The sequence below is a fragment of the Perna viridis genome, chromosome 15 (assembly GCF_037379345.1).
Source record: "Perna viridis isolate PV_CMFRI_1.1 ecotype Kerala chromosome 15, ASM3737934v1, whole genome shotgun sequence".
NCBI lineage: Eukaryota > Metazoa > Mollusca > Bivalvia > Mytilida > Mytilidae > Perna > Perna viridis.
Genome location: NC_142459.1, coordinates 15,044,470 through 15,116,558, shown reverse-complemented (window position 1 = coordinate 15,116,558; position 72,089 = coordinate 15,044,470). Strand labels below are relative to the sequence as shown.

Sequence of the window (72,089 nt, the reverse complement as noted above, 5' to 3'; positions counted from 1 at the left end):
TTTGATAATGGGTGGCAAAATCGTTTTTTAAAAAGTTGCATAAAAGGTTATTTTATTTTTGATAAAACATCTACTTTTCTCATTATTCGATTTGTTTTGCATTTAAATGATTTCTTTCATTTGTCTTTCAGACTTTGAAAAACGTGGCACTCCATTTAGCAGCGGCCAAGACACAACACCGTCTAATGAGAATTCTTCTAGAAGGTGGTTGTGATGTGAATGAGAAATCATACGATGGAAAAACTCCTTTGATGGTAGCATGCAGCTTAAATGTTGACTATGACGGCAAAGAAATGAACGAAGGAACTCGTTTACTCATGGTTCAACTATTGCTTAAACACAAGGCAGATGTAAATTGCAGGGATATTAATGGTCGAACTGCGTTACTGTGGGCATTTAAAACCAATGCAGGCACCGCCGTTGGTAAATTATTGCTGGAGAATGGAGCAGATCCGACTGTTTCAGATTTTAAGAATAAAACCCCACTTTACTATTTGAAACGTTTGGACAATCCAGCGTACGATGAACTGCTGCATCATTTTCCCAGGGAGTCCGCGATATTATTAGATGTTATTCCTATAATGACAAAATCAGCAAGCTGTGATGTAATGGATTCGCCGAATAGGCTTTTACCTCCAAAAATGCCCAAACCTAAAGGTGGATTTATTCAACAGAGCAGAAGTACAGGTGACCTGCAAAAATCTTCTAAACCCCAGAGTAGACACAGAAACAATGTCAGCTCTGAGTCCGATGTGGACGAAAAATGTTCTAAATCAACAGAAAATGTAAGGCTTGATGGTCGCAAATGTAACGACAAACCGTTGCCTGTAAGTTGCAGAAAACAACTAAGGTCCATTAACAGTAGAATGAACATAGATGATGCCGTTTTTCTGTCTGCATCGGAGTCACAAGAATCAAATATAGACGAAGAGGTTAGCAATATAACAGAAGGTCAATTTGATCAAAAACAAGATCCGTCATTCCCCTCTCATGTTAATTCAAATTTCTTTCGACGAAGATCGTGTTCCGAACCTGGTTTTTATTGGAAAAAAATTAAAGAAAGAGGAAAGAATAAACCATTACCACCTATAAACCAGAAAAAAATCATGAACTCGAGCGATGAGTCTCTAGGTTCATTGACAAATATAGGGACGAAATATTCACCTCTTCCACCAATTGAGCGATCCAGTTAATTGTATATAATATATATATATAACTTGTAATACTTATTGTTTTATTATTACATTTATTAAAATGAACATTTTATGATTTTAGCATTTAAAGATAAAGAAAATATAAATCCCTGCCAAACTCAAGCTCACTTGTGCAGATTGCACTAAACTTGAGTTGGACTATTTTTGTGTAGGCTCATTAGTTGAATTAGTGGTATGTAAAAAATACAAAAACCAATACAGGACACAAACCCACTCATAAAAAAAAACTGAAAGAGTAATGCAGGAATTGATTAATTGATTGATTGATTGTTGGGGTTTAACGTCCGAGCAGCAATATTTCAGCTATATTCAGACGATGAAAAAAATAAGCATGAAATGATGAAATGAAAAAAATAGGATGATACACTAAGATAATAAGGGCGAAATATTTTGATTGCCACTAGATAAAGGGAGGGATAGGTAAGGTCGGGCAATTTAGCCTCCTGTGGCGGAGCGCAAAGGTTCCTACTCCTATCGATAACCACAGCAGGGTTCTTTAACGTGCGAGGAACGTGACTTATTTCCCAACACGGTGCACCACTATGGTTTGCGGTCAGGTTTTCTGTATTATAGCATGACAACCCCAGCGTGTAACATGCCAGGGATACCACATTCCACCACCTGGGGCACACATCCCAGTTGCTCTGTGGGCAGAGCGCCTAGCCCAGCAAGGTTTCTGAGCAGTACTTAGTCGCCTTTTACGACAAGCTTAGCGCTGTTGCAGGCCTATTCTTTTAACACCCGGACCTGCACGGGACGTTATCAAGGGAACCAAGGTTATAGCGGTAATCAAAGGAATGCAATCCAGAGACAAAGACCAGACATGGAAAACAGACATACACTACAAAGAACATACAGTAACTAAACTCATACATACAAAATAACAAAAGCAAATGAGCAACTGGGAGCATGGACAAGGTCCATCGGTAGGGCAAGCGTCCTCTGCTTTTCTAGAAACACCCGCGGAGTTGCTCATGAATAGTCAAGTCCGGGGTAGACAAACGAGGAAAGGAAAACTATGACCCGTTGAATAAATCAGTTTTCATGGTGCAGATGGATACACCATAACGATCCACGAGTTCATGATGACGACCATAAAACTGTACTGATGATTTCAATCTTGTGGCAACATTACCCTGTTCCAGAAGCCAATTTGTTAGATGTCTAGCGCGATACAAAAAGTCTGCGTTGTTTCGGCAAGCTCTGGCATAATGTATGAGTTGTGATATGAACATTCCATACGCAGGTGCTGAAGGAATGTTGCCACAGATAAAAGGAAAGTTGACAAGTCTGAATGAAAAGTCATCACATTTGTTGCAAAGTTTGGTCAATAGTTTTCCTTTCCCATCGATTTCTAAGTGAAGGTCAAGATATGAGGCTGACCTTACAGCGTCTGTAGTATCCTTTATCTCAAGTTCTTTGGGGTAAATTTGATGTATCAAATCCCAGAAATTAGGATTGTATAAAGATAATACGTCATCTATATAACGGAAACTGAGATTAAAGGATTTAGCCAAACGATATTCTTTCTTTCCGATCAAATCAGCTATGAAGTCAGCCTCATAAGAGTAAACGAATAGGTCAGCAAGTAAAGGAGCACAATTTGTTCCCATTGGAATGCCGACTGTTTGTTGAAAAACACGTCCACCACACTGGACAAATATGGTGTCGATTAAAAATTCCAGCATTATGTAAATACCTTCCTCTGTATATTTAGAAGATTTGGAAATATTTCTTACAAAGTATGAGGAATCTCTACCAAGAACTATATATTTGCATCTAGGTGTACCATCCTTTTTTGGAAAAACTACGATGTATAATGTTTTTAAGTCGGGATTTTAACTGAGTATGGGAAATAGAAGTATACAGTGTTGAAAATTCATAGGTTTTCATATGTTATTATATTCACATAATAGTCTTGAACTGATTGTCTCCAAAAGATCTTTTGAATTTTTCAGGATCCACATTGAATTAATACCACTACGGGAGTAACAAGTGTTGTGGTAGGACTGCAGACCCTCTTTGACAGTTATGAGTATAGAAGTTAAAAGTTTTGAGAGAGATTTGGTGGTACATTTTGCAGATCCAGTATGAAACGTTGTTTGTATGGATTCTTGTCGAGTTTAGGAATCCAGTACATAGACGATAAATCACAATATTCGTCAATGATAGGGAGACCAAAAGATGATAGCACAGATTTATGATTTTCCACAATCTCTTCTTTGAAGAGTGTGGTAGCAGTATAGGTCTTATCACTGCTATTATTTTCTACGTCTACCTCTGATAATAAACATTTGATGTAAAACGTTTTGCAGACAAAAACAATGTTGTTTTGGGCTTTGTATGCTCGTACGATAGCACATTTGTCATGTATAGTAGACAATATGTTTGCTACATCGGGGTCTTTGAAACCTGGTGTAGCTTTGGTACTCATTGACTTACTTAAAACTTTCATTCGTTTCAAAATTAAAGACCTCACAGCCTTTAACCATTCTGACAGAGAATCAATGTCTTCTCTAACTCGTTTTATCCATTTTCATGCATATTCCTCGATGGCATCCATTCGAACTCTAAAGTTATAGTTCCAGTTCTTCGAGCGTGGTTCACGGTACTTGGAATTTTTAGAAAGGATATTACGCGAATTCGTTTTTGAGGATTGTTAAAAACAGTTTTTGCAAAAACAGTGAGGTGGTTTAGCCTTGAAGTCCTCAATTTCGAGGTTCAGCAATACCCTTTTATAATTGCAAATTTTTGATGCAATGGGTGAAGTATAGGAATATGAAATAATTGGTATGGATTTGTCTTTGAAATATGGGGGAATTTTGTTGGTGACGTTTTTGTGATGGAGGATGTTAGCCAAATTAATTGCATCTATATCTTTTTTGAGAAACGGTAGTGGAAGAAATGATCGTTTTTCTTCATCTTGACTTTTCACACAAACTGGTTTAAAGAGTCTGTGGAAACCAATAACCAAAATGATGGCAACAAGTCTGTATAATGATGAGGTGGGGTAAGAAACAGAAGTGGCAAGACTTGTTTTGTAAAGGGAGTGTAGTAGAATGAGAGGTATAGAATAAAGTTTGATTCTAATGTGATGAAGTCCAAGATGTTTTTGTATGAAAGGAATGAGACCATCTATGAAGACAACATGTAACTTAGGTGACGTATAGTGGCGATGGCCATGACTCCTTTCTTGGATTTTTGTCAAATAAATTCATCACATTTACGCTATTGACATATTGGCTTGGACAGTTTCCATTACTCTTGATGTTCTCATTACATCCGTAAGGTATTGCAGTACCTAGTCTGCGTATCCAGTACTCCTCTCTTTCCCTACGATAGTTTTTACTTGAACGGGACTGTTCGTAAGACTTTTTTTTCTAAAATACGAACTCTCATAGAGAGGATTGAACGATCTTGTTGATTAAAGTGTTGATGAACTGTCGGGAATTTGGTGGTGTTAATTCCCAAACGATGATCGCACAATCTTTTGTTTAATCTTTCTTGCCTTTCTCCGACATATACTAAACCACACAAGTTGCATTCTAATCCATATATTAAGTTTGTTGATTTGCAACTTAAGTCATAGTGACTTCTTGTATGGAAGGTTTTGTTTGTAAGGAAACTGGAGAAGTAAGAGTCGGTTATAAGAATGTTGCATGTGTTTTTAATTCCACATTTTGATATGGTACAATGTCGTTCGTCATCGTTGTAGTCAAATATATCATTTAAAGTGATGGAACATGGTTTGATAATTTTGATTTTTTGTACTGGAATATAATGGTCTACAATGATACTTACGACAATTAAATCAAATTGTGTTTCTTGATCAAACACAGAAGAGTACTGGAATATTGACCAACAAAAACGTAACGCCTGTGTTTACAAATAAAGAGCATACGTTTAAAATCGTTTGACTGATAATAAATCTGTACTGACATTTTGCAAAATATAAATCTACATAGCTTTCAGTTTTCCAATAATGTGTTTGTTCTAATCCCGTTTCAAATTGTATTTGTTCTCCTTCAAGATCCATTGACAAATCAGAAAATAGGAAAATGAAATATCGCAGTAAGGATTTAAGTTTTAAGGAGGTAGACCTAGGATAAGGGTATAACTCTTGAAATCGGTGATATGTTTGTATTATATTCAATGTCACCGTAGCATTTCAAGCTTTCCTTTGAAACAGAATGAAATCAGTCCAAGTTACATTGATGCTTACATGACAATGTTTTCATATCGTGATTACAAACGTTCCAATGGCTTGTAAGAGTTGTGTCCCTTACCCTAGGTCTACCTCCTTAAGTTATATTTTGTTTATCATTTACTATGAGGCACTTGTACACTTACTTTCAAAACCTTTTAATTAACATGTACCAATAAAATATTGTGCAGACAGCAAATTTAAATATGGACATATTCCTTTACACAAAACGTCTAACATTCAAAAAAGAACTATATTATGATCATAAAGATACCTGGATATACATGTATCAGTTATATATACAAAAATTCCGTTCTCACACGTGTAAACAATTATTATCAAGTCATCAAGTATTCAAGCATTTCATTGAGTTGGTCAATGATCAATAACGGGTCATTTCGGGTCATCACGTTAACATGTACATGTTTAAGTACTTCTCTGAGGCAAAATTGAGAAAAAAGCTGGGCCACCCATTGCCGATTCTTACTACGAATGGTACTTAAAACGATCTTTATAGCATATAAACAGGCACTAAACCATAGAAAAAAACTCTAGCACATGAATTTAAACAAATCAAACAAATCGAGTGTGACATGAAGTGCTCTGGAAGGGTAAGGATATTCTACTCTTCAACCAGTTATGTATGACAGTTTGAAGTTCATGCGATATATTGTAGCCACGTTCAAGATGCAGCAGACGTTTGTTTTCATTTTACTTTAAATACCACTGACGCGAGACCTTTCGAATATATATCTGTCAATATTCAATTTATTATGATAAATGTGTAGAGACGCAAAATTAAATTAATTCATTTTGAAAATATCTGTAATTTCGTTATAACTAGGATTGTTTTTTTCCGATACAGTCGGTATAGTTTTGCTTTTTAACCTTTGACCATAAATACGCTCTTCTATAAAAACGCGTCACCGATCGCAATTCTGTTTCTCGATTGGTCAAATACAGATAACTAAGTGGCGTTCGAAAAAAATGTATCGAAATTGCGGGCCACGTGTTATTTTTTTAATAAAATGTTGAAAATAATTAGTAAAGAGAACAAAATTTTACTGCGTCGGCTATCTTTTTTTTTTTTTTTTTGAGATAGTACTTGTTTATAGAATCAGGCTTGAAATCAATTGATATATATGTAATTATATAATTTTGGATCGGGATATTAGAACAGCTCTTGATTTTTTTTTCAAAATAAAAATAATTCTTTACATACTATCATTTGTGTTACTTAATTAGTAGTTCTAATCGTTTACCAATTTAACACCGCCTTACCATAACCTTTCAAGTACTGAAACCAACAGTATACAACAGTATAAAATGCTTTTTTCTCAACTATTTGTGATTATTCTTATCATAAAAAATATCCATGCGGTGATTCAATTTGGTCGACAGTTGCTAATTTATTGTCCTGTCTTCAGTTATCAATAGTAACAAAAGGAATCTCCCCAAGCCAAACTATGATAACGCTTGATTTTTGTCAACTAAGATCTGAATATGCTTGGTGAATGTAGCGTATTTAGAAAAAAATGAATAAAAACTTTCAAGTGAAGTGATGTAAACATACTTTAAACTATAGCGGCCAATGAGGTATCTTCCTGTAAAACTTTTGATCATAAAAATAAATAACAGTCATCAAGCATCGTAATCCAGGCCAATTTACACTTATGCAATTATAAGTACAATTTCGAAAAAAAATAAGCTTTTTGAAGTTTGCTATTCAATAAAAGAGTAACTGCATTAATAATTTTGAGTATTCTCCCAAGTAGACATGAAGTTATTGATACATGTATACTGTGAACGTAATGATCTTCGCAAAGTTCTGATTTTTTGCTTTTTTCGTGGTGAACCAACAGAGTTTTATTTTTTGCTTTTTTACTTGGTGAACCATCAGAGCTCTAATTTTTGCTTTTTGTGGTGAACTAACAGAGTCCTGATTTTTGTTTTGTTTTTCGCGGGATGAACCAACAGAGTTGTGATTTTTGCTTTTTTCGTGGTGAACCAACACTCCTGATTTTTGGTTTTTTCGTGGTGAACCAACAGAGTTCTGATTTTTGCTTTTTTCGTGGTAAACCAACAGTCCTGATTTTTGCTATTTTCCTGGTGAACCAACAGAGTCCTGATTTTTTTTCGTGGTGAACCAAACAGAGTCTTAATTTTTGCTATTTTCCTGATGAACCAACAGAGGTTTGATTTTTGCTTTTTTCGTGGTGAACCATCAGAGCTCTAATTTTTGCTTTTTTCGTGGTGAACCAACAGAGTCCTGATTTTTGCTTTTTTTCGTGGTGAACCAACAGTCCTGATTTTTGCTTTTTCCGTGGTGAACCAACAGAGTTCTGACTTTTGTTTTTTTCGTGGTGAACCACCAGTCCTGATTTTTTTCTTTTTACGTGGTGAACCAACAGAATCCTGATTTTTGCTTTTTTTCGTGGTGAACCAACAGTCCTGATTTTTGCTTTTTCCGTGGTGAACCAACAGAGTTCTGATTTTTGCTTTTTTGTGGTGAACCAACAGTCCTGAGTTTTTTCTTTTTACGTGGTGAACCAACAGAGTTCTGATTTTTGCTTATTTCTGGCCTTCCATTAAAGGGGATTGTTTAAGGCCTTACGAAACTAGTTCAATCCCACCGCAGATTCCATGCCCTGTTCACGGTCCGGAGATATTGATCATTGGTGTGCCTTTGTGCCGATATGTTACTTTTTATTTTGATTTTGGAGAATTGTAATCGTTCTGTTTTCTTGGACTATTTAACTTTTTGCTGTCGGTGCTTTTCATAGCTAACTTAAAGATGTGTTGAAACTCGCTGAAAACCTTTTGTTGAATTCTAAAAAAAACAATGTATTTAGATTATACTCGGGTGCAATTTTTACTTTTTATGATATCTGTTCGTTTTCTTATTGTTAAGGAAGAAAAATATATGTAGTTTTCATGCAAGTGGCACTGCAGTGATAGAATAATGTACAAAAGATAGTTTTACAGGTTGACATTTAGCTCAAATAGAAAAATTCATGATAAAAACATATATAAACACCCATTATATAATTCAGATAACACGTCTAGAAATTATTAACCATATATACATAGGTGTGAAATGACAGTGTGATTTACAGTTAAATATTGATAATGCCTTTTGACATTAAAATTGTCGATCATCTGATGATATTGTGTTCAAATGCTACTACCGAAAATAAATAAGATCTTTCCTATTTGGCAATAGAAAGATCGATTGGTTATACTTTATAATGTTTAATAATGATTCCTGAATTGAAACTGAACCCTTCCGGTTTCACTACTTCAAGCTCTCCAGTATGTTACTGTATAATGCTCTCGTTTCTGGTATGTGAGATAAATTGCGAAACTGCGCTAAAAATATCATTCTGGTGTGAAAAATATACAGATGTTAACCTACAAGAGTTAAATGTGAAGATATTTACTTACTATATATTTACGGAGTAGTTTTACAAATAGATAAAACTACTATTCAGTCGACCAATGATTGGAAGTATTGCCGTTTTGTCTTCTGGTTCTCGTTGTTCAAAAGGTTTATCCGCTGGACAAATGTTATCCAAACGTGTGTTACAATCTGTACGAGTTATCCGATGGATAAATATCTATCAAGCAGACAAAGTTTAAAACAACTAGACCTAGATTTGATATCATTGTATTCATAAACCATATTTTGTAATTTGAGGGTAAAAATAATTGAAACAGACAACCTAGTTTACGAAAACACAACCAATTGTTATTAATAATCGAAGCAAAAAAAGAGAAGGAAAGTAATCATCTTTACTGATGACAGAACAAAAGTTGTCTTTCTTGTCATAAACAACACTTTATTACATGTCCACATAATGTCCTATAGGGTATGTAAGTCTCGTCACGTGACTCCGTGATTTCATGAGAATGGGTCCTCATCTCCCATTCAAATGCATAGAAATTCGTCATTAACATAGTATTGAGTGCATTGTTAAAAGCAAAATATATCTTTGTAAAAAAATGCTGATAAAAAATGACAAATATCTAGTTTTACTGAATAAAAATGTTTAGAAAAGCATAGAAATAGAAGATTTTGCATAGTGATACAGCGTTTTCATTTCCCGGAAGTGAACAAAAAAATGTAGACCGGCCTTCGGATTTCAATACGTTCTACTTCTAAATTTCCGGACGGAAAACTGAAATTAGAACGGGACTTACAAACCCTATTGTCAAATAACTTTTCCTTGAGGGGAAGTCCCATCTATCTGAGATTTCTTTCAAAGTGATGCATTGTTGACAAAACTAAGATTGGAATTTTAAAAATGATACAAGAACATGTGGCAAGAAAACAATTCCAGTTATATGTTCTGTGTTTTTTTTTAAGATAAAGCGGAAAAGTCGTCTTTCTAAAATATCAATAACCGAAAATTGCCTATAAATAAAATAAAAAATGTCGATCATTAAGTGTCCGATAAATCATTTACCGCCTTTCTGACTACCGAATCGATATTTTTTTTATTTTTTATCGCTCTGGCGAATAATTTTATAATTTGTAGTAAACCTGTTTTACAGGTCAGTGACTTTTATTGTCGTCATCATGAACTCGTGGATCGTTACAGTGTATCCATCTGCACCTTGAAAACTTATTTGTTCAACAAGTTATAGTATTCCTTTCCTCTTTCGTCTAGCCCGGACTTAACTTTTTATGAGCAACTTGGCGAGTGTTTTCCATGTCTGGTCTTTGTCCCTGGATAACATTCTTTTGATTACCGCTATAACCTTGGTTCCCTTGATTACTTCCCGTGCAGGTCTTTGTTGATTTCAATTAGAATATTGATTCCTTTGATTACTCCTTCAACAGAAAATATCATGGTTACATTTGAAAGGTTGTCTTAATATACACATTGGTTTTACAAAGAAAGCAGTACATAGGGATATTATTATCGTAGTCTTTTAAGACATATATAGATAAATACAAGTAGTTTTTTAGACATACTTGACTGTGCATGTCTATTTTTACTATAAATCAATCGCACACGTTTTTTATTTATTTATTTATTTATTTTTTTAATTTTTTTTTTTTTTATTAATTTTTTTTTCTTTTTTTGTTCTATCTGGCTTCATGTTTGGGCAAAAAGGTAGGAGACATGAACGAATTATATTGTTTTGCGACAATTGTGTCTCCTGTAATGCATTAAATATAAACTTGACACAATTTCGTACTAAAAAAGATAGGTGAAAACAAATTTCCGGACGAATAATGTGAAAATGCTTTTTATGATTTGTTTTAAATGATTAAATTACTTTACTCTGCTTATGCGCAAAGTAATGAACACGAACGTTTCTGGTACGTAAAATTTTGTTTCATTTATCACCTCTATTGCTAGCTGATTTTCTCATGTACACAGTCAAATGTGCCACATATGTAATCATATGTCAATCATGTGATATTAAGCATATTATCGTCATATGATTATCATATGACTGTCATATGGTACTTTTGGCTTAAAACATATGATAATCATATGTTTGTGAACAACATATGATTATCAAATGATTGCCATGCGATAATCATATGTTTGCCGAAACATATAATTATCATATGGTGCTCGATTTATATGATAATCATATGATGCAAACTATATGATTCTCATGTGTGGCACATTTGCCTGTGTATCTGTAGGTTTTTAGTGTTATATGGGCTATGACCCAAACACTGTTGTACTCTCCTGTAATTGATTTTACAATCAGTGAGGACGATCTGAAGAATCGATGTCACTGATTATTATGACCCTATAATGGTGTCAATGATGAATCGAATGTACGTCTGTGATATTGTACAATGTAAACTTATGACAAATATATGGTACAAAAGCCACCCAGACCTATTATACCTTTCTCATAGCTATCAAGACTTCACAATATTTTCATAATTCCACAACACTTAAATACTTCTTTACAACAATGAAATTCAATAGTTTCACAATTGTATGCTTTTAAAACGCTCAGATAATGCTTTTTCAGTTTGTTCATTTACTCTCACATACGAATCATGGCTGCAAGCATAGATTTGTTGTCTTTATCATAACGTGAAGCAGTTGTTCCGTTTGTCACCATACCACTAAATAATTGCAGTTTTGTTATTAATATGGCATCCCTTCTAAAATATGAATTTATTTATGTCAAGCATTCTGGTAGATTAGTACCCTACGTAAACTGATTTTTTATATGTACATTGTAGTATATTACGTAACCAGTTGAGAAACTAGTGTGACGTCATAAACGTCTTTCTTTCCACAAATCGCCATTCTAATAATGCTGATTAACTTATGTTTTTGCGGCCACCCAATGCTGAATACTTGGACTCGGATTTATTGAAGGAATGTTTTTGATGTTATAGAAATATAACGAGTTATACCAAAAACATGGTTTCGGCGAGTTACGCTTTTTATAAACCAATAAACATTACTTTTACACTTATGAACCGTTTATAAAAAATGTAATCTAGCACAAACCATGTAATTTCGTATAATTTAAAACATTAAAGCATTCCTTGTTCTTTTATTTCGAATGGATTCGAATTTAAATCTTAAGAATTTGTTCATTATAAAAACGTTATTTTGTTTTGAACCATTTGAATCGCAAAGTGCATACCGATCGGTGTTAATGAAAAATAAACAAAACAAAACAATAAAAAAGTGTAGCATAAAATTAGCTGTAGGTTGCCAATATCAAGATTTCTCTTGTTTTTGCATGACCAGGCTTCTATAGGGTTAATGTAAATATTTTCAGCGCTAGACATAGGATATACTAGCATGGCACTGCACGACACAGTACAAGAAAGGAATTTTGTATGGACCGATGGCTCAATATTCTTATGGCTTGAAGATGAACGTTCCTAACAACGGAAGCGGACATGCGGATTGCATTCACTTTTATCTCGCCAATTATCGTCATTTCTACATCGATAATTTCTGTCATTTCCAATATTTTGACTTGTCTTAAATTTTCATTAGAGAAAATACTATCCTCCCAAGTCAGGGTTTTGAGTACACCTTCGTATTTAGCGAGTATCGTCCAGCCAATTCCGATTGGTTGCTTTTCCGGGTGCAAAGCACTAATAAGAACCAAGCAGGGGAGATTCGTGGAATAAAAACAGTAATTTTATAGCATATTTTTGGATAACTCTTAAAACTGCATAAAAGTGTTGAACTACTTATATCTTTGTGCCATTTTTAATTAAATACCTTGTTAACGAGAACATGTGAAAAAAACAGAAGTAGAGCTACCTGGATTTAGAAATAGCTATACTTTTGTCGTCATGCATAATGCGTGAGAAAAGTCTACTTGGGCATTGTTGAAAAACGATTATGTGAACTTCCTTCTTTAAAAACATTTACAAAACTGTCATCATTGCGCATGCATTTTGGTCAAGCAATTTACTGACAAAATGCACGTAGAGTTGATTCTATTGAATTTATGCGCATTTTTTTCGTTCGGTTTCAATTACGCTGTGACAAAAGAAACTCTTCTTACAGACTCGATAGGTTATTATCAATATGATATTCTGCTTGAATATGTTTTGGAGGAGCGCATTGCAAGGCGTAATCTTGAACAAATCCTGAACACTCAACAGATAGAAATGTTTCACTTAAATGCACGTTTGGAACTTCTAGAAAATAGTTCGATGACGGCTAGTACACCTCTTAATAGATATAACTACAACGAACTTGATATCCAGCTTCAGGAATTAAAACAGCAACACGATGTTTTGCGCCAGGAATACATTTTGTTACTACAAGAACACAATTCCCTAAAAGCTGAAAAACAAAAGAAGGAAAATGACCCTTACTATTCAAAAATTGATCGCATGACTTTAAAATATGAAAACGTTACGGACCAATCAATGGCGATATCAGACTTGAAGAATGAGACAATCATTATAAAACAAGCTATGGAAAACCTTTTTTTATGATAGCAGAGACTTTAAGCAAGGTAATACTTTTTGTGTTTACGTAATTCTTTAGTAGAACTATGAAATAGTTTCATCAGTACAAATGCGTTCATTTTTTATATTTTTTTTGCTGGTAACGATGTTAGGTAGACACTTTATACCATTCTCACAGAAAAAAAATTCCAAATAGACCACCATTGTCTTATTTCTTTTGTAACAATATCAGCTGGCATGTTGTATTTTTTTCATTTCTGCAATGTTTTTTTATTGTTTAAATGATCTGTAGTTACATGTGAAATATTTCCTTCACATTGATACTAACTTTCCGTTCCACACCCCGTACCCTCTTTCTCTATTTACCATGGACTCAAACCGTATCCAACACAAAGTTAAAACAAAACCTTTTTTTTTTTGTTTTTTTTTTTTTTTGCACAACACAAAACGACGAAAGCATGTGCACACAACTAACTGAACAACACGAAACCAACTAAAGCTGGGGTAAGATGAAGTTGTTATGCAAATAAAATAATGCTTGTTCTGAACCAAACTAAATGTGCAGTCTATTAACTAAAGCGCCTTTTCCATTTCCAAAATCTGGATTAAAAACTTCTACTGTAGATATCATTGAAAAGGATAAAGGGATGTAAATATCACAAACGAGATAGAAAAAAATAAAAATGGACACGTCATTGCTGACATATTATTTTTAAATATAAATGTTTATTAGAATGTTAGAATATTTGTTTATTTATTTATTTATTTTATTTATTTATTTTATTTTTATTTCATTTATTTTAAATTAGAAAATCACGGATATTATATTTGATTGTTCTCCGTGAAAATTTTTTTCAGGTATATTTTACTGTTAACATAAAAGACGCAAGAGTCTCCATTTGTAATGTTAAATGAACCAATAAATTCGATTATGTGGTTATGTGATAAAAAAACCTATTGGAATCTAAAAGAAAAAAAATTGTTCAAATTAGAATTTGTACGCTTGCTTAAATGAGTTTATTTGCTATGAAATTAAGTTGTATTTGAGGTTTCCTAAGTAAACACTGTTCGATATTTATCATTTATATTTGTTTAGGCATTAAAGCTGTGGTGATCGGGGATGTCCGGATGAAGGTAAGGTGACCTAATCTATTCAGATCAGTATCGTTACTGAAAGACATGATGCAGCCTTTGTGTACTGTAATTATGTTCTAAATTCACTTTGTTCAAACGAACATAAAATATTTATGTGCTCAACCAATGCCCTTTTTGACCGCTGTATGCATATTTGAGTACATTCAAATATCCCTACCTGAAAACTTATATTGGCATAAATAAAAACAACTAAAGTTTGATACTGAAAGGCGCAATGACCACTTCGAGTACAAAGAAAGCACATGTATAGACCGAAAATGCAGATTAAAAACTAAAAATGAAATAACGACAGAATTATCTTAACATACTAAAGTCCTAAATGTTTAGACACTGAGAAACGACTCTGTATGTCCTCTGAAACATAACCATCTTTGGCATTCTCTGATTTCCAACGCCCGTGCATTTTAAATAAACGATCAGAGATATTGTTTTGGGCTGCTGTAGAAGCCCCGCCTGATCTAAAACTGTGTAAACCAAAATCAGAAGAATTGAAACCTAGCGCTGACAACGCAGAACGAAATATTTCACTAGCCCTGGTATATGATAAATTAACGTTGCTCTACCTCAAAACAAAGGAATTGCAGGATTTCAAAAAATTATAGGCCTAAATATATACATATCCGAACTAATATCTATTCTAGCTCCTTTTATATAAGTCTGCAAAATAGAAACGGGACAATGACAATTATCTAATTTAGCAATATAAACATGATTACCTTTTCTATAACAATCAGTCTTACCTTTCGCAATGAAAATTTCGACAAAATTATCATTAAATGATATATGCTTAGCTTTGATATTACACCACTCATTTTACCTCAAAAATCCGAAAAAAAAGCTAAAGAAAACATAGTCAAAAAACGCAAGTCCTTAAGAGTGCGATCATCTTTATTGAAATACTCATAATATCTGTAATGACGGGCTCTTTTTTCTTAATAGGACGGCCTAAAGTCCGCCTAGCTGCTTCAACAATGGAAGTAACTACTTCTGAATCACATGGATTTGATACCCCTGCTAAAGAATGTGCCTATTTTATACGATAAAAAGCAGATTCAACTACACTCAAACGATTAGCTGATTGAACGAGCTTTTGTAAATAAAGTGCCACAAAAATTTCATCACAAGGTAATACACACGGTATTTCTATAAATTTTTCGGCCCACTCCAAAAACCTCTTGAAACCGCCTTCATATTTCTGAACGCTGTTTTTGACTTTAGAACTTTTAACAGTAGTTTTCAGGTTTTAGAATAACAGTCTTAACTCTGGGTGAACCAACTGATCTTTACGATTCCAAAATCCAGATTTAAAAATAACCTAAAAATAATAATTTTTCTCTTAACGTTAAAATATTCATACCAAATCAAACCAAACAGAATAAAGGTCCAGTGACTACCGAAATCATGCTCAGTTGGCAGTCCAACTAAATTCAGGATAAATAAGACAATCCATAACACCCAGTAGCTCGTATCAACAGCCTTTAACTGCAAAATATAATGTCATTCTTATGCAACAGAGGCATCTAATCGAACAGCAAGAATCTTTCCTTTAAAAGCTCCATTAATTGAATTAATGTTTGCTCCTGGGACCAGAATTCTATCTACTTCTATCCTTAACGTATGGAAAATACTCTAAATGCTCTCTAAACAATAATGGCCTAAATGCAGAAGATGGCCACCTGGGAACGATCAGTGTTCCCACTGCCTTGCATGCAACTAAATGCCTAACGCAGCGAGTGGCTAAAGCAACCGGAGGATCTAACCAATTGTTTTAATTCTGCCAACCACAAGAAAAAGCATCTATACCACTAGTTTTAGGATTCCAAAATAAAGAGTTAAATCTAGGGAGCTTAGTATTGCTCATGTTGGCAAATCTGTCTATGGTAAATGGTCCCCAATTGAACTAATAAAATTGAAAAACTCAAAAGAAATCCCCCAATCATCAATATCCATAATTCTAAACAAAGAATTAGCCTTTTCATTTTCTGATCTTGGAATCCATTGTGCAAAAATTGAAATATTGAAGTGTAAACACGTCTCAAAAATAAACAGGGCTAGAGCCTGAAGCTCTGGTACTTTACTACCTTTCTTAATAATGCTCCGCGCATTTTGATTATCTGTATAAAACTTACTGAACTGTCTTGTAATTTATCAGAGAAACTCTTTATACACAACTCATTAGCCTTTACTTCTCTCCAAGTGGAGCAAGAAAAAAAGATGTCTTGTCATGATCTGTGAAACATTGCCTATTGCCGGGGTAATCTCACTTTAATCTTCTTTAATGAATGTACAATAGTATCAATGAGGTTCAAAAAATGATCTAGTTAATTTTCTGGTAACCTTAAAGTACAGTGTATTAAATCCCATGTACAACCAAGCCACACTAACTCTTGAACTGGTGTCCATAAGCATTTATCTTTGTTAGGTACAAAACCAGACAAAATCAAATCTTTTTTAACTCTGACAGAGTGCTCTTTACACAGAAGTATATTGTCAGCTAAAGTTAAACCATCATCTAAATAATCACCCGAATGCAATATTTACGACAGTGCGTTACTAAAGGGCGTACAACCTTGGTAAATATATAACCAGGTGACGATAACCAACTGGCAAAACAGTAAAAACAAAATATTTTACTTCTTTATCAAAGATCCAAGAAAACCCAAGATATTTTTGATGATTGGGGAAAATGTCTATATGATGGTATCCTGATTTGAGATCAAATACAAACCCGAAACAATGACTGGTTAAATATTGACTGGCCGTCTTCCAGTCCTCAAATTTGACCTTGTGCTGAATAATTTGTTTGTTTATATGTCTAAGATGTAAACTTAAACGACCTTTACCTGAACTATTGATTGAAACATTCAAAGGATTAACTACGTGAGGTCTGTTCGAAACCTGTAAAACTAGATTAGCATTAACTAAATCCATAATAGCTTTTTCAACAAATTCTTTGTAATCTAAAGCAGACTTGTTATTACGTAAAAATACAGATTCAGGTTCATTTAACAATGGAATTTTGTAGCCAAACTGAATAAAATCTAAAATAAAGGTTGAAGTGTTGATATTTCTCCAAAATTCTAATGACTTTCTTAAACGACCCTTTACATTTATCGAAAAAGTACCAGCTTCATATTCAAAATAAGTTCTTAAAGTGTCATAATCTTGTACCTCAAAAGACTGTGATGAATGTTCATGTAGAGGTCCCTCTAGTATTGGTAAATCTGTTGGTCCTTTTGCTCCTACAATCCTTAGCCCAGCGTCCATACAATCCGCAGTTGTAGCACAAATCTTTTCCTTACCAGCGGTTTTAGTTGCGGGGCCTAGGGCCCCGGCTCCACGAAAGGGCTGAGTTTGCTGAAAATTACCACCATTATGAGCTTCCGTGGGTCTTTTCCTCGCATTCTTCTTTGCTGTCTTAGAAATGCGCCTGTGATCAATACAGACCAACACGGTACTTAAATTTGCAATCAAATCCGAGTTTAGTTCAAACTGCACTTGGTTTTCTTTGAATTTAAAATAAAGTTTTCTGGTTTCTTTACCTTACATTCAAGACTTTTAGTTGTATCGTCGAAATTACGTTTTATACCAGAAAGTTCTGTCCTCATATACGTTTTCATCAATGAAAGTAAGTCAGCATTAGATATTTCTTCTGCGTTATTTGGCTGTAATTTATCTCTATCAACCACGTTGTTGAAGGACCCTTCATCGTTCGACATATTCAATCAAACTTCAAATAAACACGTCTCTAGTGGTCACTGCCCAATCCTCAATAATTAAATATCTGCACAATTTCTTTTAAATACCCGGCGCGAAAACCGATTTACCGTTCAAAACATTCCTGTACATCCGCACATGAATTCATTTATTTTCTTTGGATGTGAAAAATGACATACTTTTTTAAAAGTTTGTTGTTTACTTTAAAAAATCAGGAACCGAGAAAAATCTTGTTTAAAAAGTTTTGTAACGCAACCATGTATAGGAAACAAAATGCCGAAAATCCTTGACAAAGTTTGGTTCATATATTATATTTACGCGGTAATCACTATTTGCTGTATTGAACAAAATGAAACTTTATCAGCTTAGTCCGAATGAATAATACTTTGAAACACAAGCATGTTCGATTGAAATGTTTAATTAATTTTAAGACTTTAATACTGAGCTGTCTCTAGTGGACATAGTCGAAAATGTTCCATTTTTATTTGATCTTGAAAAAATATTCTCCTTTAGAATATACTTAGCGGAACAGTCCCCTTGTTGACAAGACTACCAGTTAAGAAACAGTCTTTGTAAGAATCATGCAAATTCTGTAAAATGTGATACACCTTGAAACGGCTACACATTTTTATTTTTGTTTTAGTTATGAATTATTTCCATCTGACATCTCTTTGGAGAGAATCCACATTGAAAATCCAACAGTTTCTATTGTAATTTAGTGTCATTTACATGTAGACTTATCTCGCTTGATTTTGAATTCTACAGCGCATTCTATACAATTTTTATCTCCAAAGAGCACATGTTATAAGAAAAGGTTAATGTTAATTTCTGTTTACTATAACATTTTTAACAAAATATTTAAAAAAGAAAAATATGTAGGCTTTTCAACCATGAATCACTTTTTGCATGATTTTTAGCTGGAGTGATACTTAATCAAATATTTGGAACCTTTATTTTTGATGAAGCCAATAATACAATGCTCATTGAATAGCATACTTAGAATGAATATATTCCAATTAACGCTACCCACCCCCCCCTCCGACCCCCCCCCCCAAAAAAAAAAAAAACAAAATTAAAAAAATAAAAAAAACTCAAATCCTGGATCCGCCCCTGTTTGCGGTAATGGGTGGGTGCATCATAAATGCAGCTGTTATATGTTTGAGAAAGATAAAAGTCTTAACTGGCACGATGCACTGGTTTATCGATAGGACAAGATGCATGGCTATGAAACATGCTATGTCTGGTTTTATTTTACTCCTTCTCACATAGTTGCTAGAACAATGTAGTTTGTAGACACCCCGTCCGTCCTTATTTGTCCCTCTGAATACCGCCCCAGTTATTTCGGCTACTACTTATCGAATCGATTTTAAATTTTGTATTTCGCCTAAAAGAATTTGGAAGTATATTTTAAGTTACGATATCTGTCATACATCAACTTATAGCTTTCATCTGATCAAAACAGTTCCGTAATTTGAATATCAGTCCATATAAAAAATCAATAATGTCTTTTAAAGTTAAACTTGAACTTTCAGTTTGCAGTATTACTGATTTCACCCTGAAGGTTTCATCACAGAAAACAAATCCTAATTAGAAAGAGTAATTAAGGGAACCAAGGTTATAGCGGTAATCAAACGAATGTAATCCAGGGACAATGACCAGACATGGAAAACAGACATATACAACAAAGAACATAAAGTAACTAAAATCATACATACAAAGTAACAAAAGTAAATGAGCAACTCGGACTCCATTAAAAACTGGGAGCATGGACCAGGTGCTCCGGTAGGGTAAGCGTCCTTTGCTTTTACAATCCGTCCCAAAAAAAACTCATGTCCTACGAAGATGCTCACGGACTTCTTGTTATTGTTCAAAGTACTTTTGTATAAAGTACTTTTGAAAGTAAAAAAAAATACGTTGCTGTTATTTCAGCTCATTGTGAAAGTAATGATTCAAAATGTGGATCTATTTTAATGAATTTATATTCATAGCAATTTTATTTCTGTCTAATACCAATTACATGTAGAGCGGAATTTTATATTTCTAGGGTATGTTATTGATAGTAAAAGTGTCAAGTCTCAAAAATGCTGGCTCTTCCAATGATAACAATTCAAAATTTGCATTAAAGCTTTTTTTTAAATAATATTGAGATTGTCCACTTTTCTGTTTAGGGATGTGTGCTATATATTAACATAGCGTGAAATATCTTGTTTCGTCTAATATATAACTGTATTTAACTGGACATGAAATGAATATATTATAACTTATATAAGTATTCGATCATCAATTAATTTATCAATGCGGTTTTTCTTACAGTAATACGTAATGGTTCTTTGTGCTAGTTGTAAAGCTTTTCCTTGAGTTTCTTAATGTTCAACATTCATTCATAGTATATTACTTCTAAATATGTGCATATTACATATGAAATCTCTGAAGAATGAGTTGCAAATAACGATGCTTATCAAAACGTGAAATTATCCATAGTAATTCGACTCACTATAAGTAATTACTTGCAGAAATATAAGGTCACTGATGAATATCATTTGGGGTGTATAGAACATATTATTTTATAGATAGCAGCGTTTTATCGATTGTTCCCAGTTAATAAATTTCGATATCGAAATCTGAAAAAAAATCTATATAATAGATAGTACATTCAATTGGTTATTCACTCTTACCAATTAATTATTCTAATATTATTTTATTTTTATATCATTTAGAACGAGTGTACTTCGATAGAAGCATCCATTGTGAAAGTTGACGACAAACGAGAAAGTGGCTTCCTGAAATCACAATTAAAGAACTTCCTTATCAAAAATAATCATTGCAATGTAATTAGCTCATGTATAGAATCCAATTAACTATCTGAGGATTTGCATTTTTATCTCAAAATAAGAGGAATTCTTTTTACTTTACCTAGATCAATATCAATACAGTAATCATTAGAGAGAGTCCATTGAAAGCGCGTGTGTGTGTGGTTTTTTTTTTTTTTTTTTCTGTGAAGAGCTTGATAATTTTGCAGTGTTGCCATGGTTACTAGAAAATAGGAAGTTAAATCAAATGATGATATATTTAGTGAGTTAAAAACTATCCGAAGAGCTTTTAAAGTAAACTGCGTGTATATGGTCATTTCAATACCTTTTTGTTGTGCCTCCTGATCCGATTTGTTCTTATCATATATGTACTTCATGGTGTTTGATTAAATTCAAAGGTGCGGTTAACATTTTGTTTGAGAGAAATGTAAAATAAGAGACGTTGAAACATGTTTCGGTGGACAACAAACAGTTCTACACAGTATCAGTCTTTTGATTCCTATTTTACTAATCGCTGCATACAAGCCTATCGAAACTCTTGGGTTTTATTCAAAACGAATGAAATTTAATAATCAGATAATGTTGTGTCAAATCATTCATTTTTTCTGAATTTTTAAAATTTTACAAAATTCATAAAGGGCTTACCTCAAGAACTAGAGTTAATCTCGGAGCTTTACGTCACCGTAATAGATCTGTGAAAACGACAATAGTCGGTTATCATATACATAAGCACTATACATTGTTCACCATGTTCAAGGGTGACCACTTAAGTAGCTGTCTTTGCAAGAATCATGCAAATCTGAAAAATGTGATACACCCTAAAAAAAGGCTACATATTCTTTTTGTAATTAAGTTGTTTTATGGGTCTATACTATGAAATGTGTAACTATTCATTCAAATCTACCTGCTCTTAAGAGATAATCAACATCGAAAATCCAGTAGATTCTATTGTATTTGATCGTCATTTACAGAGTTTTTGAAATCTACAATTGCATTCTATACAATTTTTATTTCATAAGAGCACGGGTGATATGAAAAACCACATGTTAATTTCTGTTCACCATGACATTTCAAACAAAATATCAAAAAATAAAAATATGTAGGCTTTTTACCCATGAATCACATTTTGCATGATCCTTAGCTGGAGTGATCCTTGAAATGTATTTGCTTCACTGTGGTTTGGTTATTTGTTTCAGTGTTAAACATGGAACATACGTACTTAGGACTCCATGACGAAGAAGAAGAGGGTAACTTTATATGGGCTGATGGTTCACCTTTGACCTTCACAGATTGGACCAATAACGAACCAAACAACGCAAGTGTGAATAAAGACTGCGTTCACTTCCATGGTTCGAATAATTATACATGGAATGATATGCCTTGCTCAAAACCATTCACATTTGTCTGTGGAAAACTAATATAAAGAGTTTATTTGTCAAATCTATATTATTAATTGCTATGGATTATGACATTTTTAATTTATTTTGACAAAATGTTTGAAGATAATATATTAAATGAATCAAGGAAACCAAAATTCTAGCCAAAATTAAACATATCCATTCAAAGGATAAATTTGACAGCGGACGGATGAGGATTTCTAGTACATTATTTGGCCTAGAGGATATACGACCATATTTTATGTCAATTGAAAAATAAATCTTTGTAGTTTTTTTAATATCATTCTTTTCTTACTGAAAATGGTAAAGTTTTGTGTTATTTTGCATTAAGTACAAGAGGGATCAAAGACCAATCGACCACGATACACTTTGATAAGTCATTTCAATAAAATCGTGCGTTGTAGTAACGGAAAACAAGTAGCATGTAAATATTTCACAAATGTGAAAAATAACTTTTTCCGACAATAGTCGACTTTTTAATAACTGAACAAAATTGCACCTAAAATTGGTTGTTTTCTAGTGTATATTTAATGATTATGAGAAAATAAAACATCATAGAAAATTACAATGTAAATATAAATATTCGGTACTGAATAGCAAATAAAATATATACAAAACATTCTAGATTCGATCTGCAATATTAGCCTTGAAAAAAGGGTTTAAAGTTGCAAACTTACACATGAAAAAACTATTAATGTACTAAATATTATAAACGGAATGGTTTTCAGGACTTTATTTTTCTAGTTTCCGGGCTGTTTTATGCATGGAGAAACATGTAAAGTATCAAAGTACCTTACGTTTTGGCGAAATGCCTGAAAGTTTTGAGATATACTCTTCGTACATACAAAAATCATACATTTTTTTTTTTTTTTTTGGGGGGGGGGGTTGGAGGGTAATTTTTGCACTTTATATGGTTGAAATAAAATGTTAAAATTTCAACCAGGGATTCTCAAACAAAAACCTGTAACTCGGAGGTTCATGACGAGGATGAATTTCGTGATAAATTTGATTATACATATGAACCCTGAAGCATATGCAGACACGTACATATTGTCACTATATTTATGTCTTACGATAATGTTTGGCATTATTTTACTGCGCACCATTAAATAGTTGTAGTGCAAAATCCCCTTACTGGATAATACAAAATAAGTCGAGAAAAAAAAAATCCAACGCTCAAAACTGTCGATAAGAAAGTTCAGACTTCGTAGTTTTTTCCTTTCAAGAAAACTCCATCTTTAGTCGCCGAAAGAATAGGATAATGGAAGCATAGTTTTTCAATCTATACAGAGACAATCTATATCAAAATGTAGCACACCGAATAAAAAAGATTACACATAAAATCTGACGATAAGGAAAAGAAGACGTCACACAAAAAACTGGAGCACTAAAAGTATAAACACCCACCGAGAGTGATATCATGTGCTCCGGAAGGGGGGGCATGACCTGCTACACCAGCGGTATTCTCCATATTGCAAGTGAGAATAATCCGGTAATTCTGAGCATCACATGTGACGCTAACGATATGTGTCCAGCCAACTGGAAGGGGTATCAGATAGGTTCACAGAAACGGTCAGGGAAGGGAATATAAAGTGAAAGTAGGCTTTTATTTGATTAAAATTTAAAATGTTCAGTTCATAAACAAAGACAAAATAACAAAAAAGTCATTTACAGTATCTTGATTCGGTATGCTTAATTATTGTTTTAATAGACAACCGTTTACATATCCTATGTCGCTCCTTTCAGTTACCATCCTTCTTTTCAATGATTTAATTAATTTGAGAAAAAATGAATAAGTGCGACACTGAGCTGTAGGCTGTACTTTACTCATATCAATCTAAACAGTATCCTCCATTTTTTTAGAGAATTATTGTACAAATCACGGGTACAATAATTATTGACTAAATGTGAAATGTATAGAATGAAGATGTTAATATATTTTGTTACCAAACGTCTTATTTCGTCTATATACAGATGAAGGTGTATACCTTCACCTTATATTAATTTTATTAAGTACAAAAATACAGCAGTTATGTATTGTAAATTTCGATATGCTGTGCACGTGTTTCAAGAAGTAACCTCTTTTCAGCAACATTAAAATCAAATATGTAGGAAGATCGTAATCAAAATATGAGTTGTATACAAGAAGTACTCATAACCAAATCTATCGAAAGAGGAAGCCAAATCCATCACCGAGAGGTTCTACCATATGCAATGCAAGGAAAGAAATGTAAGTTATCCTTGAAGTTATGATTTGTCAGTGATTAACTGAAACTTAAGGATTGAGTTAGTCGCTTCTCATCAAAGTAGCCGTTTAAGGAGGTAGACCTAGGGTGAGGGACACAACTATTGAAATCAGTGATATGTTTTTATCACGTTTAATATCATCAACGCCTATCAAGCTTTCATTTGAAACAGAATAAAGTCAATCCAAGTTACTTTGATGCTTACAAGAGATTGATATAAAATACTGAATACAAACGTTCCAATGATTTCTAAGAGTTGTCTCCCTTACCCTAGGTCCACATCCTGAAACCCTTAATTCATACGTATATAGATACAGTTATGTTAAGAATGTCGCACGATTTGTTCACATTGTTATTCAAATGGTGTTGATTTAATAACTTTACTATTGGCAGTGTCTGAGTTTTATGTGAACTGGTACTGAAGACATTAGTGAACAGATCAGCCTGAACTGATCATAGCTTGTCATGTGTAATGACCTAAGTATAAAAAATACATATTTTTATACTATGACATTATAAATAGTTATTTTTTGAGAACTACATTTGATTCATTCCACTTGTAGTGTAATCAGCATCACAGTAACTCCCCAGTCCATGCTTCCATGGATGTGTAAATAAAGGAGTTTTGTAAGAGTTTCGGTTGTGAACTAGACAGAACTCTGTTTGTAAGGACACTTGTGATGTTTAAATATCAAATAAACAGAAACTGAGCAACATATTCATCACCTAATGTGATATCTTGAGACACCATAAAAAATACGCAATTGTTTATTACGAGCATGAATTGCTGCATTTGGTAAATACATTTAAATCACATGTTATATAATGTACAATATATTAGAAACAAGTTTTACCAGACAATGTTTCAGATAGAATTTCAAAATTATTTCGGGAAACTGAAAGTTAAGATTTCGAGTTAAATTTACAAAAGACAATGGTAGAGTTTATAATTCACGTAATATATTGATACTGGTGATACCAATGTTTGTGGTAGAGTTTATAATTCACGTAATATAATGATACTGATGATACCAATGTTTGTGGTAGAGTTTATAATTCACGTAATATATTGATACTGGTGATACCAATGTTTGTGGTAGAGTTTATAATTCACGTAATATAATGATACTGGTGATACCAATGTTTGTGGTAGAGTTTATAATTCACGTAATATATTGATACTGGTGATACCAATGTTTGTGGTAGAGTTTATAATTCACGTAATATAATGATACTGGTGATACCAATGTTTGTGGTAGAGTTTATAATTCACGTAATATAATGATACTGGTGATACCAATGTTTGAACTTTGAGCAATCTCAAGCTTTAAATGAATGATGTTATGCGTAGAAAAAAATGTTACTTTTTTTTATTTAATGATAGAACAAATAAAACAAGAAACAAAGCTGTATTACTGTGAAAGTGCTATAGTTTGTGGGGTACCAATTTTTGTGCTTTTCTTGGGTAGGTTAAACCACGAAATATGGTCGTGTATACTGAAAACCACGAATTTAAGATTCAACTGACTATTGTTTTTGCATGATCCACGAAAATTGGTATCCACGAATTAAAGTACTTTCACAGTATTTGGTGAACTTTTACAACCTGCGATTAGGGGTGATTATTTTTTTGTTTATTTCTAGGCATTTTTTTCACAGATATTACCATATACCATTGTACATGGCATATCGTTCCATTTGTAATAAACACCGTTATAATTTTTATAGAAATGAACGCAATCTTCGCGTCCTCCTGAGTTGTTAGGTTCGCCGTTATTCCAGTCCTGAAAGGTCAAAGGTGAACCATTGATCCAAGTAAATTTTCCTTCTTTTACTGTATCGTGAAGTCCCATGTGAGTATGTCCCATGTCAAGCTCTGAAAGGGTTAACAAAAGCATTATAAGTTTATCGTGTCAACAAATATACAATTGTCAAATAAAACTGGTGGATAAGGTATTCGAATAAATAAATAAACCTAAATTTACCTTCATTATTACTTACAAAATTCAAAAGACCAAAAGAAGTGAAGCTTCATTCTATGTGTTGCACTTGGAAGATTTCATCGTGGCTGGATTAAGCTTCTGTGGTTTTGTGTACGTCTTATATACAATTTATTTGTGGATTAAGATCTTCCTATGTATTTAGTTGAAATGCTGCTGATGAGAGTTTACTCCTTAGAAAACAAGTACAGCATATCGATTTTTTATTACTATGAGTGGAATTTTTGTATTAGACAACACGCATTTAAAATTAGAAAATTTAACCGTTATTTAAACTCATATGTTGAGGTGGAGTTCACCAGTTTACCATAAACTTTAATGCAAAACTATATTAGTCTTCAGCTTTCGGAATAATACATCCGTAACTCACAATATAAAATAGCCGATAACTTCTAACATAATCACAACTTTTCAAACTTTTATACGAATAATCAAGGGAACCAAGATTACAGTGGTAATCAAAAGAATGTAAACCAGGGACAAAGACCAGACATGGAAAACAGACATACACAACAAAGAACATGAAGTAACTATAATCATACATACAAAGTAACAAAAGCAAATGAGCAACTCGGACTCCATTTAAAACTGGGAGCATGGACGAGGTATTATGCAGCAAGGATAAGTGCATATCTTTAAAATATCTTGTTTCATTTTTATAATTTTGTGTTTGAAGTATGATACCTGTTTTCAAATTGTAATATTAATAGATGTGAACGATTTATTGGTGTCTCATTTCTAGGGCTGGTCAGGCCTTTCAAGTTAATATCTAGGCATGTATAGTTACTGGTCATTTTTCCTTTATCAAATTTTTTTTCGACATGTAACATATTTCGACTAATATTAAAATATTAAAACATTTACAAAAATGTTTTATTCATTTTTTGCTATTTCAACAATCGATTAGATAATTGCTTTGAGAGAATTATGGGTGAAAAGATTTATGTCAGATTTCAACGTAAAATGGGAAGAAGTTACTACTTCCTTTTTCAGATTATTTTTAATTTAAAGATATCTTTACAGTAGATGTGATTTTTGGAGACGTTGTCCTAAATGTTTTTGTTTTGGGTATAAATTGCTTTTTTACTCCACCGTTTAAAAGTACTTTCAGAAAGTACTTTTCAATGAAATCATCCACCTTTACAAGATGACCTCCATTTTGTTTACATTTGTTCTGAAAAATGTGATTTATAAAATACAGAATAATGTTATTAACTTTACTATAACATCATACATATAATACCGTGTTGGTGGATATTTCAACGAGTGTATTATTTTGCGAAGGAGGCAAAAAACTTACGAAAACTTCTGCCGAAACGAATTTGGTGGAGGCAAATTGATGCAATAATAACTTAAGCTGGCAGTTACTAGTTTGCGAAATTTATGATGGCGTTTTCAGACAAAACACTTGCATGAGCCAAAATTAGCATTCTACAAAAATGACTGGCCATACGATATTGGATGTTAGATGCCTATCGTGAGGTCGGTATATAGTTATGATTTACATTTCAAATTGGCTGATGTGCATAAGATAACTAAAACTAATAATACGACCTAATATGAACTAATCCCTGAAGTATCAATAACTGGTTACCGATCTGATCAAGGCTCTAATTTGTTGTGATAATTTGTGAATGTTCTAGTCATCTAAATTTGAAATAACATGATGTAAAACGGCAGACGATTACAGGTTAAACATATCGGTATGGTGCATCGATGATCCATCTGCAACTGATCAATGATCGACGGCTGCAAACAAAATGATCGGTAGACGGACCGTAAGCTTATTCGGAAAGTCATGTGTACCTACATAATTACATGTTCTAAAATCTATGATTCTAAGTTGACTTATTACTCAATGAACATGTAGATCCTTTTTTATTTGAAGATACAGAGAACATCTTAAATGCCACTGAATGTTTCGTAATCAGTCAACTTTCTGCAATCATTTTATTTTACTTTGACAACTATTTTTCGAGTGTGTCTCGGTATCAGGAATGTTTCTTAGATTAAAAATGTCCATTTTTCCCCGATGTCTTGTTTTCATAAAAAAATAATAAAGGAATATTCTTACCTCGGCACTATGCCAACTAAGTTTGTTTTTCTTTTCGAACAGATAACAACTGCCCCTTATATATACCCATTTGCTGTGACATGTTTTTATGGCTGCAAGAGAGTACAGACTGTAATTTGGAAAGAATATCATTGCAACACTTTAATATACCCAATTCCCAATTGCCCCATCCCCACTCCCCACTGCTCCATACCCACGCCCCATTGCCCCATCCCTCATTCCTCCATTCCTATGCCTGTTGCCCCATACCCCATAAAATGGGAAGTTTATCCCATAAAGATACTGTATCATTGCAATACTTTTATTTTTTGAAAGCAAAATTCAGAAATAAGATTAGAGTAAAGCATTCACAATAAATAAAATCAAAAAATGCAGTTCCTAAAAAATTTCATAGATATTTTACGCCTTTTTCTTATAATTATCTAATATTTTGATTATACAGGTCAGTAATAAGACTTTGCATTAAAGTCAACAAATTTACAGTAAATGTTTTTGTTAAGAAATTTATGTGTCATACTTCCATTTTCTGGGTAAAATTTGGATTTATAATTTCAATGCTTAGATAGTTGGAATAATCAATTCATATACCAAGGTTTTATAAAGTTATAGTAATTTGTCAAATAATCTTCTTTTCATCATTGAAGATGTGGTATATAAGTAGATTGGCTCCCTCAAAATACAAATGTATTTTCTTAAATAAGTTATTGTGAAGTATGGCAGTAAAAAAACAATTTCTGAAAATATTTGCCATAATTTGGTTTGAAATAGGCGTAAATGACCCTAGTATTTGAAAAAAAACTATATATATTTACAAAGTATCCAAGAATTCAACTTTCTTTCATATATATACCTTCACTGTCACTCCCTTTTTCCCCTCGCTGTCCTTTGGAACCTGCAGTAATCACTACTTGGTTAACGTTCAGCTTAAACTTTGTTTCATGACAAAATCATGCGCTTTTTCTATGCTTTTGCTCGATAAAATAGAATTGTCGTTAACATGATTTAAGGCTTCTTATTATAAAATCTTATTACAAACGTTGCCTGTCATTTTAAAAACAACATCTGACAATAAATGGACACATACCATAGTTGTATAGGACATTTGAAATAGTTTATTACACTGCATGTAAAATTTGATACCTCTCAAACACTTGTTTGACATTACATTAGTTACAATTTTCAAACATTTTTTCGACCATTGCGTAGTTTCCTTAAGTGGTTAATTAAAGCACCAAATATCAAATACACACGTCAGTGTCAAGTTTTGTTTACTAATTGGCTTATGCAACCATTTTCAATCAAAAACGGCTGGCGTCTATAAACCCTTATATCATACGTTCTAGTTCATCACGGATCACTTAAATTAAAGGCAGAAACAGTTTTACATGTATGTGCATCATTTTTTTTTATATTTTAGACATTTTTAAATTTCCGTAAAAATATTTTCGGTTCAATCACAGATGAGTATTTGTTTCTAAAGGGTAATCAGGGGAATCAAGATTCCAGTAGAAATCCAATTAATATATCCCATGGATATAGACTAAACATGAAAAACAGTCACGCACGATAAAGAACATAAAATAACCGAATTAACAAGTACAAAATAACAAAATTTAATAAGCCACCCGGTCCACACTAAAAACTAGATCTATATGGACCAGGTGCACCGGTAGTGTAAGTGTCCTTTGCTTTTGTCAAAACACTCGCCTGTGAGGCTTATCAAATGTCACGTTGTGGGAAGATGGAAGAAGAAAGGAATAAAAACTATGTCATGCTGAACAACGCGATTCTCATGGTGCAGATGGATACTACAGCACGATCTACGAGTTCATGATGACGACCATAAAACTTATGTAGTAATTGGATTGAAGGTCTGACATTTATAAACAGGGATAGTAAAAAGCTACCTGTTTGTTCCTTCACTCTGATCCTTTGTCCCCCCTTTCACCTTTGTCTGCGTGTTGGCCTTTAGTACCAACTGCTCCTTTAACCCCCGACACTCTTGTTATACCTGGCGGTCCTTCTTGACCTTCTTGATCTTTATCTCCTTTTTCACCCTTTTCTCAAACCGGTCCTTTTTCCCCGGATAAACCTTTATCACCAGTTAATCCCTTCCTTCCCAAGATACCTTGTTCTCCTACAGGCCCCCTTTTTCCAGTCTCCCCTTTCTCTCCTCTGATCCCCTTTACTCCTTGAAGGCTTTTATCTCCCTTAAGTCCTTTATCTCCTTTGAAGCCCGTTTCCCCTTTCAGTCCTTTTTCTCCTTGTTCTCCTTGACTTCCTATTTGATCTTTTTTACCATTCACTCCCCTTTCCATAACCTCCCCTTTATCTCCTCTTGATCCCTTGTCACCAATTATTGTTTTTTTTTTTTAAATTTTTTTCCCGTTCATGTATTTGTGACACATTTGTCTGTAGACTTTTTTATAGAAGCTTCAAGATTTTGGTTTCTTTCTAGCGTATTTGAAAATGACATATGTATGTTAAGTGTTGATGAACAACAAAATTATTGGTAACATTAATACTGAAACAAACTTGGAACAGATTGGTGAGGAAGTTATCGGAAATTTTATCATTTTCACAAAATCGGCATTTTTAATCGACAACGTTACGTCAAATCGAATGTGACGTCGTCGATAAACTGAATAATGTAAGTTGTGAATATCTTGATTAAACATTGTACGTCGCACTATCGGGCTTAATTACTTTTATGTGAGTTGTTTGTCTCTACTTCAAAACTGCCGTTACTACGTATTTATCGCATTATGTATACATACATATTCTATACAGCAAAGAAAAGAAACATAAAGTATGACTCAAGATCGAAACATACGACGCATTCAAATAATCTTTAATCTGTCGTCGCACCAGACACATTTTCGACTCACCAAATACAAATGAAAGTTCGGGACTACTTAAGTACTTTGGTCGCACCGCTCAATAAGATATTCTATTATTACCAATAATATCATAGAAGGTGAACATACCTGTAAAAATACACACCAATTGTTACAAGCAGTACCACAGAAAATGCCACAATAATAATTTGTGATACTAGAAGGTGTATATAACGTCTTCTGTTTTGTTCTTCATTCTCCAAAATTCTATTCCTCATATTAATATATAAGTCATAGATGCGTTCATTAGAAAATGTTTCTTCGTTTTTTAAATACTCAAGTTCGAACTTGTCACTCATTTTTGTCAATTGCATACATGCATGAATAGGTGCAAATTGGCTTACATACTTAACGTGTACATGTGAATATTTGGTAATTATACTGTTGATTTATCACCACTTTAGAGGTAATTGCTGAACAAGGTACAACATGAAGTGACTTCCGATGACAGGTCGGACTTTAACATTTGTAGTATTTCTGAGAAGTATCCCAATTCAACAACTTTAGAAATTCAAACTTATTTACACTTGAAGCTTTCGTAAATGTGACTTAACTAATATTCTGTTCTGTATTTAGATAAGGTCAAGGTTATAAGATTTAGCTGCGTAAGACTTGTTGTTTATCAGAATTGAGAAGGCTTAAAAAAACAGACTGTCGTCAGGACCATTACAAAATTGAAAATATTTTTTGCTTCTTTTGTACATAAATGTTTCAAAAACGTTATGAAAACCAAACTTATTTATATGTAAGATATGGTGACAGACATATTTGTGATATGCGTTTTTATTTTCTTGTTTTGAGATTTAATCTGTTTGTTTATCCAAAACATGTGTTTTTGCATAGTTTATAACGGTCCTAACCGTGCGAAAAACACACAGGAACCATATGTTTCAAAATTTCATATTTGTTTTACCAAAATCTAAAGATACAGAAGAATAATAGTTCTTCAACATAAATAATAAATAGATCGCAAACACGTCTTGTTTACCTTGAACCTTTTACCTGTGTTACCATGAACATTTACTTTTCGTGGTTTAGTGATGAAATACAAGTTCGCGGATTCTTGAATTCGTGGTTTTGAGATTTTCAGTATACACATCAATTGAAATCTCCTTTTCGTTGGGAACCTGTTTTCTTAGTTTGGGCTATCCACAAAAACAACGAAAATCAGTACCCCACGAACATTCGTACTTTATCAGAATGCATTTTTATTACTGCCTACATTTAAACAATTCTGTAATTTTAATATTACAGCTATTCGATACAACAATTTCAGGGGTGTTTTTAAACTGAATTCCATCTGTAAATAAATTAATTTAAGGTAAATACTGTAATCTGATTGGATAAAAAAATATTGACACGCCCTTATTCAGATAAATTCAGAGCTACTTTTCTCATGTTTAAGGATAAAAATATGTTTTTAAATTAATTTATGAGAATTGGCTATGATAAAAAGTTTGCCTATTGAAAAATAATATAAATTTTCAATGTGCATATTTTGTTTACTGCACTTCGCACGATAAACAATATTCACGTGGAAAAATTATGTAATTTTTCAATAGGCAAAATTTTTATCATAGCCAATTCTTAATGGGTTTAATAATTTACAAAAATAAAGAAGAGCTTGCATGATTCTTTCATCGACACAAGTGAAGTTAATGATTGTGGTTTGATTTATTATACCCCGGACTTGATTTTTTATGAGCAACTCGGCGGTGTTTCTAGAAAAGCAGAGAACACTTACGCTACCGGTGCACCTGGTGCATGCTCCCAGTTTTTTGTGGAGTCCGAGTTGCTCATTTACTTTTGTTACTTTGTATGTTTGATTTTAATTACTTTATGTTCTTTGTTGTGTATGTCTGTTTTCCATGTCTGGTCTTTGTCCCTGGATTGCATTCTTTTGATTACCGCTATTACCTTGGTTCCGTTGATTACACTTTGGACTATTTCTTGAATTATTTTGCATTCAAAATGTTTTCTCGGCGGGTGTTTCTAGGAAAGCAGAGGACGCTTACCCTACCGGTGTACCTGGTCCATACTCTCAGTTTTTAGTGGAGTCCGAGTTGCTCATTTACTTTTGTTACTTTGTATGTATGATTTTATTTACTTTATGTTCTTTGTTGTGTATGTCTGTTTTCCATGTCTGGTCTTTGTCCCTGGATTACATTCTTTTGATTACCGCTATAACCTTGGTTCCCTTGATTACTCTTACAATAATCTGCACCGTGAAAGATTTCAAGGCAGGTTTTCAATTGTATCCCAAGGTATGGAGATGGACATATAGTACGGTTATAATATCCAAACCTTTAAAAGTAATACGGAGAAGAGTTGATACTAGTACTTGAAAAGAATTGCATAACTGTAAATCCTCTTGTATGTAAATAGAGTAACCGGAAGTCGCGTCTTTCAGTACGCTCCCTCGATGAGAAGAAAACGGATTCTATTGTACTTGTTTCTGTTGTCAATTCGAGATGAACATGAGTGACAAATTTGAACTGGACAAAATAACAGACAAAGATGCTCATTTATTCGAAGATATTCAGAACAAATTGTCATATCTTGAAAATAGAACATCCGTTAATGACCAGTTGCGTCGAAAAAGAGAAAGACATCTTTTAATAACCTTGATTATCATAGTAATATTTGTTATAATTTCCTTAGTGATCAGTTTCGTGTACTTGTCAGGTGAGTTATAGTTTTCTTATTTTCTTGTGTGTTCTATGTCTACTTTACTTCGATTCGTTAATCAACAGATTTTATGGTATCATGATTTGTTATAAAGCGCACACGGTTTGGAAAAACTATCCGCATTTGTTTTTGTAGCAAATTGAGCAACAAGGAAAGAACAATTTCCATCTTCATATCGTCAAACAGTAATGTCGATACAACCCCACCTTTAACACCTGCGCATTTGTCACAAAAATCAGCGTATTTGTCATATTAGGAAAGAAATAATATTGCTCGGTGTTGAATAATCGAATATAAATGCCGTACCCATGTTCAAACTAGTACAAATCTACACCCTCCATGAATTATTTCTTCATTATATAACACATACTGTTCATTTGTGTAATAATTACCATTTACTGTCATGTTGCATGCTTTGGGATTCCATTAGAGTAATATGATTTTTTGACAACATCAAAATCAAAAAAGAATAAAGAAAACCAAGATATGAGTGGAAATTAAAAGAATGTTTATTCCAAGGATTAAGACTAGACAGAGAAAACAGACACAAACAACAAAGAACATAACATAATTTAAATAGCACGTCCAGAGAAACGAAAATAAATACACAATACCGACTCAACCTAGTACATGTACTGGGATATATGAATTTATATAACATAAAATATGAAACCGTTAATCCGAATTCACGGGCCATTATGATTTTTTATTGTATTTAATTATACTACCATTGGCGCAACATGCTGTAGACTCTCGTATGAGGTTGAGATACTCATTTTGTTTTTCCATCTTTTCCTTGAACACATATCACCAGGTTTTGAATAATCTCTTCTGCTCGATTATTTGTATTTGTTTAATCAAATTGTTTTTAGATGCACTTAATAGAAACGAAGATCTTAAAATTGAAATCGAGAAAATTAAAACAAAATCCTTGATGTTGAAAAAAGAGACATTTGGACTACAAAGTCGTTGCAAATGTCTGGCGGGTCAAAAAGGTCAAATTGGTGATAAGGGACAACCAGGAAATATTGGTCCTACCGGAAAAGACGGTAATAAAGGGTTAGCAGGTGAGAAAGGATTTAGAGGAGAAAAGGGTGAAAGAGGAGTTAACGGCCTTCGTGGAGATCACGGTCAGAAAGGGGAAATGGGTTCTCGAGGAATAAGAGGACCACCTGGAAATATAGGACTTAAAGGAAAGGTGGGTGATATCGGTAGAAAAGGGCCTGCTGGAGACCCAGGGTTAAAAGGAGAAAATGGCATTAAAGGAGACAAGGGACAAGTTGGTAATCGAGGCGTTATCGGTCCTCCTGGAAAAGCTGGTGAAAAGGGACAAGTTGGAGATAAGGGAGACAAGGGAACTGTTGGTGATAGGGGACCAGTAGGTAGACCAGGCGTCAAAGGACAAAAAGGGAAACAAGGTTGGTAAAACGAGTAATTATGAAAATACACAGTATTACCAAAAAGGTATGTTAAACAATATTTGACATTGTATTTAGAGTTAAACTTTTTTTTCTAAGCTGGTGCATGCAAGTCAAGAACCTATTGAATTCAATATTATTTCAAAGTCGCATTTTTTGAGATACAAATCGCATCGATTGTGCCTGATATTATCATTATGTAAGAGTTAGTGTTCTTGATTTGGTTGATTCTAAGATAAATGTGTGGTTGTCTCACAAACATATATATAAATATAAATATATATTACTATCGATACGTAAATATAGCATATATAGACCGACAAAAAATGTGTTTATTTGATGGATTTTCTTGCATCGGAAATCAACTATATAATAGCCTTTGTGTTATGTACCTATTAAATATGAGATGACATATAATTAAACTGTGAGTTAAATGATGGAGATTTATTATTTGGTACAAAAGAAGTCTTTTGTATACTTAGAAATAATTTTAACATATAATTCAAGTATTGTTGACATTTTCAAGTTGGTCGTAAGAATATTACATAAATATTGCTAAAATATTTTTTTACCAAATAATTTTGTATGATTACAAAACATAATGGAGTTTTTATATATTAGTTAAACCGCTAATATAAGAAATTACTCACCATTTTTGTCAATATTTTTTTTTTAAATTAGAAAGGTTAGTAGATTGTTTGCTTTGTTTATATTAACGTGGTATTGCCATTACTATGACTATGCAGTCTTTAATTTTCTTTACTTTTAAAAAGGCACCCGTGGAAGAGAAGGCTGCCCAAGAGAAGGTACCAAACATTTTTTATTGTTATTCATGTATATATTTTTATCAAATGTTAAATGCATGTGTCCCCTGATTTAACCGTTTTGTTTACTAGATAAGGGTTAAATCAAAGTTACCTAACAAATGATTGACCACTACAAGTAATGTTGAAATATTTCTATCGAAATAAACAAAATTCGTATCGTCATTTTCGGTCAGCATTAAACCATAAGTTAACGCATTTGAAAAGTAGTAATTAACGAAACATTACAATATGGATATGATATTTCGAGACTAATTTTGGACATGTATGTATGCTAACAGGATCAACAGACGTTTGCAACGAGAGATGGGCCTACTACGGTTGCAGCTGCTACTTGCTAGAAACGAACCAAAAACGTAACTGGCATGATGCCCTTGTACGTAGCTTTTATTTTGCACACTGGACGTTTGTATTGCATTGACTTTTTTTTAAAATTTATAATGTTGAAATAATATACAAAAAGGATTTTTGCAGATATTGTCCTTAGACCATTTGCGCTTTATAAATGATAAGAATTTCATACTGTCAAAAATAGATTTTGTTTTTATACTTCTTCTGCGCTTATCTTTCCACCACAATTATAGCAAAAATGAGTACACCGCGAAAATTTGTAACTTGCAAAACTCAATATGATATCACTATTGCATTACTTTCTTTGTAGAGCATCTGCAAAGGAAAGGGTGCAACTCTTGTGAAAATTGAAGACGCAAAGGAAAATGAATTTATTATATCATTATCTAAGAGTAAGTATATATTTTCCTTTATAACTGTGAAACAAGAAAATGAAAGTAACAATCTTAAAATCAAGATGGCAAATTATTTAGTTTACAATATCTGACTTTCTGTGGTTGAACGATTTTATTATGTTGATCCACTTTTATACGTGCTTTTAACTAGTTGAAATAAGTTTCATTCAAGATACGTATACAATGACAGAAATGCCTATTTCAGTAAGCTTGTAACAACGCAAACTGAACGATGATTTAAAAAAGGGGAAAACCAACGATGAATAAATCATTTCTTAATTGAAATGTAAAACGATATCAACTGCTTGCATTCATTACAGGGAATAAAGCCGAACGTACCAATATCTTCATCGGTCTCCGTGACACTAGCAATGATATAAAGAAGAGAAATTTTATTTGGACAGATGGTTCCTCTTTAGGTTATCAATACTGGAATAAAGGGGAACCAAACAATCATAGAGGGACGCACGAGGACTGTGCCGTTACTAGAGGAAAGAGTAAATGGAATGATATTCCATGCTCCAATAAAGCTGGATATATTTGTGAGCAGAAACTATAACACATAAGTCAGATATATATAAGGCTCAATACTAGATTAAGAGGAAAAATACACTTTTCGCATTTATTTAAATTAAATAAAATTAAATTAAGACAGCATAAGTCAAACTATGATTGTTGTTAGAATTTAATGAACAGTTTCCAAGTAAAGTGCTGTAATATATCAAAGAATGTGTCATTTGACGTTAACTCCATACGTATATAACAACAGTATTAATGTATTTATATCGTGATCTGCATTTGAAATTGTGTAATATATATATATATATATATATAAACTAACTTTATTGACACTCGAAAATTAACTCTTTTAAGTAACATTCTGTGTAAGAATCTGGCAATGGGTGGTACATGATAATTCTCAATTTGGTCTTTTTTTGTCTCAATTATTTTCAATATACATGTATGTAGAAAACAACTAAAACGCTATTTATTCTGAAGCATCTGTGACGAAGATATTTTTGACTGTTCATTTAAGGAAAAAAGTGCGGAACAATTTTCTCGCCATTTTTCCGTAGTGCATTTCAACCAAATTTCTCCTATCAATATCTTAAAATGGCAAATTTTACAAACACATTGATTATTATTTCTGGAGGATATCAGGTATGAATATTTGGTTAATGCAATTAAAAAGTAACCCGTTTTACTTCAAGTACCGCACCTAATACACATTTTGCCCGATTCTTAGAAGGAGAAGTACTTAAAGTCTGTGAAGATTTGAATTTGTTCTACAGCTTCAATGTTAGTTGAATCTGAAGTATAATGCATGACATGTTACATGTAGATGCTAATATAAGAGACAAGATCGTGACGAAGTACTGGTACAGTGAAACTTGCCTTAAATGAAACCTGAAAGTGCAGAAACTTTTCTACATCAAACACGTATTAAATTCCTTCTATGTCAGTTAAACTGTATTTTGAACACGTGTGAACCTAACACCTTTCCTAATCGAACCTAGTTAATTATTAAAATGCGCATGGAGTTCGGTTTGGACAGGTTTCACTGCAGTTTCCCTCACGGACATTTCATTTGAATATTTTATATTGTTACCAGTTTCAGTCATTAAAATCTTTATATTTGTCTTATGATTTATAAAGCTAAGAATAGTGTTGCACGATATTTATTACTACAAAAATATTCATATATTAAATGTGTTAAACTGTGAGCATGCCACTTTGTTGATTCTACAAACATTGAGGCCTGATCACACCTTTATTAAGTGGATACCTACAAAAAGTATTCTCGAGTCGCATTTGTTGAAATTGCTTCACCTTAAACATTTGTGTCACAATGAAAAAAAAACAGGCATTTTATGTGGTTGTGTCAGGGATGTGTGGTAAAGATATATTTTTCTTTTTTGTGTTTTCTGACGCCAATCTTGTAGCAACATAATCCTTTTTTCAGAAGCCCAATTGTGAGAGGTCTAGCGCGATACAAAAGTATGAGTAGTTACGGTAAGCTCCGGCATAACGTATAAGTTGTGGTATAAAAATTCCATATGCAGGTGCGAAATGGATGTTGCTACATATGAAAGGAAAGTTGAGAATACAGAGTGCAGTCATCGAGCTTATGGTTTAATTTGGTCAATAGTTTTCCATTACCATTGACCTCTACGTGTAGGTCAAGATATGAGGCTGACTACACAGTGTCATCTGAAAATATTTTGATCGATTAAAAACACATTTTGTTACATCAAAAACCACACAGTTGATTAAATGACTGAAACTGAAACTAAAATGTTTCTTGTCTGATCAGTAAATAGAACGGTTACTAGTTTTCGCCATGTCTTTAACAACCATTATACAGTACAACTGCACTCGGAAGAAAACTCTGCAAAATATCTATATCCTATATCCGGAAGGTAGTGAAATTGGTCACGTGATACTGCATGTTTGACAGGTGCAGTGAAAACATCAATTTTCACCGAAAATAACAGAATTTTTTTTAATACTGGTTTCGATAAGAAGGGAAGGTCTTATTATTACCCAGCATGTAACACCTCGTGCACTCATCAAACATTTCAGGACATAAGCTTCATTTGCTGTCACACTACTTGTATACGTGTGTTAATTATTTTTTCATGCAAACTAATCTTGAAACATACTATTTATTCATTGAAATTATCTGAAATTCGATTTATAAGCCTGCATGATTCTGATCATTTATATACTAATGTGAAAGTAATTCGTGGATACCAATTTTCGTGGATTAGGGACGAAACATAAGTTCATAGATTCTTGAACTCTTGGTCTTGAGGGTCTTAGTATACACATCAATGAAAATCTCCTTTTCGTTGGGAACAAAGTTTCGTGGTTTGGCTTTTCCACAAAAACCAAGAATATTGGTACCTAAGGAACATTGGTAACTTCACAGTACCTATTTATCAAACATCTTAGTTGTAATTGGTTGCTGTCGTGAGTTTTCGCTTAAAACCAACAACAGAACCCTATAAATAATTTTAAATGATAGTTCAACAATAAAATGTAATTTCTTAGTTCAAAAGTAAAATGCAGTATCGTTAACTTACTGTCTGACTTTTACAAACGGTTTAGGTATGATCATTGGCGGCTAAACCTTGACAAAATCTATCATATTCACTTTGTTTATATTTTGAGATACAGATTGTACTGTGTGATAATTTCACTACAAACAACTTTGCCTCGTCACCTAATTTTCTGTGCACTTTTGTTATTTCACCTTTTACCTAAAAAGAGTTTTAAGTCAGACACTTTTCAGAAATGTCCAAGTGTAAACACATTTGACCCTTTTCAAATTTGAATACTTAAGGCATTTTGATTTTCGGAAGTGCTTAAGGGGTACCAATCATCGTTGTCATCGGTATAGTCATAAATAATATCTAAGAAGGTACTTATTCAAATAAAATAAGTACCAGTCTTTCTAAAAATCAGACAGGAGGTGATTCATGCATGTTAAAAACCCACCGAATTCAGTCTTATTTCTTGTTCATTTATTATACCATTTATGATCTCATAACTCGTCTTAGTTTTTTAGTCATTAGGTTGTTGCGCTTTTGAGATAAAAAAACAAATCTTGTAGATTGTACATGATTTTACACTTTGGAAGAGTTATCTTTCTTGATTTGTCTTCATTTGGTTGATCTCAGTGGGAGGTGAATGGACGATTTTCTTAAAAGTGCAGATCTGAATGCAGAAACGATTATTGTTCTGAGAAAGTATAGCATATGTAGAATGAAAAAGCATCATTTGTTTGGTGGAATTTTCTTCACTTTACCATTGGCAGTGTCTGAATTTTATATGGACTGGTACTTAAAATTTGAAAGTATATATATGACATTGCTTTTGTACACGTAATTAGCAAACATGTCTGACCAGTTTGAACTTGGCGATTTCATTAAGGTAGATGCTGTCTCTAATTTCAAAAATATCGACATACAAAGCAATATTAGGAATAAGATTTTGGATAATGAAAAACAAAACAGAAGACGTTATAGGCATCTACTTATATCACAGATTATTATTGTGGCGTTTGCTGTGGTATTGCTTGTTACAATTGGCGTATATTTGTCAGGTATGGTAAACTATCACACTCATAATTTGCAAGAGTGGTCATGACTTGTAATGTGCTTTTGTCGATTAAATATACCTCTTGCTTATTGACAATTTATTTATGTTTCGTCTTATAATTTCAGTTTATTCATTGAAGAATGCTTGATATGTTAACTATGTGCAAAATATCATCAATAAATTACTCAATATTTGAATTGATTATTAGCAATTTGTCAGAGATTCCTCTATATAGATGACGTATTTTCTTTACAAATCCTATTTTCGGGGATTAATACATCGCATATACCCCAAAAAGCTTGAGGTGAAGGATAATGTTATGTTAAGTCAGAAATTTCTTGACCTGCAGTTAAAGATCGATGGTAAAGGAAACCTTGACCAAACTAAACGACAAGTGCGCTGTGGCAATATCCCTTCATAGCCTGTGTATGGAGTTTTCATATCACAACTCATACGTTATTCCAGAGATTGACGTATATTTGCAAACCTTTTGTATCGCGCTAGATTTCTTACAATCAGAGTTATATTGCTACAAGATTGAAATCATTTCTACAGAGGCTTAATGTCGTCATCATGAACTTGTGGATCGTTACGTTTTATCCATCTGCACCATGAAACTGATTTGTTCAACGTGTCATAGCTTTCCTTTTCCTTTTTTGAGCCAATTCGCGGATGTTTCTAGAAAATCAGAAGACGCTTACCCTACCGGTGCACCTGGTCCATGCTCCAAGTTTTAAGTGGAGTTCGAGTTGCACATTGACTTTTGTTTCTTTTTATGTACTTTTAGATATGTAATGTTCTTTGTTGTGTTTCTATTTTCCGCGCCTGGTTTCCGTCCCTGGATTAAATTCCCCTGATTTCTGCTAGTCTAAAATCTTGGTTCCCTTGATTTCTCCTTAGATCGGAGGAAAACAAATAGGCGAAAGAACATTTAGCCTTGAGCCAATGATTTAAAAGAACTTCCAAATTTCCCCGTGTTCATCTATTCGTTTCATTATAAGGACTGTGTTGAAGTATACATGTATGTATGACATTTCACTAGAACTCAAGGTAACCAAGGGAAGAAGATTGGAATACTAATCAAAAGAATATATTCCAAGAATAAGGACTTCACAGGGAAATTAGACACACACAATAAAACATGAATTACCAACTGACAGGTATGAAACGAAGAAAAAGCATGCCAAGTGACCTCACTAAAACTGGGAAAAATGTGCAATAGTAGGTGAATCTCAGAATAATTTGACCGATGGTTAATTACAGTTTAACAAACATATGATTCGTTAGTAGCGACCCTTATTAATATAAATTTGATTTATATTATTTTAGATACACTTGAACGGAACAACAAGCTTGATGCTACAATACGAACTTTCAAAAAAAATATGTCACAAGTACATAGAGATAAATATCAGAACAAAACATGCCAAATTCATGAAAAAGGGTTCAGAGGCACCAAAGGAGAGATTCAGGAAAGGGAAATGAAGGGTGAAAAGGGCAAACTAGAAAGTAAAGGTTCACAAGGACAAAAGGAATTAATAGGACAAACTGGATTACGAGGGGGGGGAAATAAAAGAGGACACAGGCATCCAAGGTGATATGGGTTCAGGAGGACGGAAAGGGGAGCGGGGAGATAAAGGACTTAAGGGAGAGATCGGTCTCCGAGGTAACAAGGGGACTGGAGGACAGAAAGGAGAGCGAGGAGATAAAGGATTGAAGGGAGATGTCGGTCTCCAAGGTAATAAGGGGGTTATAGGACTGAAAGGAGAGCGAGGGGATAAAGGACTTAAGGGAGATATCGGTCTCCAAGGTAATAAGGGGGCTATAGGACTGAAAGGAGAGCGAGGGGATAAAGGACTTAAGGGAGATATCGGTCTCCAAGGTAATAAGGGGGCTATAGGACTGAAAGGGGAGCGAGGAGAAAGAGGGTTATCTGGAGAAACAGGACCAGTTAGAGAAAAGGGTGAGAAAGGAGACATAGGTCTGATAGGCGGCGTTGGACCGACTGGTTTAACGGGGTTGCCCGGAGATAAAGGACCAGTTGGTAGTAAGGGAAAACATGGCGATAAAGGTCAAATAGGAGACAAGGGTTTGGCTGGTGAAAAAGGGCAACATGGGGTAAAAGGATTAAAGGGATCGGCAGGAGAAAAGGGGGAGAAAGGAGAACAAGGTCATATTGGTATCAGGGGACCAGTTGGTTCTAAAGGAATGCCTGGAGTGAAGGGATTAAATGGAATAAAAGGTATGCAGCTTTATATCAAGGATAGAGTTACTTGCTTTCTAACAAAATTTTATAACAGGCTAGAGGTTTTAAAGCTACAAATATCAACAGAGCATTTGATTATGCGAAAGTGATAGCCAGTTTTAAAAATTAAAAATAATTAAAAGAAGGAAAAACTTCGGAATATCGTTTGTTATCGCTAACTCGCTGAACTATATTTTTTTTCTATTTGGAAGGCAGTACCAGTGATTAATTGATAAGCATTTGCAAACCTTTTTTTTTCTTTTTGCTGTTAATGTTTGTTACATGTATTGTTACGTGTTCCAAATTTGAATTTAGAAACTCAAAGGTAAATCAAAGCAATATATCGTAGATATTTGTGAAACTCGATTTGTTTCCTGTTTAAATATGCGTTTATGTAAGAATCAGGCAAAATTGGAAATATCAGAAACATGCATGTCAAAAGACCATCAACCTGACAATTTAGTTTCACTCAAGGATGTTTTCTCTGTTTAAAAAGACCACCATGTGGTCACTGCATCATTGGATTAGTTCAGAAATTGTTCGATAGATTGTTAGAAAAATTAGGTTTTTGACAGAGTTATCTGCCCTTGAAATGTTCCTTTTCAGTGCTTTTCAACGAAATTAAAACTCAATTTACCAACATGGTAGGAAAATCTTCTCCTATTTTCTTGATACTGATGGTGCAAATTGTCATATTACACTTTTAAAATGGTGTTTTTTATACCATGTTCCACCAACTGCCTGATTCTCATAGAGACTGGTACTTAATTTGCTGTTTCTTTATAGCGTAACAATTACACGTTTTTAACTTTTTGAGTAACTGTTTTACAAGTAAAATATTTTAGCTTTATTATTGAGTACAGTACAGTAAGAACCATTAACATGTGCTTACTGGCACCTTTTACAACATCTGTGAAGAATTAACAGTCCCTGATCATGTATAAAAACACTCTCTGTATAGTTAACATATATTGACTGGGTAAGGGGGGGGGATAATAAGTGCATCATTTTAATTGCATAATTGTGTTTCATTTAAGTAAATTAAATTTTGTAAAGTGAAAAAAATGTATGAACTATGAAAGCATCTTTTAATTGCAAATAAAAATCCAAAACGGTAAAAGATATTCTAACATTCGTATGATATATATCGGTGTCTTTTAGGCAACAAAGGTGAAAAAGAAAGTCCTGGTGAAGGTAATATCAAAGCTTTGAATTCAAAATGTATATTATGTAAACACTAAATGTAAAAACAAAAATCATAAAAATAAAATTTGTCTCTAAACCTCAACTTCAAATTGACACGTTATCATGTCCAAGACAAGATTATTTTATAGTTAACTTTTTCACTGGAATAGATATTTTAAATTGATTAGATAAAGATGAAAACATTCGAAATTATTTTTCCAAAGTTTCTTAGGTCTGGATTTAATAGCAAGATCATTTTTGGATACTTTTGGCGGGAACCTGTTAACCTCCGCCCTATAATATCCTTCTTTCGAGTCTCTCTAGAGATTTCGCTCTCAAGTGAGCCTCAAATCCGACAAAACCTTTATAAAAGATTAGTTGTTTTTTTCATGTTTTACTTGTATACAACTTGTTATACGTATGAAATAAATTAAAGAGACGGTGAAGTAGATACAACTCCAGCAAAAAAACAAAAAAAGAGCATTTTAAAGAATTATTTAAAAATACAATTTGATCAAAATAAAAAAATGCTTTGTTATGGATCGTTATGGTGTATCCATCAGCACCATGAAAACTGATTTATTCAACGGGTCATAGTTTTCCTTCCCTCGTTTGTCTACCCCGGACTTGACTTTTTATGAGCAACTCGGCGGGTGTTTCTAGAAAAGCAGAGGACGCTTACCCTACCGTTGCACCTGGTCCATGCTCCCAGGTTTTAGTGGAGTCCGAGTTGCTCATTTACTTTTGTTACTGTTTATGTATGATTTAGTTACTTTATTTTCTCTGTTGTGTATGTCTGTTTTCCATGGTCTTTGTCCCTGGATTACATTTTTTTGATAACCGCTATAACCTTGGTTCCCTTGATTACTCTTTATTTCATTATAGTTGAACTCTCATCATAAGAGTCACCAGTATATGTAAGCATGAGTGTCGAACTCATGAAGTTCCTTTGAGGAAGTAATACACTGATTTAATTATTTATTTCTATCATTGAATCTTTGACATTTGTTTCGTATCTTGATTTTGGTATGTTTTGATATGTTAACATAAAGTTTTATTTCATGACTGTATAAATCTGACTACAAACTGCGAGACAGGATTGCATTTTGAGTGTATAACTTAGTTGTAGTGCCTAATTTTTTGTTACCAAAACACTTTTGTTTACTTTGTCTACTCAAGAACTAAAGATAATTATAAGCTTACTTCTGCATGTAGTCCTCTAGCCAATAACCAGAACTTTGATTCCCTTGATTATATTTTCATTTCATTCGTTCATGTTGTTCCTATTTTTGTCAGACATAAATATAATGTATAATCTAATAACGTGTATTTTGTTTTTATCTCAAACCAAATGAAAAACGATAGGGGAAGTTTTCTGGTTGTAATTGCCTTGCAATCTAATTCTTCCGGTTAACCGATCAAAAATTCTAACGGTTAACAAGTACGTAATTTCATATGATTTTGACAGTCCTAATTATAACGCTTGTACATATAATCTATCTTTTTGTTTTAAATTTATCTTATATCATCTTTGATTGCGTTCATGTTCTTGGTCTGTTTTCTGCAATGTTAGTCTCTTCAAAGACAGCATATTTATTTGAGAATCATCATGGAAAACGTTTCAAAATATATGTTTTATATACATTTGAGCCTATGTGTTTATACGATCTTTTCTTCATCTGTTTAACTTTTGGTAGTCCTAGCATAAATTTATTAATACATTTTACCTCATTTTCAATCTCGTCACAATAACTATAGGGAATATAACCGTTATACTATAAATAATTAAGATATACAGTCTTTTTAACTAGATTGAACTGGTTATGGTAAAAAGGAGAAATTTAGAACAAAGGAATTGGGACGTGGGAATGAAGAATGGCGGTATACTATGCGAGATGGGGTATTGGGGCGTGGGGATGAAGAATGGTGGTAAAGTATTGGAGATGGGGAATTGGGACATGGGGATGAAGGATGGCGGTATACTATGCGAGATAGGGAATTGGGACGTGAGGATGAAGGAGGTCGGTATACTTTGGGAGATAGGGAATGGGACGTGGCGATGATGAATGTTGGTATACTATGTGAGATAGGTAGGGAAATCTCATTTCATTCCGAAGTTTTTATCTACCACTTGAATGTATTCAAATCAGAAATTAAATTAAGATGCATATACGCAATATAAAAAGTCTGACAAATACAGAAATATAACCATATAATGGAATCAATGACAAAGTAAAACAGAAACTTAGAAAAGCATACTTTATTCAGAATAGAAATAGAAAGTGGATACGGAATGACTTATTGTAATAATAATTCTCTATACTTTCACACGTCCATGAAACGCTGTAAGAGGAATAGTGATCACATGTTGGATAGCCACGCTGTCTTTTCGAGTCACACTAATGGAATATAAATTGTCTACCTGAGTCACACTAATGGAATATAAACTGTCTATCTGAGTCACACCAATGGATTACAAACTGTCTATCTGAGTCATACTAATGTGATCACCATATTCATTCAGATCAATATCAAAACAACAAAAACCAATATCGAAAAAAAGCAAATATCTATTGTATTAAGGAGGTAGACCTAGAGTAAGGGACATAACTCTTGAAATCATTAGTATGTTTGTATCATATTCAATTTCACCAAATCATTTCAAGCTTTCCTTTGAAACAGAATGAAATCAGTCCAATTTACTTTGATGCTTACATGAGATTGATGTAAAATGTTAAATACAAACATTCCAATGATTTGTAAGAGTTGTGTCCCTTACCCTAGGTCTACCTCCTTAATATCGAACGGGTTTCGATCCGAGTCGTTCGGTAGTTCTTGACTAAGTTAAATGATATATGATACGTTCGGGATTTTCTATGCTTTACCCTTAACAAATTATTATAGAGATCCAGAAGATTTGTGATTATGTAAATACACAATGAAAACTACACAATTTACATGACAGTTTGTTTGAATATTTTGTTTAGAACATTCGCGGGTGAAATTTAGTTAGGTCCAAAAAAGTAAAAGAAAAGAACAAAAAAAAAAGAAAAAAAACGTTGCATTTTTTGCATGATTTAAGACACATTTTATATCATTGCAAATGATAACCTTTTATTTTATCCTTTTTGAGTTCAATGTAATAATTTATGTAGACCTTAATGGTGACTTTCAGGATTAAAAAGTTGTAAAACAGCGAAATTTTACTCTCAAAACAAACATAGGTATAATGTAAGTCAAGTCGTGATAATCTTATACACATCATTTCTTTTTTTTTTTTTTTTTTTTTTTTTTGAAGATTTAGACAGTTTCGGCTACATAAAAAAATAGTTGAAATATGTAGTTTACGAATAAAAGAATCATTACTTAGTTATTAAAATATTCACTGAGTTATATTAAAATCCTCAGCTTGGAGCATTAGTTTTCGGCGTTGCCTCAAACCAATATTACTAGCCTTGGACTTATACCTAAGCCAATATGAAAACCACCATACTTCAATACCATGTAAACGATTTTTTAATTACCTACAGTTTCCTTACGCGTCCGTAGACGTTTGTCTACAGAAGTTTCTCACAAACATATGTCATATTTTCGTTACATGGCATATCATTCCATTTGTAATTCCGGTTACTGTGAAAGTGTACACAATCTTCACGGTCGTGTGAGTTGTTAGGTTCCCCATCGAACCAGTCTTTAAAGGTCAAATGTGATCCATCAGTCCAGACAAATGTTCCTTCACGCTTTGAATCCGTCAGACCCACATATGTATGTCCCATGCCAAGCTCTAAAATCAAGAATTCCACTTGAAAAATAACTAATTGTGCAATTAATTACACATCGAGAATAATTAAATAAAGAAGATTAATAGTCTCAATCTTCAATATGAGATTTTTTTTCATTACCTGTCGAGGAATTTATGTAATCCACCTTAAGAAAGCTTAAAAAGAAGGTTTAAATCAGGAATAATGTATTACGATACAAAAACAAAGATATTATTATTTACTTTTAGCCTTTGTTTGTAGTTTCTAGTTATTTTTAGGTACCTTTATACCTCCCAATATCGAATCATATTGTCGCCAAAGAATATTCTCGAATTCTGTTTTGGTATAAGCCTATATTTGTACAAAAAACGATTTTTGTGACTTAATTGTTTGAGCGTCTTAGCCCTCCTGGGATAACATGTGTGCAAAAACTAACAAATGTAGGTATTATCATAAAGCCCAATTTCCCAGCTTTACAATGAAATCATGAAAGTTGCAGTAACATTTAGGGTATTGTGGTAAAATGGGAAAAATATACCCCTAACCCGCCTAAAAATCGCTTAAATTGACATATTTTTCAATGTCAAAACCCCTTGGGTATTTATGCTCCAGTAAAAAATGGTTTATTGGGTATTATTTTTTCTGTTTAGTATTATCACAATTTATACTTCTGGGGTTCTTTTGATGACTTTTGGCGATTTTCGTAGTCAGAATTTATCAAAAAATGGGAAAAATGGGATATTCGATTTTTCGGTCAAAAGTCACAAAAATTCGACTCTACAAGTTATTACTTAAATAAAATTTCCTATATAAATGAACCACAAAAAACTAATTTTCAAAAACAAAGGATTTTCAAAAAATGTTAAAAATATTACCCTACCCCAAGGAAAACTGGTCTCAGTATCAAATGGAATTCTCATTCACAACATGCTGACATTGTAGAACTCTTATTTTCAGCATTCATAATTAAGACAATGATATTCTTAACATATCTGATCCATTCAGGCACTTAGATTTTCCTTCTGGGGTGAAATTACTGTAAGATCGGAAAAATGGGAAATTTCAGATTTTCTTTAATTTCACCTATTATTAGCAATGCTTTTCAAATACCGTACTTCAAACAAAATGTTGTATATTCAAATACAGTTATATATTGTCAATTTACGTGCTAAAATGCGTGATCATCTGTTGTATTCTTAAATTTGTAATATTTTGTAGTCTTCAGGGCAATAAAAGCATAATTTTGCTTATTGTCAACTCGTTATTGTCAGCTTGAAAATAACTCGCTTGAAATGAGAAGAGTGCTAAAAATTTTGGTTCATGTTGAGGCTTTGTTTAATCATGGGTAGGGTTGGAAATTTTTCGCCTAATTTGACGTGGAAAAGTTCAAATACTTATTGCTTTGGCTCAAGCAAAGCTAAGATATTATATAATTGTTTTTTGAATATACAAAAGCTTATTTGAAGTACGGTATTTGAAACAAAATGCCAATTATAGGTGAAATGGAAGGAAATATGAAATTCTGAAAATTCCTCTTTTATGAAAAACTCATTATTGTCACATTGAAGCTGACAAATACGCCCCTGAAATGAAAACAAAAATATGTTGGATACATCGATGAATAAAGTAATAGTACCCAACATGTCTATTGTACACCGTTTATATGCCAAAAATTAACATTTTAGTTCATGTTGATACATTTTTTTTTCATGGGTGGGGATGGCAATTTTTCACCTAACTTCACTTGAAAAGTTCAAATATTTATTACTTCGGCTCATTTTAATTTAAAGACATCATATTATTGTAGGGTTTCACCCAAAAGCTTAATTGAGAATTCTGTTTGATACTGAGACCAGTTTTCCTAGGAGTAGGGGTAGTAATTTTAACACTTTTTTATAATTCATTCTAAAAAATTAGTTTTTCGTTATTTATCTATGTAGGAAATTGAATTACCTATCGAACAATACCAAAATTGACACGTTTTATTTGAGAATAACTTGTAGAGTCGATTTTTTGTGACGTTTGACCGAAAAATCGAAAATTCCATTTTTCGCAATTTTTTGATAAATTCTGACTACGAAAATCGCCAAAATTCATCACAAGAACCCCTGTAGTATTAATAGTGATAATACTAAACGGAAAATACACAATAAGCCATTTTTACTGGAACATAGTCTAGGGGTTTTGACATTGAAAAATATGTCAATATAAACGATTTTTCGGCGGGATAGGGGTATATTTTTTCCATCTAAGTGTTACAGCAACTTTGGTAATATTGTAAAGCTGAGAAATTGGGCTTTATGATGATTTACACATTTGTCAGTTTATTTCGTTCTATAGAAAGGAGAAGTTCGTAGAATTAAAAAAACCTTACAATAGATTTTTACCTCAACGAGGTATCAAAAGTAGCCAAAACATACAAAAATGCTTCAGTTTATTTTCTGGCGACAAAAACATTCGTAAATGAGAGGTATTAGGGTACTTGAAAATCATATATTTGTCATGAGTAGGGGTGTGCACGGGGGGGGGGGGTCTCTCAGCCCACGTACTATTGGAGTAGGTGGTGCACGGGGGGTATCTCAGCCCACGAACTATTGGAGTAGGGGGGTGCACGGGGGTTATCTCAGCCCACGTACTATTGGAGTAGGTGGTACACGGGGGGGGGTATCTCAGCCCACGAACTATTGGAGTAGGAGGGTGCACGGGGGTTATCTCAGCCCACGTACTATTGGAGTGGGGGTGCACGGGAGGGTTATCTCAGCCCACGTACTATTGGAGTAGGGGGTGCGCAGGGGGTTATCTCAGCCCACGTACTACTGTTCATTTTTGTTTTATTTTGAGTAATGCACCTGTTATCCTGATTCCCGGGACTACGTTCCAGGTATTAGCTACTAGCAATACACTCTCATACATAATATTACGATCGGGAACCAGTCTATGCACCTGTCAATTTATAAATTACAGTTGCTTGGACAAATGCGCTTATAAGAAAAAAATTACTGTGAGCATAATTTGAAGGACTTTCGTAGATATATATATATATATATATATATATATATATATATATATATATATATATATATATATATATATATATATATATATATATATATATATATATATATATATATATATATATAAAAACTTTCAAACAACGAACGAATTATTGTAATTATGATAACCATTATGTATCTGAAATTGGCTAAGATACAACAATTGGAATTTGAGATTACAGACACAGCTTCCATCGCGTCTTTTTAAGAATTTCACTTTGAATTTGACGACAGTTACCGCAGTACAAAGGAAAACGAAAAGATTGGATTTTAAAATGATAAATTTCCCTTTTATGTGCAGTAATACATCAGTTTCTCTTGAATGTGATTTTTATCAGAGCTAGTAGTGACTATTCTGATCTCTTAATGCGCCATCATCGCCTGAGAGACAAAGGTATAACAACTACGTCTTATACGCTGCCTTAAAAGTTTTTTAACCGATATCCAGATTTTATTGAGAAAACAAACAAAATGGACAGCAATAAAGAAACAAGTACGAAAACCTCTACACATTACCAAGCTTTCAGAATAAAATTTAACGATCATGAGAGTTGATCACAGAAATTTGAACGTTGCTTTAATATTGTTTAATTGTTTTAAACAGTTAGCCTCACCCCTCATGCGTTTTTTCAGGTAGTCTCCTTCTGCTCTGTTGTCAACTTTAACAATTGATGCACCTGCCATTTCACATCTCTCCTTCAATTAAACTCATATATTTTCTTATATTTAATTAACATGTATTTGAGAACAGACAAAATCATACTATTAATAATATGGCTTGAAGCTTTTTGTAGTATTTTGACACTACAGTCATGTTGCAGTCATACTCCGAAATTCAATATCAACGCATGATATAGTATCAAATAGACAGCGCATAAAATAGCACAAGAAACCCGATAACACAGATATTACAAGAACTTTATTGTATAATAATAGAAATAAAGAAGCAAGGAATAAAACTAGAGGCTCTAGAGAATTTGAATCGCTCACCTGGTCAAAAATTGTCTTTTTAGTTTTCTAAAGCTGGACTCTTGACCACACTGTACTATTGTCACAAGAATCGTTTAATCAATAGGGAGCATCTTAGTTATCTACCCGGTTTTCATATTACAAAATAAATCTCTCATTTTCATTTGTCTTCACACTTCAAGGGCAATAACTCCGACACTGATCAACAGATCTTTATGAAAATTTCAGCAAAGGGGTCTTTCACAATGCTGATAAATTTTACCTTGTTAGAATTCATTTTACGAGCTATTTCCAAAAGTCATTAATGTGAACCCCTATGGTCTATTTTTTGTAACAATTGCCATGAATTTTGACCTGATCAAAAATATCCACACATAGATTGTTAAGGATATTGTAAGGTATATTCATGCTAAGTTTTGTTTCATACCATCTAGTACTTTTGAGGAGAGGAGTTGCAAATGCAAAATTTTGGAAGAAAATCCATTTCAGGACCAATAACTCATTCGTCAAGGGATCTTTCTGATTTGTTTTGCGTAGGTCCATCACATCGTGCTGAGCAATTTTACCCTCTGCAAGATTTTAGCTAGACGCAACTCTTTTTGAGTTATTTCCAAAATTTTGCAATTTGACCCCTATGGTCTATTTTAAGTAACGGCAGTCATATTTTTTTTTGCCAGATCAAAAATTCCCCAAAAGGACTGTTAAAAATATCATAAAGAATATTCATGCAAAGTTAAGTTACATTCTATCGAGTAGTTTCAGAGGAGAAGATGTTTGAAAAAGTTAACGATGACGACGAACAACAAACACATAGTGATGGCAATAACTCACATGGCTTTTCGGCGGGGTGAGCTAAAAAGTGGAGCTGTACATTCAGAGCCACTAAAAAAAGGATCAGTCATTCGCCAATTTGATTGCAGTTATAAAATCATAAGTTACTTACGCTCATATATACGAATATGATTGTATGACACGAATTCATTACATATATATGACCATTTTACACTCAAAGGTTCAACATTGAGCGACGTAAAAGTAACTTTTTCTTTCGCATTATTTGGTATTTTTATTCTAGTCATTTTTATTATATTTTTTTAATGTGTCAACGGTAGATTTCTACATGAACTGGACATATCGGATTTTAAGAATCTGTGCTTTGGAAGAAAAGACAAGTTCGAATTTTGCTCCATTTCTCGTGGTTGACGCTATAACATACGATAAAAGTATAGCTATTATAAAAAGGGTTCTTAAATTGTAAGAAAATGTTCCAAGCGTGTTTTATATTACTATCCAGTAGTCAGCATAAGCCGTCAACCACTCTGATATCTTTATAATGGCCACTGTGTTTATCATATTTCTATGAAACTCATCTATGGCCTAGCAGCAACCGGGTTTATGGAGGTTATAAAGACGTGATATGATCAAACAAAATACAAGCAATTTTCTAGTACAGAGATGGAAAACACATATATTGAGACATACCAGAGCTTTACTCCAGGTAAGACGTCTTTTTGTTTCAAACAAGTAACAGCTTGATTTGCGACGTTCCCATCCTTTGAAGCATACATTGACTCCTGAAATATAAATCAAGTATTCCTAAACATTAATTTTCAACTTCTGTTGACATGCTATGCAAATGTGGTCATATACAGCAATTAAAAAGTCAATCCTACAACAATCACATGCATACCTAAATGTGATTTTCGTCATACAAAGATAACTCATGTCATCAGATTTATGTTGTTTGGGCAGGACAGGAAAGTGCTGTGTATTTTGTTTATTGTGATCCTCATTGGAGTTTTTTTTTAGTTTTGTTTCTTTGTAAATTATCTTGATCAAATACGAATCAGGAAAGATGTATAAAAATATGGTTTATGAATGATATTGACCTCAATTGTTTTTCTTTAAATAAGAATACTAGTATTCAGAATCGTCATACGGTGAAAGGTAAGGAATAGTCTAACTGTCTATGCAATTCTGTCTGTTAGTGTTGTTACTTTAACATTATTATAATACCGATCTTTTATTATTTAATTTAATCATTTTAGACAACTTTTGATTGTTCTTGTCGAATAAGAGGGCAGTTAGGAATTAGCTAGACAAAACAGTGATACATTGTAATTTTTTTCCGAACTTGCTGAAATACATAAAAAATAATGCATACATATATATCTAAGTTCCAAATAAATCTGCTTACATAACCATTTAAAAAAAGATAATTATTTAAATTTGTCATCTTTTGATATTATTTTTTTATAAAGGTTTAGTGCTACGAGTTTGGAGTATTTCAGCACTAAATGGATATACATGGTGGGTAGATCTCTCCCAAAAACAAATCATTTGATTTGTTTTATATTAAACAACTTTAGATTTGAATATTTCACTAAAAACTTTGTAAAAAGTGGTTTCTGGGACAAGTTGGAAACATGTTGTAGGAAAAATACTCACCGTTCATTGAAGACCTATAGACTACTTTTTGAAGTGGCTAATACTGTTAGCGACTTCTTGCACTCATGATTCAGTATTGTACATTCGCATAAAATTTGCATGATTATATATTACTACACCGTCTTATGTTCCAGCTGGGTGCCATAGAACAGTAGTTTTCAGCTTAATACAAGATCGAAATGTACCCCTTGAATACCATACTGTGTTCTACGTGTGATTTTGTACTTGTATGACAGTGGGAAGTTAATATTAAAAGATGAATAATCGGTTAGTATTAAACATCCTGTAATATAGCTGAAAAATACTTTTGATTTACAATTGTTGTCTTTTTGATAAATTTCCCGTTCATATTTTGCCAGAATGCAAGGTTTGCGTTAATTTTTAAACAAAAACAACACTGATAATGATTAGTGATGTTTTAGGTGACTTATTGATGTATTATTAAAGTTTTGTAATTGGGGAGGCTATTTACAACATTAAATATGAAAAATCAACCGTTTTATATTCTAATGCACCTTCCTTGATAATTTTACATAGACTCTTACCATCTCCCTTTTCACCTCGATCTCCTTTTTCACCAGGATCTCCTTTTTCACCTGATTCATAAAACCCAAAAATCAATGGCATGGGAACTTACACAAAATGAGATTTATGTATATACAAAATACAGTAAGAATTAAGTACCACTCAACATAAGAACCATGCAAAATGTGTTTCAAGATTAGAAAGCATACATATTTTTATTTTTGATATTTTGTTTAAAATGTCATAGTAAACAAGAAGTAACATGTGGCTTTTCATATAACCCTTGTTCATAAAAAAAACAAGATAAAAATTGTGTATAGAATGTACTGTAGAATTCAAAATTAAGGGAGATAACTCTGTGAATGACACTATAATACAATATAACCTTTTGGTTTTCTATGTTGTTTATATCCTAAGGGCAGACAGATTGGAATGAATACTTATACATTTCATCATATAGACCTATAAAGCAACTGAATAATAAAAATAAAAATGGGTAGCCTTTTGTATAGGTGTATCACATTTTACAGAATAGAACTTGCATGATTGTTACAAAGACTGCTACTTAAGACATCGTACAATTTAACAAAAACGATGAAAGTATGATCTATTGAGATTATGGAGTATGGATAAACATTTGATTTATAGTTTGATCTGTTGTTCCTATGTAATGATTTGATATGTAGCGCATATCCATGGATATTAAATACAACACAATTCGGCGGATTTCGTTTAAGGAGGTAGACCTAGGTAAGGGACACAACTTTTGTAAATCATTGGAACGTTAGTATTAAGCATTTTACATCAACCATATATAGGCATTAAATTAACTTGGATTTATTTCATTATGTTTCAAATGAAAGCTTGAAACGCTTTGGTGAAATTGAATATGACTCAGACATATCACTGATTTTAAGAGTTATGTCCATTACCCTAGGTCTACCTCCTTAATGTCCAATTAGATGCCATTCTTGTAAACTGATATGTTATATGTCTCCCTTGATGGTCGTTCAAATACCAAATAGATTACTCTTAAATTTTACTTGTAAAATGTGTTTGTGTTCGAAGGGATGGTGTTAAATAGACGTCATATTTCGTTCAAAATGCTTACATGCGCAATAACGTAAACTTTACCATTATGGCCTTACAAAGGAGAAGGTTCGGTAAGAACCTTTTTTGGCCCCAGTATTCAACGTTTTTGAAAGATATGTTTTGGTCTATACTAGTTACTTTATTTGAAAGCGGTTGCAGTAAATGCATTTCATATTTTGAGGCCAAAATTGGCCATAATCGAACCTTCTCCTTTAACAATAAAGTATGTGAATATACTTCTGCAGGGATATGAATTATTTGTCTACCCAAGATAAAGGTTTATAACATGCCAGCTTTAGTGAGCATCTTTAATAGAAACCCGGTGGTTTAAAAACCACGGGCATTTGTAATCAATGCCTAAAAATGTGAGAATATTTATCACCTGGTTTATTCATTACATATGAAAATATGTTGCGGATACACTAATTTAATTTCAAGCAATTCTTAGATGATTGACTATATGCATTATAACATGTGCAATGACAAGGTAAGCATATTTCTAATGTATCAAAGTAACTAAAGGACCTGCGTGATTCTTACATGGTTCTATAATCAAAAAGAAATCTCTTAATCTGTTTCATTTAATTGCTATTATTTAAACGATGTCATGCCTCAAAAAAGACACAAAAATAATATGAGGACTAAACACGAAAACGAATACAGAAACTAATACATTTTCAATTATTTAAATCGATCATCATGTTGGAAAATAACACTAAATATGAACACATTAGTACAAAGCGGTGATTGGTACATTTTATAAATAAAACAATTAACAATTCATATAATACAGAGCTATGGGATGTATTGAATGATTGGAAAAAAAATCAGCTAAAGGTCTAATGATACTGCTTGGTCTGACCGATTTTTTCAATGGATTGTACAATAAATAGGTCTACCTGGTATGCCTGGCCGGCCACGGAGTCCAGGATATCCATTTATGCCTGCTTCCCCTTTCTCACCCTTCATGCCAGGAAAGCCTACTCTTCCAGGTGGTCCCTGTGGGCCAATTAAACCAATTTTTCCATCATTTCCGTTTGAACCTTTTATACCATTTAGACCTCTTTTTCCTTTAGTACCTTTCTTTCCTGTAAGACCTTTTTCTCCTTCTCGACCTTTATCGCCCTTTAAACCTCTCGGTCCTGAGGATCCCTTTACACCCACCGGACCTATGTTACCTGGTTCGCCTTTTTGTCCAGGCGGACATTTACACTTTTCTTTTCTGTTAAACACCTCCGCCATCAGCAATGAAGTTACGTTTTCCATGTTTTGAATTTCATTTTTTTGTTTTTCAATTATTTCTACAACAATAATATCAAAGTATAAAAGAAAGAGATGAAGCACTGAAGACATAAATACACTATATGAAGTACTAATAATGGACCGAAAGGAAAAATTTAGACCAATTAACAATGGAGTTTCAAATAAAGTATCTTTTGGTGTAAAGATCTCTTAGTATGACATTATTTCATTACAGCTTTTTTATACCAAAAGATAAAGCAAGTGTTAACGAAAAACAATTAACCAAATGAACACTTAGAGTAAATAACCAATCCAGAATTTACAAAAAAAAATAAAGCATAGCTCTCTTTGCACTAAACAAGCGTCTGCCATGATGTACATGTAAATCCTGATACCCAGAGCCATGTCGTTAGATGCCGTAATTCAATCAGACTTAGATCGTTGTTACGTCATAACAAAATGTTAGACTCATATGATATATGAATATATACTAGTATATAAATGTCTAAGTTAACTATAATCTCTGCTTAAAATTGCAACTATTCTTAAAACTACGTACCTATTTTTTGTTCGAGTAGAAAACCCCGGGGTTGTCGTGAGGTCAACTCCTCAATTTCTTTTAATTCCCCCAAACAAGTTATAAGCTGCCTTAAAGTCTGACGACATGTCTTGTTTAGGTTATTTATTTTATGAGCGTATTAGTTCGTCTTAAGGAAAGTATAACTACAATTGACCAATAAGCACAACGAAAGATAAAAAAAAAAGATTAACACTGTTAAACTAAGTCTCTTCCTAATATCCTTGACTTCCCATTGATTGCATATCAGTATAAATTAGATAATGATATTATATCATATATTCAGATAAAAATATTACTTTTTTGTATATGTATAATAAGTATGCGTTTAAACCCTATATCACACCCCTAGACCTATATCGCATACCTTATATTGCACCCCTTCACAGACTATACTTGAAGTATTGTTAAAATATATGATATAATGAACATGACATGTCAAAATCTGTATCACATGTAGTATCAATTCTGTATCACATGTAGTATCAATCCTGTATCATATGCAGTATCAACCTGAACTCCTTTATCACCCCAAGGGCTACCGGCCTATATCACCCCGCGTGCCGGTGGCCCTTGGGGTGATACAGGAGTCTCGGGTTGATACTGCAAGGAATACATATTTTGACATGTAATATTCAGTATGTATCAGTAACATATACAATTATTCGATAACAAAAACGTGTTGAATCTCCACTTCTCTGTAGTTTGTTTGCTATTTTACATTTCATGTATTTATTAAGCTAGGCATGAAAAATCAGAGTTATAACATATATTTGACAAAATTATCATATTTCAAAATATTTCAAACTCCAAGAAATAGGTATTATCAAGAAATGTTTTTTCTAGGTTTTTGAAAAGTCATATATTCATGAACTCACCTCGGTAATCACATACAACCATTCCATCATCGGTATTATTTTTAAGACTTTCCAATCGTTTCCTTAAATCATCTATCTCATTTCGCCGAGTATTTCGTTCGTCTACAATGTACTTCAACAGAAAATCATACTGATCATGACTAACAGATTTAACACTTTGGTCTTCCTTCGATGTGTCAATGGAGAATCCTAAACAAAAAAGAAATTGTGCGCATAACAATGTCAAATAAAATATAAAGAACATTTTAGAAGCTGATAAATTATGCTTATAAACTCTTGTGAACACGTCATACAAAGAACTTATTGTTACAAGTGCTAGTAAGTATACTTGTATTAGAAAATTCATAATAGGTGAAAAGGTACAGAAAGGATTTCAACTCCATAGACATATTGTTTAATCCTGCAACAAGTCTTCCTACTTAAAGAATACAAGAGGTTAAAATTTTATAGGAGAAAGATGTTGTCCTTTGTTTACCTTTTTAATTTTGAGCAACGTCTTAAGCAGACAAAAAAGGTAATTTGCTATATTAATAACAAAATACAACTGCGGGATGACAACAATACATGCACACTTCCGGAAAACAAATTTATTTGTACGAGCTTTAACACTAGTCAGCATGCGAGGGTTTCCCGGGTGACTCTGACTGTTTCGCAGTAAAAATCAAGAGCAATAACTCATGCACATATATTATTTCATGAACAGTCTATATTATTTTCATCTGAGAAGTGCAACAACTAAATGAAAATCTAATAATCGTTATGTGGTTTGTAACTAGTTTTGAATTTAAAAACAGGAAATTGATGAGCATTTTACATGTATGAATCACGAATCATTGGAACGATTGTAGTTAGCATTTACATCAATCTCTCGTAAGCATAAAAGTAACTTGGATTGATTTCATTCTGTTACAGATGAAAGCCTAATAGACTTTGTTGAAATTGAATATGGTACAAACATATCACTGATGTCAAATGTTATGTCCCTTACCATAGGTCTACCTCCTTAATCCATGTCTCATTGTGAACCCTGATTTTCTTGCCAACTCTGTTCATCGTGAATTACCCTTTTGAAACCTCTTAAACCCTTTTCTCTTGTTATTTATCTTAATTACTTAACTTGGTTTCAAGTAGATTATCTTATTACAGTTCCTACGAATCATCCACGAAAAGTCATCAGAATACAGGTACTTCAAGTGATTCCAAAAAATAAAATTTCGAAGATTTTTGTCCCTAATTTACCTTTCTTATGATGATTCATAAAAAATAAATTTTCTGAAAATGAATAAGGAAAAAAGATGGTTTCATTAGTTATATCCCTTTCATCAATCATTTTATTTCATTTTCTATGAATAGATCAATATCTAAATATTAACATCTCCTTTTATATTAATTTTGATCCAAAAGTTAGTAAAAAAAACAACTGCAATAACATACTTTTTCTCTACCATGAATCATCCCTCCGTTGTCCTTATGAATAGCTACACTTCATGGCCCGTACAGATCCGGGTGTCAAAAGAATAGGCCTGCAGCAGCGCTATGCTTGTCGTAAAAGGCGACTATAATACGGAAAACCTGACCGCAAACCATAGTGGTGCACCCTGTTGGGAAAGATGCCACGTTCCTCGCAGGTTTAAGAACCCTACAGTGGTATTTTCCTGGAGTAGGAACCATAGGGCTCCGCCACAGGAGGCTAAATTGCCCGAACCTTCCATCTCTCCCTATTTCCAGTGGCAATCAAAATTTCTCGACCCCCTTATCCTTGTGTCCCATCCCATTTTTCACTTCATCATTTCATGTTCATTTTATCATCCACTTCATGTTCATCGCCTGAATATAGCTGAATTATTGCTGCTCGGGCGTTAAACCCTAACAAACAAACAACAAACTATTCTTGACGCTTACCATATAAAGAAAACTTTTTGCAGATCTTCATAACGAACTCGTAAATGTACCGATAGACAAATCTTCTTTCGTGTGCTTCGGGCACTACGCTGACTGTATTATTATGAAAATGAATCTTGACCATTCACTTTGTAAACATATCAACTCAAAATTACACTTAAGAAGTCATAATAAACAGTCGCGTCTTTTCTAATATCTTAAAGTATTATATTAGGTGATAAAAATATTGCTCATTTTCCGTTTATTCTTTAGTTAAATCTCAAAAGTGTCTTTACAGAGTTACGCCTAGTTCACAATCGAAATTCTTTTTCAAAACTCCATTATTTACTTACCCATCGAAGCATGGACTGGGAAGTTACTGTGATGAAGATTACACCACAGGAACCAGATGTTTATACTCCAAAATGAGTTTGTTATATTGTTATAGGATAAAAAAGATTTTTTATACTTTGGTCCCCACACATGACAAGCTAAGATCAGTTCAGACTAAACTGTTCGCTAATGTTTTAATACAAAACAAGGAAGTTGAAGATATATCGATAAAAAATTCGGCAGAGAAACCACATTAGTTATAGTAATAAATAAATGGGAGTCGTATGTTATTTAGTGTAAGTATTTGTTAGAATCAGGCAAAATAGGAAAAATTAGAAACATGAATATCAAAACCCCACCGACCAGACAATAAAATATCACTCAAAGATGCTTTTTCTACTTTATTTCTGCATCACTGGCTTTGCTTAGAAATTTCAATAGAATGTAAGAAAAAAGTTTTTATTTTTTGGGTTACATTCTTTTACCGCTATAACCTTGGTTCCCTTGATTACTTTTTGACAGAGTTATTGGTCCTTGAAAAAAATGCATTTTCAGTGCATTTCAATGAAATTGTAACCAATGGTCCAGCAGGATATGGAAAATCTTGCCTGTTTTTCTTGTTGGTGCAAATAGTCAAATAACCCTATGATGTGTTTGTTCATACCATGTTTCTCCTACTGCTGATTCTTAAGGGACTGACACTTAAATAGTTTAAATGGTCGACAATTATATCATTAAATTTTTTAAAAATGTAATTGGCTAATGTAAACAATGAATTCAATTTTTAAGTATTTTCATTTTCGTAAAAATTGAGGTGTAGGAAACTTGTTTTCAATGTTTTTTTTTTTTCTTTTGGTAGAAAGAAAAATGTGGTTTGAATATGAAGGTTAACTATAGTTGAAAAGGAAACTGAAGATTTTATGTTAATCTTCGCAATACTTTTTTCAGTTACGATCGTTTAAATTAAGCCAGGTTGTTATTATGAATTAAGTACGTACGATTCCTAATTGCCCGCCTCGAGTTAAAATGGATTTCAGTTATTACAAATCTTTTTTAACCACAGGTCTATGTATGCACGGCAAAATAAATTCATGTGACTATGCATAATGTACTATCACTTTAACATTTTTCAACATTCTTAGCCTTCACATAATTAACTCAAATCATCTATCTAAACTAGCTATAAAATTAAAAACGTCATAACCTTACATCTCAGAATTTCTAAAACATAAAAAATAATCCATTACATATCTTAGAACACTACTTCCTAGATTACAGTAATCACATGAAAAGGACAAACAATATTTTATACTAAAGAATTCTTATTATTTTTCTGTGCTACGTACATTCTTTTCATTCTTTATCCATGAAAATAACACACTAATTTATGAACCATTTGCTTATCTGACTCGCTTCTCTTACGTCATTCAAGCGTCAAACTGTTTTGCCAAATAGCAATCGGTAACTAATCAGACATCTTATGTATTCATAAAAAGGCACCAGTCTTTTAACATTCCTTTAACCCTTCACCTTTCTACAACCTAGTACCCAAACAGATTACTGATCTCCGATAAACAGTATTGACGTTGCACCTCATACAGTCAAGGAGTTTATTCCCTTTAGGTTTCTTAGGAAATATCAACTTTTTTTTATTTCGCGAAAATTGCTATAATTTTTTTTTCAAATATAATGTATCAGAAAAATTTCTTTTATTATAAAAAAAACTACAACACACAAACATATTTTAAATGGAAATCGCAATAAATTTACCGACCAAATCATTTGACCTAAAAAAAACTAGTATATATACATGAGTTGAAGCATAAAGCTAATAGTGTCGTGTAGACAGTGTAGCTCTGTAAGGGCATCATCATACAATGGGTTTCGCCCATTTCTCTCTCTTAAAAAGGAGGTCTGGAAACGGCGGCGAATGGCTACTATGCATCTCAGAGCTGAGAGGGATGGACTGCAGAGTCACAATCATTTTTAATATTAAATCTTTAGGATAGTGAAAGTTTCATAAAACAATCAGCCATTCTGGTTTATAGTCATACCTTGTGCTTACATTTACTGGTCACAAGTCGCATATCGTATATTATATTCATTCATATATAATTAAGATGTGATGCGAACATAATTATTTTGAAAACTTTTTAAGAGTTTATTTCCGAGTGTCATTTAACCGAGATTGTAATGCACCGAAAACGTACACATTTTCACAACAATCATTGATTGCACATATTTTGTACACTGGTCTATTCTATTATCCTGTTTTAATTTGGTTCGTGTTTATCGTTTCGTTGTGTGTGTATCCTTCCGTCTTATGTTAGTTCAAGTATTTGTATTTGATAAAGTTAGAGCCCATGGAATATGGAGGTGTGAAACGGATAATTAATACCAGGGTGAAAAAAATTTAAATTATAATTATATAAAATTTAAGCAATATAACGAATATTGAAGAAATGATGAAAAAAATAAAACATATAAAATAGGATATGTGGAATGCTTGTCAATGAGATAGTCATCAACTAAATGCAAAGAAACGAACAGTTTAACTAGGACAGGTCACTACGCCTTATTCAATGATATGCAAAATTCATACAAATGTCTGGCTCTGTGAGGGCATAATTATACAATGTGTTTCGCCCACTTCTCTCGCTAAAAAGGAGGTCTGGAACGGCGGCGAGCTACTGCTTATAATCAATTCAAAATTCAAATATTGATGATATTTTTGCACAAATCAAGTATCCTTCAATGAATAAACAAAAATTTAAAAAAAAAACAAGGATAAATCAATAAAACAAAACAACAGCCTGTTATTGCACCAGAGGTATATTTAATCAACAAAAGTACATTAGAAGACAGGTCCGATCCTGCAAATTTCCCGAAATCCTGAATCCGCCACTCTTATAGTTTGGTACATAATAATTTATATATTCTTTTAAAAATGTGATAGCCGCATCATGAACACTTATTCATACCCATTTTTCAAAGCACGCGTATTTAGTGATAAGAGTATCCGTCCGCCCTTCGTTCAGTCTGAACTTCCTTCTTTCCTCCCTTCCAATACGCAGAAGGAATACATATTTTATCCGTTACTTCTACTACATCGCTGAACAAAATTAAATGAGATTTTTATTACATATTCACATTGTACACCTCTTATTTTAACTTTACATCAAAATCGATAGGAGGCTTCACATAGCAAAACACTGACTTTTTCATTTATGATTAATGGGACATGAAGTGTCTTCACTGTTACTCCCCCTATACCCCTATATCGAATGGAATGAAACTTTTTCAAAATCTTTATTACATATTCCAATTATGCATTCCCTATTTTCAGATTTTGATCAAATTAATTTAGAGTTTTCACGAATTAAATCATGGGCATTGTCATTTATGAATATGGTAACATTAGTGTAACCAGATCTAATCCGTTACTTATCCCACACCACTAAATGGAATTTAATTGAACCTTCACTGACTCTTCTCGTAGTATTGAATACATAGACCTTCAATTTCAGATTTTGATTGTAGTTTTTTTAATTGATTTTATAATTGTGTTAGTGTCTTGATACGCAGAACACAGCATATTTGAGAGCGGTCGGTGTGTGCAATAATGGTAAAACCTTGACCATGCGCTTCGGCACAGATGGATTCACCAAACGCATTTAAAGCGGTAGGCCTAAGGTAAAGGACGTAAATATTTTACATCAATCTCATGTAAGCACCGATGTAACGTGGATTGATTTCATTATGTTTCAAATGAAAGCTTGATAGGCTTAAGAAATCCTTAAGAAAGACAGGAGTCCTTCCACCGTAATTTTATTCATTTTTTTCTGTTTTCTAGTTTCATCACTTCCGGTTGCCGACACAAGCAATTAAACCAAAGTCACACTGTAAGTAATTAATGTGTCAAATCAGCTGACAATTTTGAAAGTAAAATAAAAAAGACCTGTGATGTCTATGATAGTACTCCAATTAAGATTTAAATAATAGCAGAACCAAGCCTCGTGAAATATTTTGGGCACAACTACTAACAATTCTGTCTTGATCTCTATCGGTTATACAAAAGGTCCTTTTCTCAAGCAAAACCAACGAATTGCCTAAACATATGATACTGTAAAGCATCACTGAAAAATTCGTTCCAGTAACCTTTCTCATGGTGTGCAGTTACGTATACTTTTTCCGTCTTTTTGTATGTGGGGGTGGGGGTTGTTTGTTTCTTTTTATTTGTTCGATTTTTTTCTTTGTCAATGCATAGTTTCAATTTTAAAATATTTTATTCCGTGTGCATGCGAACATCGAACATAAAATTAAAAAATGTTTCAATGCAAACATAAAAGTCAGCATGCATACCATATGGATGAGAGATTTATGATTGCGCCCTTACAATTTTTGGAGAGTTGACTTTAATTTAATTCTTTTATATAACATTATTGCTGAATTACAAGCCATGAAACTCACGCAGATTAACGTCAACCTGAAGCTAAGATAACACTATGCAGTACCACCGTACACATGCAGTTATCATATCATCTTATCTTTCAATTAAATGTTATTCATGAAATACACAGTACAGTATTAGGATTCCTTTAAACATAATTTGTAGATGAGTGAATGGAAAAATTAATGACATATAGAAAATAATAAACGAACCTGCGTTACTTGAGTAGTTATCAATGTGAATACGGCACAGATTTTTCTCATGCTCTAGGTAGAAATTGTTATACTGAGCAAACTTTGTTACATTCACCCAATCTATTAACATTACTTTTATCTCGTGATTCTCTTTCGTTGTAATTTCATGAATAGCATCGTTACCTAATAAAAAGAATTAAAATGTTAAATAATCATAGTATACTTTCTATACACTTTATATTAGTTTTTTTAATAGCACCGAAATGACAGTACTCAACATGACACTCCTACTTCATCCTACTCTGATTTTTTTATTGTTCATGAGGTACCAATTGTCGTGGTCTTCGAAGGTTTGGTAAACCACAAAATTTAAAAACAGAAACCCGCGATATATGAGTGCAGTTATCAATATGATAATAACATGAAAACTCCATCAAACAAACGAAAAGGACATTTTTCCATTCGTTTGTATGATGAAAATTTCAAATTCACGAGTTTATGAATGTGCGAACTTACATATTTCCCGAAACGAACTTTCACAGTATATACATTATAAGATATTTAATATCTTTTCTTAATTATATTCAAAATATTGTAAAATTCATGCATCATTTATCCACGTTTATACATTTGTTTCATGCAAAATGCATGGTGACTGGTTGGTAATAAAATCATTTCTGAACTTGACTGAATAAAATTCAAAATTCAAATTTTAAAGAGAAATTTTGCAAGAAGCAGCCGATCTCCTGTTAATACTGCGAAACTGTTTACAAAGGTTTCAAAACTTATAAATCATATTTGACGTACATGACTGGTATTTATTTTTTTTAGTAAATCACTGGAGATATACGAGGCTGTATGTCCTATGATATGGGTGGTACAACGTTAATTTCATCCCACTTAATATTTTATTCCAATGTAAGAGTAACCAAGGGAACAAATATTCTAGCGGAAATCAAAAGAATATAATCCAGGGACAAAGGCCAGATATGGAACACAGACACACACAACAAAGAACATAAAATAACCAAAAATACGTAAGAAAGAAAATGAACAAAGCGGAATCCACCTACAACTTGGTGTATGGACCAGGTGCACTGGTAGGGTAAGTGTCCTGTAAAGATTTTATTAAATCTACAATGGCGAAGGAAGTTCCCTAACAAAGCAACAACTTTTGCATAAAATAAAGAGTTTTATCCCTTTTTCAAGAATTTCTATGTAATTTATTTCTCTCTAACCGTTGCAGTTAATGAAAAATCAACATTTAACTTTGAGAAAAAATTCATTTGTGATATGAAATATAAGGTAACAGTATCGTTTTGGTATTTTTGAGCGGGTGTATGTCAAAACATGGAGGCTAATAAAATAGAGTTCCTTTTTTTCATTATTTTCTTAAACAGCTATATGTAATTTTGAACTTGAATTTTGGCCATATTTAAGATGTATCCAAATAGACAAAACGTGTGATTTTTGTTTTCAGATTCAATGCAGGAAAGAGGAAGGATATCCAGTTGATAAGGAGTACTGCATCACAACAACAACACCAAAGTAAAAATAGACACCAAGTGTTTTTGACTTCAATGTTTGACGATTTTCCAAACTTCGTGGGCTGTTCTAGATTTTTTAAGTTAAAATCAAATTTGAACAATTCCTGAAACATGCTATATGTATTAAAGTTTAATTGAATCAACTTTTAAATTTAAAAAAAAATAAACATGTACCGTTAGCATTGAAGCCAATAGAGAAATATATACGATACTGAGACCTAGTACCACTACTTACTATTTAAATTTAGAAATAAAAAATATGCAAATTATGTCAGATGCTGCAACTAATTTACATGACCTGGGTAGGTACTAGTCACATGACATTTCCAAAATGGATCCCCAATGGAAAATTCTGCAATTAGCAAAGCTTAATTCAAAAATTCATTTAAATCAGCATAGTTCCAAAATTGGAAATACTGGTCTACTAGATATGCAATTAATCAAAGACAGAGAGCCTTTACTAGAGGCCCTAAATAAGGTCGTTCGAAAGGTAGATGGCCTGGTGGCAGAATAAAATATCATTTAGCTCACAGATTTATGTATATGCTTGTGCATGATCTTCTAGAAATACCGACGCACTTGCATGTTTCGCACATTTGCCATAACAGTTTATATGTAAAAAAACATTTGTCCCTTAAACTGCCAGGAATTAATAATAACAGACAAATTCGTAATTGGACTCCCAGCATGCCAGCATCATTCAACTTACTCAGATTGTATTTTGTAGTTAGAGAATGTAAGTTTTAAGTCCTAACAATGTCTCATTTTCCTTTTGAATATCCATGTTCATCACCCGTTTTCTTTCGTGTTTTCATTTGCATCACTTCACAAGATTCATAGTCAGCTAGTCCTTTTTACATGTTTCGGGCTCATCCGGTATTGAGTCATAAGTCTAAAATTCCTGATTACAGAATACGTTCTATCTTTTTTTCACTTTTGGTGTCTTTTGTCTCTGTCTATCATATTCATATTTCTCATTTTGTCTTTTCAGCTTGGTGACCGGTCGGGAATTTGGTGGAAGTGCACCAAGAGCCTCACACTTCCAAAGTGCAGATTCCCCTGGACCATGATTAATCCTGTGTGTACTTGAATGAGTACGAGCAGAATAGTTCCTCGGGTGAGTGGATTCTGTCGGATCTGACATGCAAACGACTCGGTTTACGGACTCACACTTTTGTGTCGTTGTCCCAAAACAAGTCCTAAAGCAAGTTTGTCCGACCAAATCGAATGTTGATTATATTACGCATAAGTCTCTCATCATCATCTGTCATGTACAAGCATTGTGCTTCCTCATCTGGCATAAAGTCTTTGCCCCAGTTATCTGGCTCAGTACCTTTACATACATAGGAGTATGATTTGCACTTTTCTCCATAATGTCCTGTATAACACGCAATGATACTGTCTGCTGCATAGCTAAGTCTTTCCACAAGTTTGTTCACGTCTCCTGCATACTCCCTCAGAGCAAAGTTGAACTCTATTTGCATATGTTGCTTAAGTCAATAGCAAATCGTCTTTGGAGCATAGTACAGTCTGCCTTAGATACAAAACTAGCATTATTTCACTGAATTTGGCATTGTTACAGGCTTGCATTTGTGATTTGGCTAAGTGTCTGGTGTCGCGAAGGTTTTCAGGTATGCAATTTGCATTTTCTTCTTGTTTCCGGTTAAATACTCTGAATGTATGACTGTCTCCATCTGTTGTTAATTGTCCAATTATAAGTGGTTCTTCATCTCCATTTAGCATATCAGCCAGGATTTCACCATACCTCTTTTCATTGCCTATTGTAGCACTCCATTTCATGTTTGCTAAACAGTGATCTGGGTAGCTTGGACACTCTGGATCTTCTCCAAGTGATCTTAAATAGCTTGATGTCTTACAAAGTTTGTTTGCATCATGAAGTCCAATAAGTTTCTTCTTTATTGTCACATTTTCTGTTAGTTAGCTTGTAGCCTGGGTAGCAGGCTGAAACGGTGTTGTTTTACGGTGGTGACCGAACGAGGATTTGATGTATCGTGTGTCAGTTTCAGCTGGTATAGGTGTGTTTTCTGGAAACCCATGTCGTAGAAGTGTCTTTTTTATAGTTTTTCTTTGTTCTTTCATATCTTTTTTGTTCCTGCTAACAAGTTTTTCTTTAGTGGTGTTTGCTTGTCTCTGTACTAAATGGTGCGAGATGGCTGATAGTACTCATATACTGGCACAATGCACTATTTGAAATGCTACTGTCTGCTAGTGGAATCTGCAATCCGATATTTGGTGCACCTGCCTTTCTGCTTCTCTTGCCTGAGTCTACTTTTTTTCATAAAGAAGAACCATTTCAGTTTTGTACCCACACAATGTACATACCACACTTTCTCTCCAGCACATGGTATGCTGTTTCTCTTTTGAGTAGTCAAACTGGAAATTGCCTGGACAGTCTGGACATTGGTTTACATGTCCATGAAATGATTCAGTGAACAGCTTACAAGTATTATCTGCATGTAGAAATCTGTAAGTGTCCATATTGCCTTGTATTTTAGATAGCATGTACTTGTCAAATGTTCTGCTCCTCAGGTTTTTCTCTAAGTACTGTGATTTTGGTGGGTTTTCCATTTTTTCACATTTTCTTCAAAATTGGGTAATGCTTGTGGGTTTAATATTTCCTCTGCTCTAGTATTTGCAGCTGGTCTATGAAAAACAGACTTTTGAGGTTCAGTGTCCCATTTTATGGTAGGCACTTGTCACTTGTCACTTTGCACTTTGAATGTGGATGTTTGGAATTCTGTGTATATATACTTTTCTAGAAATATTTGTATCAGACTTACTAAGTGCCAAGAGATTGCATTATTTCAAAATTTGCATTAATGTGCCAAAATTGTTATTTTTACTGGTATTATTATGAGGCTGTAAGAGCAGTTTCAGTGGCTATTCTAACCTAGGTGTGAAGTTTCATAAAATCATTAACAGTCACAGTTAATCAGCATTAATTGTTCTGTTAAATGTTAAGTAATATATTTTACTCAAAGAAAACAAAAACAATAATAGTACAACTTTAATTTTGAAAAAGGCAAATATTCATACACGATAATAACTTAAAAAATCACATGAATTTCATAATACTGCAAAAGTCAACATTTTTCATAAATTTTAAATATTTAGAACATCTTTTACGACTTTATTACAAATTATCCCAAACATCTTAAAAATTTAAAAAAAAACCTAAAAATTTTATTTTTTCTATTGAAATTTCCCATTTCGCAGAATATGGTATATGTATAAATTTCTGCTACAACCACATTTCCTATGGCGATTAGAAAAATTGTTAGGTATTTTAAAACATGTCACATTTACTCCAAAATTTTCTTCAAACTTTTTCGCTAACTTTGCCTTTAGTAATAGGTACCAGTATCGCATTGATATTCTTGAGGGAGTGTACGTCAAAACATGGAGGTTCATAAAATAGAGTTCCTTTTTTTTTCTTATTTTTTAAACAGCTGCATGTAATTTTGAACTTTAATTTTTGTGAATTTTGGCCATATTTAAAGATGTATATAAATAGAAAAAAAATGTGTGATTTTTATTTACAGATTCAACGACAGGAAAGAGGAAGGATATCCACTTGATAGGGAGTACTGCAGCACAGCATTAACACGAACGTGAAAGTGCACAACATGTGTTTTTGACTTTCAGGTTTGACGATTTTCCAATCTTCATGTTATATGTATGAAAGTTTAATTGAATCAACTTTTCGATTTAAAAAAAATTGAAACATGCGCCGTTAGCATTGGCGGCATTGGAGAAATCTATACGAAACTGAGATTATAAGACCATTTTTTTAAACAAAATTTGTCATATGTCACCCACTGCCTCGTATTTGTATGGACAACCTCTTAACACTTAACACTCCGTTACATTCTACTTAAGAAAAGTATGGGAAAAATTACCGCCATAATTTTTTACACTGTAACCAAAACTTGTTTCACAATATAAAGCAGATCCATGGAAATAAATGCATGAAGAGTTGTTGTAGGACCTAACAGATGTGTTTCTAAATTTCTTGACAGTCCCGGCACGTTTAAGGCAGTAATCGCAATGGTAGCCCCATCACATCACGTGCTTTCATCGCAGCGGTAGCCCCGGCACGGTTCGGACTACCATCGCAGCAATAGCCACTCATACGCACGAACAAGCTTCTGGTCTTTGTGACAGACCAGTTCCAGGACTGCCATCGCATCATTAGCCAAGCATACGCATCTACTTTTGTTACTTTGTACGTATTATGTTGGTTATAAATCTATGTTCCCTTGAT

The 72,089-nt window shown here is 33.2% G+C and overlaps 3 protein-coding genes and 1 pseudogene across 3 annotated transcripts; 1 reads left to right on the top strand and 3 right to left on the bottom strand.

Moving 5' to 3' along the window:
• Window positions 1-16,006: 16,006 nt before the first annotated feature.
• On the bottom strand, window positions 16,007-18,222 carry LOC148597100 (uncharacterized; annotated as a pseudogene).
• Window positions 18,223-25,438: 7,216 nt separating this feature from the next.
• On the bottom strand, window positions 25,439-32,155 carry LOC148597099 (uncharacterized). Its single transcript, XM_088562993.1, has 3 exons — window positions 30,817-32,155; window positions 28,814-28,856; window positions 25,439-26,549 (listed from the first exon to the last, which is right to left on the bottom strand). The coding sequence occupies exons 1-3, from the start codon at window positions 31,063-31,065 to the stop codon at window positions 26,314-26,316; spliced, it is 528 nt and encodes a 175-aa protein (XP_088419119.1). The 5' UTR covers window positions 31,066-32,155; the 3' UTR covers window positions 25,439-26,313.
• Window positions 32,156-34,042: 1,887 nt separating this feature from the next.
• On the top strand, window positions 34,043-47,421 carry LOC148597098 (uncharacterized). The gene is made up of 7 exons (XM_088562992.1): window positions 34,043-34,329; window positions 35,205-35,750; window positions 36,524-36,556; window positions 36,856-36,950; window positions 37,236-37,317; window positions 37,641-37,870; window positions 42,967-47,421. Exons 1-7 carry the CDS (start codon window positions 34,116-34,118, stop codon window positions 43,777-43,779), a joined length of 2,013 nt encoding a protein of 670 aa, XP_088419118.1. The 5' UTR covers window positions 34,043-34,115; the 3' UTR covers window positions 43,780-47,421.
• On the bottom strand, window positions 47,100-59,697 carry LOC148597097 (uncharacterized). The gene is made up of 6 exons (XM_088562786.1): window positions 59,400-59,697; window positions 57,602-58,003; window positions 55,631-55,681; window positions 54,120-54,211; window positions 52,283-52,364; window positions 47,100-48,638 (listed from the first exon to the last, which is right to left on the bottom strand). Exons 1-6 carry the CDS (start codon window positions 59,641-59,643, stop codon window positions 48,412-48,414), a joined length of 1,098 nt encoding a protein of 365 aa, XP_088418912.1. The 5' UTR covers window positions 59,644-59,697; the 3' UTR covers window positions 47,100-48,411.
• Window positions 59,698-72,089: the final 12,392 nt, after the last annotated feature.

What these genes read in the sequence shown, in the direction of transcription:
- LOC148597097 (XM_088562786.1), bottom strand. Translation starts at nt 59,643, where the DNA reads ATGTTCTTTATATTTTATTTGACATTGTTATGCGCACAATTTCTTTTT. An exon ending in GGTTGTATGTGATTACCGAG is followed by an intron (nt 58,004 to 59,399) that starts GTGAGTTCATGA and finishes TTATTGTTGTAG; the next exon opens with AAATAATTGAAAAACAAAAA. An exon ending in TGGCCGGCCAGGCATACCAG is followed by an intron (nt 55,682 to 57,601) that starts GTAGACCTATTT and finishes TTTATGAATCAG; the next exon opens with GTGAAAAAGGAGATCCTGGT.
- LOC148597099 (XM_088562993.1), bottom strand. Translation starts at nt 31,065, where the DNA reads ATGGAAAGGGGAGTGAATGGTAAAAAAGATCAAATAGGAAGTCAAGGA. An exon ending in TATCCGGGGAAAAAGGACCG is followed by an intron (nt 28,857 to 30,816) that starts GTTTGAGAAAAG and finishes TCCAAATTACAG; the next exon opens with TCTGTACTCTCTTGCAGCCA. An exon ending in AAACATGTCACAGCAAATGG is followed by an intron (nt 26,550 to 28,813) that starts GTATATATAAGG and finishes TAACCCTTTCAG; the next exon opens with AGCTTGACATGGGACATACT.
- LOC148597098 (XM_088562992.1), top strand. Translation starts at nt 34,116, where the DNA reads ATGAACATGAGTGACAAATTTGAACTGGACAAAATAACAGACAAAGAT. An exon ending in CAGTTTCGTGTACTTGTCAG is followed by an intron (nt 34,330 to 35,204) that starts GTGAGTTATAGT and finishes AATTGTTTTTAG; the next exon opens with ATGCACTTAATAGAAACGAA. An exon ending in TATTATATCATTATCTAAGA is followed by an intron (nt 37,318 to 37,640) that starts GTAAGTATATAT and finishes CATTCATTACAG; the next exon opens with GGAATAAAGCCGAACGTACC.